Source organism: Halichoerus grypus, chromosome 5 (genome assembly GCF_964656455.1).
Source record: "Halichoerus grypus chromosome 5, mHalGry1.hap1.1, whole genome shotgun sequence".
NCBI classification, from domain to species: domain Eukaryota; kingdom Metazoa; phylum Chordata; class Mammalia; order Carnivora; family Phocidae; genus Halichoerus; species Halichoerus grypus.
The window spans coordinates 171,232,902-171,304,990 of NC_135716.1; positions in this window are offsets into that span (position 1 = coordinate 171,232,902).

Here is a 72,089-nt window from a genome sequence, read left to right on the forward strand (position 1 = left end):
GGAGTCCTCACTGCCAGGAGCGGGCTAGAGGTGACTAACAGGACTCCAGGAGCCACTGCAAGTTCATGGGCCGATTGATTGGCTTTGACCTAGATGGCCTTAGGTCTTGGCCATCCATCTTGGATTTCTACTGTAGTTCTCTCTGATCCATTTCTCCTTTTCCTTGAGGGGTTATTTGCTATGGGAGCAGTGGGCAGCAGGATTACGGTGAGGCATGCTCCCTTCCTCCAGGGCCCTGCTTTATGGGCGGGAGGATCCAGCAGGGGATTCAGAAGGTGATGGCTCCCTCAGGAGGGAATGGATTCCTCAAACAGCTATAAGAATATCAGTGAGGACCAACCAGAGCTGGCACTGAGGGAGCTCCGAGTAAAGGCAGGTGAACACAGAACTTTGTTTGCACCTCGCCATGGCTCTCTGAGGTAGGTGCATGTCAGTGTCCCTGGCTTACAGGAAACTGGAAGCTCTGACAGGTGACATCGCTCAACTAAATTTGCATAGACTCGTAGGAGAGGTGAAGCTGGGATAAAAACCTAGGTCTTTCTGACTAGAGCCTTGTTCTTGCCTATAGTACACCAGTTTCTCAAACTGCTTTGGCAGATGCTAAAATGTGTCATGTGGGGTGGGGTTGATGGCCTCCCTGCGGCTCCTGGATCCTACTGGGCATGCTCAGGCCTCAGGGTCTTAGCACTTACAGTTCCCTCTGCCTGGAATGCTCTCTGCATGATGGGCTTCCTCACCTCCCATAGGTCTCAGATCAAATGTCACCTTCTCAACGACTCAATGAGGGTTCCCTCACCCCCACACTTAAAATTGCCAACCACCCCCCTACTTCAGCACTCCCACTCTTGCCTGCTTTCTTGTCCTCCACTGCGCTTGTCCCCATCTGGCGAACTCTGTTTTCCTTATTACATTTATTGTCTGCCTCCTCCGTCTGGACTGTCAACCCCATGGGGGCAGGAGCCTGGGTTTGTTTTGTTCACTGCCGTATCCCCAATATGTGGGACAGTCCTGGTGGGTATTCGCAGGGCCTTGGGCATTTGTTGAAAGAAGGACAAGAGGGAGGGGAGGAGGGAGAGGGAGAAAAAAACATGGAAATTCTCAATTAAAAGTCAACATGGGCTCCATGCTGGGCATGGAGCCTACTTAAAAAAAAAAAGGTCAACAAATACTCCTGACTGCAGAACTTCTCCAAGGCTTTGTCACACGGATGTATATACTATCAATTTAAAGAAAGAGCTAGAACTTTTGGCATTTCTCAAACTTACTTGATAATAGTGCACTTCATGGTAGGGCTGTAGTTAACTTTGGCTGTCCCAAGGCATGGTCTTCGATCGCCCCCATCCTCTCCAACTGTCTCTTCTCACCACTGCCCCGCTTCCTGCATAAAGTGCACACCTAGACATCAGAGGACACGCATCCCTACCTGCACACTCGCTTGCTGGCTACAGTGGAGATCTGCCTCCAGGACAACACTGGCCTTGCTCATGGAGGTGCCTGCCTGCCTTTAAATGGCCTGATTGTTAAAGGCAGAGAAAGGCCAGCTCACCTTTGAAAGGGGCCACTCACCGGGCAAAACCAGGGTGGCCTGAGCTTGGGACAACAAAACAGGGCAGACAGTGAATCCATTACAAGAAGCAGTTGGGAGGTAGGGGGCTGTGAGAACTTGGCTTTCCTGCACTACAAGGACGACAGGGAGCCAGGTCACCCTGGGACAGAAGTTTCCATGTCTTTTTATCTGCAATCAGAGCCAACAGCCCCGGGGGCCGAAGGACTTCAGAAATCAAGGGCATCTCACCCATCCGACCTTTGAATTCCTGCTACCCAGCTGGACCTTCAAGGCAGCCAGACCAGCCTTGGAGACTTCGTACTTTACTTTGCCTGCAAAGCCATCGTTCCATGGGACTCCATCATTTAAAGAGAAACAGTGTCCACAGTAGACACTTTGGAATCAACAGGCCTTGGTTCAAATTCTGGCTCAGGCAATGACTGCCGAGTGACCTCGGGCAAGTCACTTTACCGCACCGAGCCTCGATTCCCTCCTCTATAAAGTGGAGTCATCACCCCTGACTTACTCTCTCCCCCTCATTCTCCTGACAGTCAAGGCAGATCCCTTCATTTGCTCACCCACTCTATACATACTGTCTAGGGCTCTTCCGACCCGCGGTGGTCATCCCTGGGTTCTGGCATCCCTCACGCTCCCACACGTGGTCCAGAGGAAGCAGAGCGGGCTAAGCATGTGGGCGGCCGGTTCTCCCGTGCTGCTAGGATCCTGCTGCATTGCACACAGTGGCCTTGGGGTCAACATTTTCCTCTCTCCTTCGATAACCTTTTGCTTCCCCTGACTTCCAAAGAAATAAGAAAACAAAAGTCTCAAGAGAGGCACTTCTACTATTGTGTGTATATCCTACTATATATATATTAGTCCTACTATGTGTGTGTGTGTGCGTGTGTGTGTGTACACACATATATACATACATATGTTATGATTTTCCAAATGCTTATAATGTGCAGAGCTTTGCACAAAGCAAATAAATATTTGGTGGTCCTGATACAAGAAGTATCTTGTATTCTTTCATCCTTCCGATGACCTTAGGATGTATGTACCATGATCATGCCCCCTTTCTAGATGGGGAAGCTGTAGCTCAGAGAGATCAAGAAGCTTGCCCGAGGTCACACAGCTGCCAAGTGGCAGAGGCCCCCACAGGCAGACAGGGGCAGGTGGGGCAGAGCTCCCTGGGTGGGCAGAGAGCCGAGAACAAGTTGCAGAGACATAGTGACTTGGGCCTGGTGTCAATTTAAAGCATGTGGCAAGGCGGGTGGGTACTTACCATCTGTAAGTACCGCAGAATGAAGACAAGCGGATAAACATGAAGAAGGGAATAAGAAGGAGCTCCACACCCACCCACCATCCGGAAATGATCCGAGTGTAAGTGCTGGTGACTTTGTTTTCACTCCACTTCCATTGACTTCTAGAATTCATACCTCTCACTTCAAATCTTCTCCCACGTCTTCCGTTATGTCCCAAAAAATTCCTGAGAGGGGACTTTTTCCTCTTAGTACTTTTTACAGCCTTTGTGAATAGTCCTAAGTATTTGGCCACCATGACCAGCATCGGAGGCCGGCATTCTGCCCAGGCATCTAGACCTCTCGACTTGCCTTCAGGGGGAGCGGCCACCCTTCATCTGGAGAATCCACGGAGATCCAGCAGCCCTGAGGTTTTTCTTCCACAACACCTGCAGAATGTGGATACTTTGTTTCAAAAGCAAAAGGCAAGGTATGGCATGAATAGGTATGAAGGACCTCAGGACAGATAGCCCTGAACTCTGGTATGTCCTGCAGAATCCCACCTGGGTCGCACGGGAGACCTGAATTCTAGTTCTGACCCATGTGGACTCTCTGGGGCACCTTGTAAAGGTCACTTCACCTCCATCCCCTCTCTTTTCATAGGGAGGGGTTTTGACAAGACCACGGAAGAAACTTCCAGATCTAGAAGGCTCCGGTTTACCCCGCCCTTTGATTTGCAGATATTACACATTAAGTTCACTGGACTGACTGCAGGCTAAAATTATGGAACCCGGGGCCCAGCGTGGGAAGTATCTTGCTCAAGGTCACACTGCAAAGAAACAGAAGCATCGGGGAGAGAAGCCAGGTGTGTGGGTCCCCGGGTCTCCTTGGCCACACAGCTTCCGACAAGCATGTGCACACATCTCTCTGGAAGGGTGTGTTTGCGCGTGCCCATGTCTCTGAGTGTACACCATTCTGTGCACGCACACATCTTTGTGTGCATCTGAGTGTATGTACATTTTCTGTGTGTACACACGCATCCCTGCGTGTACATGTTGGAGCGGGTACACGTGTCTCCATGTGTGAATACTTCTGTCTCAGTGTTCGCCCACATCTCAGCGGATGCGTGCATTTGTGAGTCGTGTGCAGAGGGGGACGCTGGTGGACAGGCACAGCTCTGGGCTCAGCCGTGGCCTCCGGGCTGCCTGGGGTGGTGGGAAGGGTTCTCTTAGAGCACGTGGATATCAGGTGGTCCTTCAGTGGCAGAGAATTTCACCCAGACAGGGTGTTGCCCACTCTGGGAATGCTGCTCGGGCAGCTGTCAGGACAGAAGGGGGATTCCTGCTTGGTGCTGGCCTGGGAGCCACCCATTCTCTCCTCCTGTAGCCAGGCGGTCCCCCTGTGAGGTGCCTCACAGACACACAAGTAGGGCGCTGGAGAGAGAGATGGGCAAGGCAGGCATGGGACAGGGGTGCATTTGCTGGAGGCCTCAGTCCAAAGCCAGGGGAGTAAGCCCTTGAAGTGATGGCAGTGAGAACACAGGTTCTGCAGGACCCACAGGCAGGTGGGGGGACCCGAAGCAGAGCTACCCGAGTGGGCAGAGAGGGCAGGAAATGTTGCCCAGATGAGGTGACTGGGGCCTGGAGACTCTTCAAAGTGGGTAGCGAAGTGGGTAGCTAAGAACCATCTTATACAAGCGGCGCAGGCTCACTGCACAAAATAAAGAAAAACAGGCAAACAGAGGGAAGTGAGCAAACATGGATTCCAAACTCACCCCCCAGCCAGGAATAAACAGAAACAAAATGTTGGTAATTATTTTCCTGTGCACGTTGATGTGTATTTTTGCAGATCACACCATCTATATGACTTGGCAACTTGCCATGATGTTCGTGCTATACAATGTTCATGAACACTTCACACGCTGTGGGCACAGTGTAGGGGTTCTGGGCACGAGCAGGGAAGACTCAGGCCCAGACCTGGTCCACATTGTGTCAGATTGTTTCCTCTGAGCCTCACTTTCTGCATCTGTACAAGGAAAACAAAGTGGGGCCTCCCTCACAGGGTGGTTGGGAGGATGCAATGGGGTGATGTATGTAAATCGGGCACCTGGCACAATGTCCCGCACGCCCTTGGAACCTAGGGCTCTCCAGGAGCGTTGTTAACGGCTGCATACTCTTCCAACCTATAGATTTGTCCCCATTTGTTTAATAAACCCCTTACTGCTGGACGTTTAAGAAGTTCCCAACTTTTTACTGCACTGAAAATACAGCTACTTGCTCTGATCACTGAAAGAAGGGTAAGTGAAGGTGGAGCAGGTGTGTTCCAGGCTGCAGGGATGGCATGAAGCAGCCAGGCACGATAGGGAACATTCCAGTGCTGAGGAGGAGGGAGAGGGGAGGATGCAACCCTGGTACTACTATGAGACTATCTATCTCAGCTGCACTATTTAGTAGCTGTGTGACCCTGGGCAAGTTACTTAGCCTCTCTGTGCCTTAGTTTCCTCATCTCTAAGATGGAGATAATAACATAACCCACCTCTGGGGCTGGTGTGAGGGGCAAATGAATTCTTAACGTCTTGTTCTGGAACCATACCTGACAAGTAGTTCAGCGCTATGTGTTAGCAACTGTTACTATTATTCCATTCTTAGAGAAGGCAGAGTGAGAAGGGCCGTTACAGGGTGATCTGTACCTTGCTGTCACCAGCTTGAGCACGCATGGTTCCAGGTGGACTGAGTCCCCCCAGGAGTGGAGGTTAGAGCACTGCTTCTCCACAGAGCTCCTTGTCCCCAGGCTCCAATCAGAGCAACAGTACCCAGTCCTGGAAAACGACCCTTCTGGGCTCTCTCCCCCCTGACTTCTCTCCCCTTGGTCACTTTAGCCCCTTCCCTTCCTGACACTTGCCCCCCCCCTTTCTTCCCTCTCCGCTCTTTCCCATGGATACTGATCTTGAGCATGTGTGTCAGGGAGAAACCTTCATGGTGGGCTGAAGGTCAACCGGAGTATTCCAAATAGACACGTAGTAGGATCTTTTGCCCTGGGAAAATTAGCCCTCATCCCTCCACTACTGCGCCATGCTAGCTAAGTGTCTGTCTTCTTCCCACCTTGAGTCACATTGGAAAGGCTCCTTCTATTGACCTCGCCTAGGAGAGAGACATCAGGCTTCTGGAAGGAACTGGCAGGGCTCCTGCCACTGGCTGAGTGCTTTCTGCCCACCACTCCCCCGATTCCTCCCCACACCCTGTGAGGGGAGAGTGGAAGTCCCCATGCACAGAGCAGCAATGACCGACTCAAGGCGTCCCAGGGCCAGCACACCCCCGCGAGCTCCTTGCCCTGTGCCCGAGTGAGCGGCAGCTCCCGTGGCCTGGCCGGCAGATGAGGGCCCGGCCTCCCGCCCGGCCCCACCCAGGCCCTGCTGGGTGTGGGGAGCTGAGATAGTGGGAGAGATGCTGCCCAGGGCTCAGCTGATAGGGCCCGGGCTGAGGTCAGTGCTGGGAGGCCCCGTGGAAGAAGTGAGTGTTCAGGAGGCATTAGCAAGAGGGGAGGGGAGTTCACTGCTGATGCTGGAAGCTGGGGCTGAGGGTATGATGTCCTGAACACCACGGAGAGACTACCTTGGATGCGGGAGGCAGGAGGGGCGTATGTTCTCGGGACCCGACGACCACCTATGTGCAGTGACAGTAGCACTGGTGACAATGACAACTTGCTGAGTGTCTGCTTATTCCAGGCCTTGCACAGAGTTCTCATTTAGTTTTCCCCTTGTTCATATGGGCAGGTAGTCTTGTCTGTATTTTTCAGTGAGAAAAGAGACTCAGAGAGGTGACGTGACTTGCCCAAGGCCACCCAGCTAGTGCCTGAGAGAACCAGGTTCCCTCCCAGGACTGCTGAACTCCAAACGAACTTCTCACTGCAAGACTGATTCAGGATCCAGAGAAAGAAAGCACACATTTCCAGCGGTTTCCAAAGCTGTCCCGCTGTAGATTCATCTTTAAAACACAGATTCCCAGGTCCACTTTAGAATTACTGAACCAGCCTACAGTCATGGTGAGCTTTCCATCACAGAATGGGCATGCCCAGAGGTATGCCATACCACCTGTGAGGGGCATGGAGGAGCACAGAGACTGAATAGGGGGTCATGTGGCACAGAGGAAATCCCTTAGTCTGTGGACCTGGATAATCCCGGGTTTTCATCTCACTCCCTCACTCCCTTACTTCCTTCTCTGCAAAGACGCAGAAAAAACACCCGTCTTATAATATGAAGAATGAAAGAGAATATCTAGGAAGCTCCTGGCTTACGCTGGAGGCTGGATGAGATCTCTCTTGTTTAGTTTCAGGCAAGGGCTTTATCTTCCAGGATTGAGGGCAGGAGCATTATTGTCCTTCTCTTTGAATCTTCCATCACAGCACGTGGCCTAGGTCTTAAACCATTGACCGATACTCAATAAAGTATTTTTTTAATATTTTATTTATTTATTTGAGAGAGACAGAGATAGTGAGAGAGAGCTCGAGCAAGAAGGAGGGGGAGAAGCAGACACCCCACGGAGTAGGGACCCCAATGCGGGGCTTGATCCCAGGATCCTGGGATCAGGACCTGAGCCGAAGGCAGATGCTTAACCATCTAAGCCACTCAGGCGCCCCTAAAGTTTTTTTTTTTTAAAGATTTTATTTATTTATTTATTTATTTGACAGAGAGATAGAAGAGCACAAGCAGAGGGAATGGCAGAGGGAGAGGGAGAAGCAGGCTCTGCACTGAGCAGGGAGCCCGAGGCAGGACTCGATCCCAGGACCCCGGGACCATGACCCGAGCTGAAGGCAGACGCCCAACCATCTGAGCCACCCAGGCACCCCTCAATAAAGTATTACTGAACACATTCCAGGCACAGATATAAATATAAACCCACCTTTTAGTAGTCATTAACACTTCAGTATGAATTAGTATATAAATGCACTAACCAGGGTGGTCAGAAGAAAGCCTAAGCCAGACTGTTTGGGAACCAGGTCAGGACTGGGGAAAGGGTCCCAAAGGGGAGAGTGGGGCTGGGAGGAGATGTCAGAGCCAGAAGAATCCCTCCAATTTTCACAGTAAAGAAACCAAGGCTTGGAGACAGAAAGGGAATTGTCCAAGGTGGAGATCAGTTTGCGCCAAGGGCAGAATTTTCTTCCATGTTCACCAATCACTTGCTCTGTTCCATTATCCACCTAAGCTCCTACGCTATCCCAGCTCCCCACCCCCACTCACCCACTCCCTGCCTGATACCATCCTTCCAATGATACCACAGGGTCAGGACTTACATTCCATGGAGACTTCTCACTTCCTCATTCCAAATAACTTCCTGATACCTCTTAGCAAGCATCTCAAACTTAACATGTCCAAAAGCAATGTTCTTATTTTCTAGACAAACGTCTTCCTCATCTCACATGGCATCACCATCCCTCCAGCTGCTTGGGCTGAAAGCATAGAGCTGCTGTTGGTTCGGTTTTCTGGAAGCAGAGCTTGAGTGGGGAGTCCTTGTGCAGTGATTTACTGGGGAAGAGCTCTCAAGAGGAAGGGAGAGAGGAGAGCAGGTAGGGCCACTAAGCAAGGCTGTGCTCTTAGCTGGAGACCAGCTTCAGGTGGATCCCATGGGAGCTCTGGAGAGTGAATGACATCATAGAGTCGTCCTGCCTTGAAGTGTCAAGCAAGCCTGCCTTTCTGTAGCCTCCTGCCAGCCAGTGGTTGGCAGGTGGGTGTGTGGACTCCTGGTGAGTCGAGTCCCTTTGGCTAAGGGTGATACCCCACAAAAGGGGGCGGCTGACCCTCAGAGGAGCTGGGGGACAGGTGCCCCAGCAGCACTGGAGATCTAGATGGGGCACCTACTATCAACCACATGGGTTGACCTTGGCTCCTCCATCCATCATATCCCACATAGTCCATCAGCAGACATGCTCAGCTCCGTCTCCCCAGGGGATCCTGTCATGACTGGTTGTCCCCACTTGCCCTTCCTTTGTCTTGGTCATGCCACCACTGCCTGGGCCTAGATCAGCCCTAGAGCCTCCTTCCCAGCTGGTTTCCTGCTTTCCACATTTGCCTCCACCACCCATTCTACATCCAACCACCAGAATAAACTTTTGAAAGCATCAATCACATGAGATCACTCTCCTACTTCTGAAACCCTCCAGAAGCTGCTCATTTACTCCCAATAGCACCGAAAACCCTGAGCTGGGTCTACAAGGTTGAGAGTGATCTGAACTCTCCCTACCTCACTGACATAATTTCTTACCATCCTTCTCCTCGCTTACTTCACTCCTACCCACACCCCACCTCAACTCAGCTAGTTCCACGTTTATACTACTACTCTTTGGGGTTCCGATTTCTGAACACATCAATCTTTTCTTAGTGCTAATGACTAAAAACACAGCTCCAATGAGCTTAAGCAAAAGCTTAAGCAAAAAGCAAAATTGGCTCACATAATTGAGAATAATGGAGGTGGGACAGTGTCAGGCATGGCTGGATCCAGGGACTCAAGTGATGTTACCAAGACTCTAGCTGTCCTGTTTTCTCTCTCTCTCTCTCTCTAATTTTCAGCTCTGTTCCCCTCCATGTGTTGGCTTAAATTTCAGAAAAAGTTTTTCTCCACAGTGTGCGAAAGACAGATCTGCCAAGCCTATGTCCATATAGCTTATAACCCAATAGGTTGTTTTCTCCCGAATCCACACATCTGGCCTCTTGGTAGGAATCTGATTGGCTGTGTTTGGGTCAACTCCCCACCCCTTAGGCCAATGACAATGTCCAGAGGGCTGGATGCCATGATTGGCAAGGTGGTAGGCCCAGTATGAGGATATTTCCACAGGAACCACATAGGATCGAAACCCGGGACAGCTATAACAAGAAATGTCCCTTGCATCTTTTCCCCAAAAGTTATTCTTGGTTCAAATCAAAAAGAAAACAGAAATGACCATACGAATCACAATCCATATGTACTCTAATTGTTTTCACATAGGTCATGATGTCAGTAATTTTCCTCGTTAAGGCACAGAAAGGCTATGAGTCATCGATGGTTTCCAGAGCTGACACTGTAACTCCACGCCTTTCTCTTTCACTAAAGAAACTGCCCCAAGTGAGTGAGCGAGAACCAAGATCATTTTTAATCCCCTCTGAGTCTCAGTGGCTTTGATATTTACACCACTGAAAGTATAAAATTAGTTGAGCTACACCTCCCACAGGTCATCAAGCACCAGGGCAAACACGGCAAAGCTGTTGTTATAATGAACGAACACAGTAGTTGGGAGCATAATCCAGTGATTCCCACGAGATGTTCCACGAGATATAGTTACCATGGACAGAAGGGGTTACAGGGTCAAACAAATTCAGGCAGACACTAGATGAAACAAAACCAGTCCCGTTTCTCTCAGGCACGACTTCTCCAAGTCTTCAATATGCTAATAAATATTGTAACTTTCCAAGAGGAAGAAATAGTTTGCAGCATTTCCCAAAACACTTTGCCCAAAAAGTTCTTTTTGGCATACCATTTAGTGGCTCTTGTGTCCCATGGGAAACACTTGGGGAGTGGAAAGATTTCAAGGTTTGGAGTCAGACTGCCTGGACATGGAGCCCGGCTCTGCCACTGAGCAGCTGTTCTGAGCCTCAGTCTCCTCATCTGTAGAATGAGATCATTATAATTACTGCCTTACCTGCTTTATTTTTGCCCGATTATAAGGATTATGTATATGAAGTCATCCAAGAGAGTGCCTGGCGCAGTGAACTGTTTAGCCCTGATGTAAACTGAGCTCTAGCAGCAGAATTATCAAAGTGTATGAATATTGCCCCTGGTGGTGGCGGCCTAAGCGTGTCACCCACACACTCAACTCCCCAGGTACAAAAGCCTGATAACCTGAGGAACTCAGTGGCTAACATCAGACATCTTTAGGCTGTTACCCGGATAGCTGGTGCCTCCTGCCTATGTCCGTGGAAGCTTCAGGAATGGTAAATGTCAATGTCAGTTGGCTCTGGCCAATAGCTTGGGGTGCATGTGGGGGGGGGGGGAGGGTCATGTCATGTCAGCAGAAAACAGAAACCTTCGAGGAAGCTCTTTGTCCAGCACGCGTTGCTGTCTATTTACCTTCTGACCACCCGACTTTCAACTTTAAAATCCCTTGAGTTACTAAAACTTTAAATGTCACTAGCTTTGTAAATCCTACTCTCTGAATATAGGGTGTACAGAAAAGAATTGTTTTAAAAGAAGGATGCTGGTCAACTAACTACACTAAAACAAAAATAATCTAAAAAAATAAAATGTGAAAAAGGATGCTGGATTTGGCTGCAGAGTTTTGCATTACACAGGGCCCTAAGAGGGTGAGTGAGATTATAAGGGTCTGTCCCCACAAGCTCTGCTTTTGGGATTTACCTCTCCCTCACCCCATGGCATTCAAGCGGAGCTAGGATGAGGTGATTCCAGAGCTGACAGTGCTTGTCTTCCCTGCCACAACCAGAGGAGCCAAGCGGGGATGACAGACCAACGCACATGTCCCTGAACCCCAAAATTGGTCCTTCAAAGCTGGGAGCTTCACTTGTGAGTCAACACATTTCCTTTTTCCCTTAAACTGAGTATTGTTTCTGTCTTTTCAACCAAAAGTCCTGATTGATAAAAAGAGTGTTTGAGCCACTTATTCATATGCAGTTATTCAGCAAATGTTTGCTGAGCACCTACTATGTGCTAGGACCTCCTGTGAGCACTGGGAATGTAGTACAGAACAAAGCAGGCCAGTTCCCTGTCTTCCTAGGCCCGTCTGAAGTATAGACTCATTGGATAATTAACTTAAAAATATTTTTTACACGTCAACCATATGTCAATAAAAAAAAGAAAAATATTATTTTAAATTCCTGATTATAAAATGAATACAAACTCACTGGAAATATTAAAAACAGTGGAAAGAAGGTATGTACCCATAAAAGGAGAAGGAAGAAAAAAATTCACTCATAATTCCATCATCCAAGGAGAGCCACTGTTAACATTTTTATGTATTGAGGTTTTTTTCAAAACAAATACGTTTTTTAAAAATGAAATGGCATGGAATATATAGTTCTCATCGTGCATTTCTACAAAAGGCATCTTGAATATTTTCCCATGTCATTAAATATTCTTAGAAAATATTATTTTGCAAAAACATAATTCAAAACAGCTGTGTTGTATTTTATCACACGGATAGACAGAATTTTTTTAAAATGAATTTCCTATCATTAGGCAATTGGGGGTCTTCCCAGCATTATGCTGTTATAAATAACACAGAGATGAACATCCTTGTACAAAAAGCCTTTGTCCATATCCCGTGACTTCTTTAGATAAATCTCCAGCGGTGGAATTTTGGTAGGCCAAAGGAAAGGGACATTTTAATGTTTTGTGATGCTTACCACAGTTTGCCCTGCGGAGAAGCTCTATCAGTGTGTATCTCTACCAGTAGGGTAGGAACCCACACTTCCCTCCTCCTCCTTCCTCGTTTGGAATTTAGCAAGGCCAGGACTGGGTGGGGTCAGTGAGGCTCTTGCCTCCGGCACGAAATATAAGGGAGCACCCAAAAAAGTCAGTCATCAAGATAAAGAGTATTTAATGCAATGCTTTAAAAAAATCAAAATGAATGTAAAAAAAATTCACGATGAACAAAATTTGACAATTGTGAAGAAAAGCACATTGCAAGGACTCTGAGGAAAAAAAATGCGTGCCTCTATTTACATGATTTTATGTATTTTTGAAAAATATCTGTTCCAGAATGTTAAGCAATTAGGGAGCAGCACCTCTGTGCCAGGCACAGTGCTTGGCTCTAAGAATTGGGCCAACAAAACCTAAGCCCTGCCCTCAAGGGGCTTATAGTCCAGGGGGGCAGCAGACACACAAATGACTAAATCACAACAAAAGCATATTAAAAAACGGAAAAGCAGATGTATTGTATTAAAGCTCACAATATTATTTTAAGTTTAAATATTTGAGAATTATGTTCAGATCTTTTGATAGAGTTTTTTTTAAGATTTTTTATTTATTCATTTGAGAGAGAGAGAGAGAGCATGCCAACTAGAGCAGAGCGGGGGGGGGGGCGGGGGGAGGGGCAGAGGGAGAGGGAGAAGCAGACTCCTCACTGAGCAGGGAGCCCAACGTGGGGCTCGATCCCAGGGCCCTGAGATCATGACCTGAGCCGAAGGCAGACATTTAACCAACTGAGCCACCCAGGTGCCCCTTGATAGAGTTTTATACTCATCAAACATACTTTCGAAGTTTTCTTTTATATGTTGTAATGTACAACTCTCAATGGAAAACAAAATAAGCAAAGAAGTAGATTTTGAATTTTGATCTGTATTGATGAGTTTGCTTCTGTTCAAGCCAGGAAAGCAATATTACCATAAATTCTGGTTTGGGTATAAATAAAATATCGAAACCTAAAATAATGTTTGGATTTTTGATAGCCTGCTTTTCGTCTTTTAATATTCTTTAATGTTCTAGAAAAAAATTAACTATTAAAAACTATCTAGGGGCGTGTAGGTGGCTCCTGATATCAAGCCCAGCATCTGGCTCCCTGCTCAGCGGGGAGTCTGCTTGTCCCTCTGTCCCTCCCTCTGCCTTCTCTCTCTCTCAAATAAATAAATAAAATCTTTTTAAAAACCTATCTAAAAGCATATATATATATATACACACATTTTTCCTTTTGCTTCATGCTCCAGTAGGGCTTGGCACATCACTGAAATTTAGCCCGTGACTTGTTAACTTCAAAATGACAGTGGTTTCAGATTTGTTCAGTCATTCAGTTCTGTGCATATATTATGCTCAGTCCTGGAGGGCATGCTGAGATGAATACAACACAGTCTCTGACCAAAGAGAGATGGTAATTTAGAAGGGCAAACTGGTAAGGGTATAATAGATCACCAAGTAGACCTAGGTCGTATCATTTGCCAGCTCTTTGATCTTAAACAAACCCTCAACCTTTCCAGGCTCAGTTTTTTTTCTCTTGTAAAACAATGATTGTAAAACCTCCCTCAAAGGTTGTTGTAGGTAAGGTGTTTACCACACAGTGAGTGCTCAACACTCAGTAACTATGACTGATAATCATGGTCACTTACAGGTCCAATGAATTTGGCCCATTCCTTCTGCAAACAATTACAGAGCAGTACCTCTGTGCCACGCCCAGTGCTTGGCCCCAAGAATGGGGCCAACAAAACTTGACCATTGCCCTCAAGGAGCTTATAGTCCAATGGGGGCAGCAGACACACAAATGGCTAAATCACAACATAATGCAATCAGTCCTTGGCAAAAGTTGGGTCTTGCAGGATGAGTAGGAGTTCTCTAGGTAGAGAAGAGGGGAGAGGGCATTATGACAAAGGGAACAGCAGGAACAGAGACATGGAGGCAGGAAGGGCTTGGAAAACTCCTGCGTGGCTTCAAATGGTGGGTGGCGGGGATCCAGCACGCCTCTCTTCACCCTTGGAAGACATTCCTCGGTGATCCCAGTGGCCAGGGCGTGAGCTCATCTCTTCCTGTCTGCCTACGGTCAATGGCGCTCAAGGTGCTGAGTGACTGAGGGATTTGATCCAGGTCACAGAGCAAAGGACTCTGGGGCAATTAGTTCCATGAAGGCCAAACTTTGTATTTGTTCTTTGGGAACGCTGGAGAAACTGTGGCATTTATATTTGTTTTCCTTTTAAAAACTCCCATCCTTTATTGATTCACCCTTCCTTCCGCCATCGTGCATGTGACGGTCCTTGACATTTGGCAACAGTTGTGCTCAGAAACAGTGGCCTGGGAATCGCATCTAGTCTCTTGGGAGCCCGTGTGAATCTTACTACTGTCCCTCTCCCTGCACTACCCCCACCCTGTGAACTCAAGTGTCCGGGATCCTGTCTGGTCACCTCCCCAATGTCCAGACTGTCCCTGGCGTACTGTAGGTGCTGGGCAAACATTTGTCGAATCAACACAATCCCGATGACTCTGATGACCTTCGGGGGATGTTCATCCCCAGGCTGGTTAAGGAAGGGGGTGCTTCTCGCCTTTTCTCTGCTTCTTCCCAGTTTCCCTTGCTCTCCATGGGGCCTCCCATCCTCTCAGTCTGGAAGTTACTGAGCTATAAACAGACACTTAAACGAACGAGCTCAGCCTTTAAAGAATCCTTTGAAGAAAGATTGCAATGTGACTAATCATCCCCTAATTTATTGGTCTGTAAATTTGCATTTTCCTACAATACATTTTTCTTAATGGAGGGTCCTCCCATGCCGTGGACAAAGGCAATTTCAGCTGGGGTTGAGCTTCCCATTTAGAAGATGCAGCTTCTTCTCCAACATTAGTGTTACTATTGTTTTAGTATCTGTAACAAGATCATATGCGGGCAGGGGCCAAGAGAAGGTAGGGTGGGGGGGAACAGGGGAGGGGCTGGGGGGGGCTGGGGTGAGGAGGGCAGTTGAGAGGGGGATAGGCAGCGTGGGCCCCATCTTTGCCCGCCCCCCCCCCCCAGCTCCAGCCTTTCAGTACCTGGAACCGCTACCCCATTCCCTGCCCCTCCCCACCATTCCTCCCCTCCCCCACCCCCTGGCCTGGGGACAGGCTTGGGCAGGATTTATGGGGCTGGCCCCTGTGGAGAGGATCCGGGTATAAATCTCAGCTTATTTAGAAGCGTGATCTACATTTATTGCACTTAATGTGATCTTTAACGTGTCCAAGAGGGGCCCATAAATCCCAGCCCGGCCGGCTCCCCCAGCAGGGCCCCCTGGGCCTGGCCCCTCCCCTTGCGGCGGCGAGCTAGTGGGAGTTCCTGGGTCTGTTGATTCCCTTTGCTTGAGGCTTCCGCCCCGGCTCAGCAACCATGGCTGGTGCCCTCCCTGAGCTGTCTGAAGCTAGTGGCCAAAGCCACATGCCCACAGGCGGGTTCTGCCCGTGTGCACCCCGCTCTGCTGATGCTGAGGCCCCTGTCTGGACCAGAAACCCCTCATGCCTCTTTGACTAAGTAACTTCTAGGATCCTGCCCCGAGCTAGATTTGAAAACGCTGCGATTTTGCAATTAACATGATGCAGGCACAGAGGAGAGAGGTGAGCAGAGCAGGAGCGTGTTCTAATAGCATCCCATGCAGCAGGCAGAGGTAGAGGAGAGGCAGATTGTAGGACTACAGTGACTTACTATTCTTTTTTAAAATCTGAGCACAGGTCCTGGGATTGAGTCCTGCATCGGACTCCCTGCTCCGCGGGGAGCCTGCTTCTCCCTCTCCCTCTGCCTGCCGCTCTGCCTACTTGTGATCTCTCTCTCTTTCTGTCAAGTAAATAAAATCTTAAAAAAAAAATCAATCAATCAATCTTGCCCACGCGTGTCCTTCCCACTTCCCAGGAGGAACAGTGCTTGGAGAGACCACAACTTCCCCACATTCACAAGGTTACTGAACAGCAATGCTGGGCTTCAGAGCTGGCTATGCTAGTCTCTTTTCATGGTACCTCATTGCCCATATGTGTGGACCCACATAGGTACCACCAAGAGCATATGTGCATGTGGGGTTACACACACGAATGCAGTGTACTTGGGAGCACACCTTGTGTATGAGCCCCCGGCAGTGGGGATTCTGCAGACACAAGGTCACCATATAGATCTTTTAATCCTGTTGGCTCTCTTTTTTTTTCCCCCAACAAAGAGAAGCCAGGCATTGTCATTAAGAGCATATTATTTGCATGTGTGTCTTCATGTGAGCGTGCATTTAGGGGGGGATGGGGAAAGGATGGGGAGAGAGTCCTGGTGAGCCCATTCTCCTGGAGATGATCAAATCAACTTTAAGAACTGACTCTGATAGTCAGAGATCATTCTCTTCTCCGGGCTTGAGACGACTGGCCCAGCCCCGATTTTGCCATCCGCTGGCAGCATGCCCAACCCCAGGAAACACATCTGTGTACACATCTGTCTGGACACGTGTGCGTGTACATGTGAGACGCAAGGGTATAAAGCCCAGGACCCAGCGGGGCTGATGTGATCATTGGGACTGCCACTTGGGGTTGAGGGTTAGATGTTTTCTTTGGCGAATTTCTAGAAATGGTGTCGTGTCTGTAATAAAGGTTTGCAGCTGAGTGTCGTATAAGAAATACCAGGGGAAAGAGTAATAACTGCTGTTCCATTGAATTTAATAGAATGGTTATACTTCTGTGTATTACTTTCTCATTATAACACCAATCCAGATTCATTGCAGAAAATTTAGACAATCAGGGGAGCATAATTAATAAAAAAAATTTTTTTAGGATTTTATTTATTTATTTATTTACTTATTTGAGAGCGAGCACAAGCAGAGGGAGAAGCAGGCTCCCTGTTGAGCGGGGCTCGATCCCAGGACCCCGGGATCATGACCTGAGCCGAAGGCAGACGCTTAACTGACTAAGCCACCCAGGCACCCCAAGAAAAAAATTTTTTTTAAAATTTGTGATTCTTCCATACAGAGATAAATAATTTTTAACTTTTCCAAAGTATATCTTATCAGACTTTTTCTGTGTCTGTATATATTTCATAAAAACTAAGATTATCCAGTGAGTCCTATTTCGAAAACTCCTGTGTCTTAATAGATTGGGAACTTTCTTGCCTGGTATTCCTCATTCCCCTCCCCATTGTTGTCACAGGACACCTTGCTTTCAGGGCACCCATGAGCCATGATTTTCCTCCCCAAGCACACATCCAAGCTGATTTCTATTACTCACTCTTGTAAACAATCCCTGAGGCTAAACCTCAATCCCCTGATGGGTTCGTTAGATTTGATTTTCTTAGAAGTGGAACCTCAGGCTTGAAGGTGTGCACCGTTGAGGGACTTCCAATAACTCTTGCAGAATTCTCTCTAGAAAGCAGGATCTGCTTCTGTTGCTCAGGGACGGGAGGGTCCACTCGATAACACAAAGCGTCTTGTTTATAAAGGAGAAGTTTGGGAAGGAGCCCCGTGGGAGCAAGAAGCTGGGGTGACCTTGTCCCTTCTGCTGTGGTAGGGGTTGGGAGAGGCAGGGACAGGGGGCTACTGAAGAAGAGATTCTACCATCCTGCGCCCTTTGCCGAGGACTGGCCTGGCCCTCACGCCGTGTCTGCAATTCCCACCCAGCAGTAGGCACAGGGCAGGAACTGAGTCAACACTGACGAGCGAACAAATATTTGTTGAAAGGACCAATGTTTGTTGAATGTTCAAAAATTTGCTGATAGAACAAATGTTTGTTAAAAGAACACTATTGTTCTTGGAAAAGCTCCTGCTGATTCACAGGCTATTTTCCCTTCTCTGGGGTCCCTGGATGAGCATGTAAGCTCAGAGCCCACCTCAGCAGAGCTGCACAGGGGATAAGCGCCTCATCTGGGCTCAGCCAGACAAGCTTCTGGAAGCCGGGCTGGTCTTTGTCATCTTTGCGACGCCAGGGTGCAGCACATTCCACTCTCCCCACTGTGTTGGAGAAATGGTCGAATGAATAAATGACTTGGTTTTAGACCCCTGATCACTGACTGCTCACTCCCAGTGTGGCATGGAGCGGTCTGCTTAACCTCACTAAAGCTTCCACTCCCAAATGCAAAATGAAGAAACTGGAGTATTCCACTTGTTTTCTTTAAAGTTTTAAAAATATTCGTTCTTTAATATTTGTCTCAAACAAATACATGCCAAAGGGCTGCCTTCCCTCCCTTGGTGGAACCCCCTAGGGTTCCATGGCACATGGTTTGAGAACTCTCAACATTGTTCATTTCTTCCCTTTTTTTGTGTGTTGTTTTTTTTGTTGTTGTTGTTTTGTTTTTTGTTTTTTATGCTGTTATTAGCATCTAGTGAGTAGAGGCCAGGGATGCTGCCTAGTGTCCTGCATTGCATAGGACAGCCCCCAGTGACAAAGCATAATCCAACATTAGATGTCAATAGTGCCAAGGTTGAGAAATCTCATTCTAGAACCAGGATTCTTTCTTTTTTCTTTTTAACATTGTTCATTTCTGAAATCTAGACTGACCCAAGGGAACTGTGACTGGGAGTGACATTGCTCCGCACCAGAAATTTACCCCAGATACTGGCGGGCAGTCCAAGAAACTGTGAGGAAAGTGACTTCAATCCTGAAGGAGGACTATGGATTAGATTAAAGCATTGTGTTGATGTTAAATTTCCTGGATTATATAACTGTGTGCTTGTGGTTATCTAAGAGAAGATCTTTATTCTTAGAAAATACACACTGAAATATGAAGGCAAAGAGCAACATCACATAGCCTACTTTCAAATGGTTCCGAAAAGATGAATATATATAAAAGAATGATCAAGCAAATATGGCAAAATGTTACAAAAGATGAATATGGGGGCGCCTGGATGGCTTAGTCGGATAAGCCTCTGACTTCGGTTCAGGTCATCATCTCAGGATCCCCATGGGGCTCCCCACTCAGCACGGAGTCTGCTTGTCCCTCTCCCTTTGCCTGCCGTTCCTCCTGCTTGTATTCTCTCTCTCTCTCTCAAATACATAAATAAAATCTCAAAAAAAAAGAGATGAATATGGTTAAAGGATATTCAGGAGCTCTTTGCACTACTCTTGCAACTTTTCTGTAGGTTCAAATGATCTCAAAATAAGAAAATTTTAAAAATCATCCATCTTTTTCAGAATGCCTGGCAAAAAAAAAAAAAAAAGTAAAAATTTAAAACACGTCGTGAAAAACGAAATAGAAAAGAAATAAGAAAGATTCCAAGGGAAGAAGAAAGTAGGGGGATCTACAGGCCTGATCGGAGTCCTAAGGGGAGGCAGCAGGGAGCCCTCCACGTTCATAAACTCGCTGGCCGGAATCTGGGAGGCAGCGAAGCTGGGGCTTAGATCCCTCTTTCAGAACCGGAAGTGGACGAAGTTCACGACACGCTAGCAGTTCCCACCGAGGATTTCTGCTGATGAATAAGAGCTTTAGGGCTGCTGAGCCTCTTGAGAAGGAGGAGGAAAAGAAGGTCAAAGGCTATAGGAAGGCGAAGCTCAGGGTGGAGGGAAAGGGGTGGCAGAGAAGGATGAGGGTCAGGGGAGCTTCAGAAGCAGGAACTGGGTGACCACTTGGTGGGGATGTTGTCGAGAGGATTCAAGAGATGCCTCTGAGGCCCCTTCCAGCCCTGAGAGAAACTCAAGGGTCTAGAAGGGCAAGACATGCCCCCTCTATGTGCAAGTGTGTGTGCACGTGTGTGTGTGCACATGTGCATGTGTTTGCATGCCCACACAGGACTCTGTCCTGTCTCTTCCCGCAAGGAGAACGGGGCTCCTGACTTTCATCAGGAACACACAAATGTGTGGGTCCATATGTGTGCAGACTGGCCAGCCCGCTTCCCTGCGATCCTGAAATCCAAGAAGCTCCGAAAGCCAAATTTTCACTTCACTCGTGAGTCTGTACAACACAACTTAGACTGTCACAAGGCTATTTATGGTCTTTATTTTTCCCACTTACTGTGAATATTCGTACATTTCACTGCAGAAATATTAATATGTTTGCATGCAGAGTGCTGCTCAGGCCCCACAGGAGTTATTATAAATACCGAATGACCCTTCTAAAATCTGAAAGGTTCTGAAGTCTGAAACCCCCCAAGAGTTGCAGAGAAGGGACTGTGGACTTATGTACTAGGATGAAATCGTAGTTTCCAGAACCAGGGTGCGGGGAGCAAGTTGTAATGTGCCCGTGTGCACGTGCGTGCATGTGTGTGAGAAGGTTGGATTCGGGTGCCATAGTCCAGCTATGAGCAAACTGGATCTCTGCAACCAAAGATCCCGATGTTGGCTTTGGGTTCACCCCTTAAATAGCAGAAGATCTTCTTTCACTCACTCACTCACTTTTATCTTGAAGACATCAATACGGTTGGTTGAGAACAGCAAAGCTCGCCCTGTACCTACAATTCTAGGTAATGCACAGAGGAAGTAGGGAGCAGAGGGTGGGCTGGGGTTACCCACCCATCTGCACGCACCAGGACACAGTGAGGCCTGGAGCGGAATCTCAGACATGTCTCGGCCTGGTCTGCCGCCTGACCCCTCCTGGCTCTGTGTCTCTAACCTGCCCCTTCCGCTGGCTCGTTTCCTGTAGGACTGTGCTCCCCTACACCCACCTGGCACCTTCCAAGTCCCAGGGTTGGTGTGCCAGGGGCAAACAGAGCTGAGGTACCGGGTGGATAGAGCTGGTGTACCAGGGAGGAATGCTTTTCCCTCTCCTTCTGGGCTTGTTCCCAGTTCTGCCCGTTCCTGCCCTGGGGTGCCCAGAACAGAGCGCCTGCAGGGGAGAGAAGACTGACAGCTCCAGCCGCAAGCCGGGACCCATGACTGGGTAGAAAGTCCCTGCTTCTGTCTGGGACCCTCTCCCCGGCACCCCTCCGTACCTCTGGGGTGGTTTTTCTCTTGCGGGGGAGGGGTTCCAAGATGAAATTGCCCGCAGAGGCCGTTGTAAGCAGGAAGCATCATTTAGACATGAGTGGTGGTACCCGGGTTTCTTGGTGGATGGCCTCTGTATGATGTGGGGACAGTCCCAAACCAGCAGGGCTGCCGGTGCCCTCATTCTCATCCTCGCGCACCCGATGGAGGATGTCACTCCAGCAAGCCGCCCCGCTAACTCATCAGTACCTTCGGCTCTCTGTCCCTCAGAAGGTCATTCCCGTCAGCACCAATACAGGTAGCAGTGACCCCACGTTTAAAAAAAGAAAAAAGGGGTGCGTGGGTAGCTCCGTCGGTTGAGGTCCGACTCTTGATTTCCACTCAGGTCATGATCTCAGGGGCGTGGGATTGAGCCCTGCCTCAGGCTCCGTGCTCAGCGGGGAGTCTGCTTGGGGTTTTTCCCTCTGCCCCTCCCCCTGCTCACACACTCTCTCTTTCTCTCTGTCAAATAAATAAATAAATCTTAAAAAAAAAAAAAAAAGACCCTCTGTACCAGATGCACTGTGGTATCCTGGACGGAACTGGATCCCGCACCAGAAAAAGGACATCTGTGGAAAGCCTGGTGAAATAGGCGAATAAAATCTGTAGTGTGGTTAACAGTATCGTACCAATGTCCTAGTTTTGACAAGTGCACTGTGGTCATGGAAGTGGTTAGCATCAGGGGAAGCTGCGTAAAGACTATACGGGAACTCTCTGTGGTTATCTTTGCAAAAGTTTTATACATTTAAAATTATCTCAGAATAAAAAAACTTATTTTTATTATTTTGTTATTTTAGGAAGTTCTCTCAATGCCACATCCCATCCTATATTTTGCTTCCTATTTTATCAGAATGTTCCCAAAGAGCTGTCCACGCCCAGTGTCAACAGTCCCTCTCCCCCGCCCCCCAATTCCATGAGCCTGCACACCAGTCAGGTTCCCTCCGCCCCCCCAGACTGCCTCCCCCTCTGCCCTTCAGGGCCTCTGGTGCCTCCACGCTGCCTCGATGGCCATCCCCAGGCCTCGCCTTTCCTGGCCTCTCGGCGGGACCCTTGGTCAACCCCCCTCTTGAAATGCTTCCCTGACTTGGCTTTGAGACTTGGCTGGTCTTGTTTTTGCTCTTACCTCGCTGGCTCTTCTTTCTCCATCTCTTTTGACACATTTCTGTTCTCTCTCAAACCTCTAGGTGTGGCCTGCGGCCCCAGACTCAGTTTTGGACGCCTCACTCACTCCCCAGGTGACCTCACCCTGCTCCCCGGCTTTAAATACCACCCACGTGCTGACAGCTCCCAGGTGTGTGTCCTCATAGACCGGCTCTCGGCCGCCCGCTCCCGGCCTTCACTCGGGTGTGCAGGAGGCCTCTCCACCGACGGGCTCCAAAACCCACCCCGAGCACCTGTCTACCCCCTGCTCGCTCCTCACTCATCTTCACCCTCCCAGTACGTGGCAAGTCCATCCTCCGCTTGCTCCGGCCTCAAACCTTGAATCTGGCCTGGACTTCTTATTCTAGCGGCAAATCCTGTCATCCCTCCACAATACGTCCAAAATCTGACCACTTTCCTTCACCTCCACTGCTCCCCCCATCCCAGGCACAGCGTCTCTCACTGGATGCACTCAATAACCCCCTCGTGGGTCTCCCTGCTTCTGCTCTTGCCCCTCTGGGTCTGTTTCTTTTATTTTTCTTTAAAGATTTTATGTATGTATGTATGTATTTAAGAGAGAGAGAGAGCGCACACCAGTGCAAGTGAGGGGAGGGGCAGAGGGAGAGGGAAAGAGAGAATCTCAAGCAGGCTCCCCGCTGAGCACGGAGTCCGACACGGGGCTCACTCCCACGACCCATGAGATCATGATCTGAGCCAAGACTGAGCCACCCAGGTGCCCCCACCTGAGTCTGTTTTCAAAACAGCAGCCAGAGGATCCTTTGCAAATACATCAGATCAGGTTGTCCTCAGTTCTAAACCCTTTAATGACTTCCCATATCATTCATACTAAGAGTCAAGTCCTTACAGGGGCTGTCAAGGTCTGTACAACCTGGTCCCCCATTTCTCTGACCTTGCCTCCCAGCACTCCTCCCCTTGCCCACTCTGCTCCAGCCACATTGGCCTTCTTCCTGTCTTTCCAACAGGTTAGCTATGTTTCTGCCTCAGGGCCTTTGCACATGCCATTCCTGCCACCTGGAATGCTCTACCTCTCTTTCTTCAAGAGTCTGCTCAAAGGTCCCCTTCTCAGTAAGGCTTTCACTGACCATCTTTCAGAAGACAGTAAAACCCCCATTCTTTCCCCTTGTTAGACTTTTTTGTAGCGTTCATCATCATGTAATGCACTTTGCCTACTTGCTTATTGTTCATTGTCTCGCTGACCAGACATCAAGTCTGGAAGACAGAGACCCAATTTTGTTTTCTGCTAGATCTCTAATGCCTGGGATAGGACCTGGTGGGCGAGCAACCTGTTGTTCATTTTTTTTGTTTTGTTTTGTTTTTTAAATCAACTTTCATGACTTGAGCTGGAAAAAGAATCCCTTGCTGGGCTAAATGCTGCCTGAAACATTCTCTGCTGGTTCTGGAAGGCCTTTCCTGTGGTGCCAGGGCTAAGGTAGCCTGGCCAGCTGGGCTCTGAGTGCCAATGCCTCCCTCTTCCACCGTGTGAATCCCCTTGCAGGTGGGCACGGGCGTGCTGTGGCCTGTGCGTGTGGGCCCCGGGGGCACGAGGAGTGTAGAGCACACCGGTGGCCTGGGGCTACTGGGTGACTCACTCGTTTGCCCTTCTAGGATCCCAGTGGCATCCCAGGGTGAGAGTGGGTCTGACACAGGCGGTGGATGTAGGGGTTGGGAGGCTGCAGCCCCCTCCCTCCCCTCCTCTTCTACTCGCCTCAGCCCTCCGTCCCGCTGCCTGTGAAGTCACCAGGCCAGTGTGGAGGGAGAAGGGCCTGAGTGGCCAGGGGACCCTGTGAGGCTGGATGGAGGTGGCCCCTCCAGTCAGTGGTCTGGACCAGCTGCCCGGTGCCTGGCCCTAGCTCCCAGCTGAGGCCCCCTCCCTGTGTGCCCCTCTCCGCCTCCCCTGCCTTCCTGCTTTGTCTCTCCACTGCTCCCCCAGCTTTCTCTCATCTGTTTTGCTCTTCTCTTTCCCGGATCCTTGCTTCCTTCCAGTCTGTGTCTGCCTACTCTCCCTCTGTGCCCCCCTTCCCCTGTCTCTATCTTCCCACCCCCCCTCCCTGCACCTCTGTAGGCCCCTCCCTCGGCCTCTCTCCCTTTTTTTTCCTTCTTTCTGGCTTTCTCCCGGGTCTGTCTGTCTGTCTGTCCCTGGGCTATGCCTGCCCTCACTGCCTCCTTCTCTCCCCGCCTGCCTGTCCCCGTCTCTTCCTCGCCCGGCCTCGTCCGTCTCCCTGTCGCCCTGCCTGTCTCTCCCCCTGCTTTCCGGGAAGGCAGCCGTGATTTACGAGCTGCGGACAGGGCCAGCTGCGGGTGCGGGAGGCCTTGATTACAGTTTCCCCGAGGAAGCTGCCTGCTCGGGGATGGCAGGGTGACAGCGCTTATACGGAGCAGCCCCGGGCTCGGAGCACGGCTCAGAGCACGGCTGTCAGCCCTAGACGGATAGAGTGCCGGAGAAGGCCCATTACTTCATTCACACCTCTTCGGGCAAACAATAAAACACTTACACACGGCCTTGACTCGGGAGGGCCTCCCCCCAGAACATTCCCAGCCTGGCCCAGGCGTTTGGGCCTCTCTGATGGGAAGGAGGATGAAGGGGGGGATGGTGGGGGGAGTCCCTGGGGAGGGCCCCCCCAGGCCCAAGCCCCAGACCTGGCTCCCAGCCCAGGGCTTTGGCACTGTCCCAGGCCAGCCACTTCTCTCTGGGCCTCAGTCTCCTCATCTGTGAAATGGGATGTAATGCTCACGCAGCATAGGTGAGGTGAAAAGCATGTACAAAGTGCAGAGTGCCACACAAGTTCAGTGATATTTTATCCACGTTAACCCTGGATAGAAGGGAAAGTACCCACGACTCTAAGCTGGGCCCTGCTAGAGAAGGTATCCGAGCAAGGCTTGAGATGTAATCCAAGACCGACGTTTGACTGGCAGAAAGTTGGCAGAGTGACCCCCTTTCTGCCTGTTTCCTAGGGAAGCCCTCCACCCACGCACCCGATTAGGAGTCTTCATTCACATGGAGGTAAAAGTGCCAATTAACATCTCCTTCTGTGTAGCCCCACTCCGTCCCACCTGGGGGAAGGTGCATTTTCCCCCAGGACTTCCGGCACTAGCCCGGATGTGGAGAAAGGACTCGAGACTGAGATGGGAGGTCACTGAGCCCGTGTTTCTAGAAACGAGGCTGGAGTGGAAAGATCAGTTACAGTGCGCTCGCTGCAAGCCGGGCGCGTGAACCACATCTGCACCCGGGACCCAGCGCCGGCGTCGCCACTTCCCAGCTGTGTGACTTTGGGCCAGTGGCTCAACCTCGCAGGAGCTCAGTTTCCTCATCCATACGCTGGGGAGGGTGATAACGAATAGCCCCCGGGACAGCTGGGAGGATGAATGAGAAGATGCCCGGAAAGTGCAGAGAGAAGCCCCTGACACACACAGTAGGCGCCCAGTACGTGTAAGGCCCTGATTAAGGCACACAGCGTCCATCCACGAGCCTCAGGCCAGCCCATGCGTCCTCCCCCTCCCTGCTCCTCAGCCCCCACCATCCATCTCTGGTGTCAACACCAGTCCTTGTACGAGGTGAGGCAGGAGGCCAAGCCCAGAACATAAGGGGTGGGCCCACAAATAGACTTAACTTGGGGATTAAAATCCTCCAGCAGCCCTCCCCCATTCTCTCCCTGGCCCTCACCCACACCCCCAACAGAAGCCTGAACAAATCTGCTCAGGGAAGGCAGGGGCAGTAGGAGCCAAGGAACCGAAGTGCGAATCTGTGTCTTTCCTTATATCGAACTGATCGACCTGTGTGGTCCCACGCCTTGCTAGGTCCGAGGTCCGGAGCTCCACCTGTCAATGCGTGTATACATTCACCAATTCCCCTCACTTCTCGGAGCCTCGATTTCCCCATCTCCAAAATGGGATCACACCTCCTGTGAATGTGAAGGGTGACTGCAGAGTTTAAAACAGGTGACACAGCGGCGTGGCCATGAATCCAGGGGATGTTTATTGCGCTGTGTGCCAGGCAGTGTCCTAGACCCTGGGGACACGATGACGACATGGACAAAGTGTCTGTCCTCCAGGAACTTACACCCTGGTTGCGGGGGTGGGAAGGCCTATGGAGAAGATAAGATGCAGTACGAATGGGGGGCGGGAGAGGGCGTTTATGGCCAGGACGGTCAGAAAAGGTCTCTCTGCTTGGCCACTTCTCTTTTCCTACCTAAATTATGAAGGCCCCACTGCCCCAGGGTTGTTCCTTCCACAGTCAGCCGGCCAGGCCTGTGACGGGCCCGGAGCCCTCCTGGCGCTCTCCAGGGGTCCTCTGTTTCCATGCTTGTAAGCGCCCCGACCAGGCCTCCGGGCAGAGAGGTACAGCAAAGCAGCCTCCTCCAGGGGCTCCTGGAGACCAGTCTCTTCCCTCGCCAGTGCGCCTGGCCAGGCCTCCAGTGGCCCCTTGCACCTGTCCCAACCCCACCCACCTGAGGTGTCAGCCGGGACCCCTGACCTACTGTGGCCACTGAGGGGAGGCCCCTGGAGAGAGCACGCCCCCACTTCCACCAGGGTCACGGGGCAGAGTTCACATAGAGGGTGCGGCAGATAGAATTGCCTTGGGCCTCAGAGTAGCGGATAGCGTGGCTATGGACCTGGTGAGGCCTCCTCGTACATGGTGGACTGGGCGCGGGCACCGGGCCTGGGGAGCCCCAGAGCCGACGACTCCAGCTGCGGGCAGCTGACCACCAGCGCACCCCACACCCCCACGGGCCTCCCTGCAGCCCTGAGGATGACTTTCCCCAACACGGTCCCCATCCTCAGGCGTCCCCCGACTGAATGGAGCCCGCTGGGGCCCAGAAATGACCCTCCAACTCTAGGAATTCAGCCATAAAAGCCAGAACTTTCAGGACACCAGGGCGGTTTCGCGATTCTGTCCTAAACGGGGGGATTCAGGACCATAAGCTGGAGGCTGCTGAGCGGAGGTGGAAAGGGGAAATTACTTTCCTCCCTTTGGCTCCATCAGAAGAGGCTTCCTGGAGGAGGAAATACTTTTAGGATAATAAAAGATGGTTGTGATAAGCAACATTCCCTGAGAGTGTTCCGTGGGCACCGTGCGGGGCCTGAGGCACAGCATCTCTTCTATCCCACAGAGCAAGTTCACGAGACACGCCCTTCCAGGGTCTCTGACTGTAGATGCCAAGGGACGCTGCAATTCACAGTGAGCGAGTGTCAGACCCAGGCTTGTCACCCCCGGGTGCGTCCCAAGCCTTAGCAATGGCATGGGAGACAGAGGACATGAGACCCCAAGGCCACCCAAGCTAGACCCTCATTGCCCACGTCACCGTGGGAAAGCAGCAGGACTGGGGCTCCCCCACTCCTACCCCCCCATCCCTCAGGAGCTCTGGGGGCAGGCTGGGCCCGGAAAACTCACAGAGATGTGATGGGGAGGGAGTGCGCTGGCCTGGACCAGAACTTTCTAAGCACCTGCTAGGTTCTGAGCCTTCTCCATACCTGACCTCATGTGATCCTCACGCCCACAAAGACACCATCAACCCACCACACCATCCATAGCCATCAAATAATGGACCTTTATTCAACATCTATTATGCATTCACAATTATACTAAACATGGGACCAGGGGTGGTCGGGTGGGGAAGAGTGAATGGGGGCGGGGAGAATAGAAGGCGTGGCCCGTTTTCAAGAGGCCTGCAATCCTTGAGCAGCAGCTGTGTGTGCTCAGAATTATACTAGAAAGGGGATTTTGTTAAGTGTTTTAGAAGCATTATCTGTAAATGCTACAGGGCCCGGTGACCAGGGGGCTCCTGGAAGGAGAGGTGCTCGAGAAAGGCCTTAGGCAAGCTTCTGGTCTTTTCCCACACACAGACATCCTGACCGCAGGTCCCCCACGGGGCCCTCGTGGGCCTGGGACGCTTTCTCCCGGGTCTACCTGGAAACACCTGCCTCTCCTGCAGGATTGTCGGGGGCCCCTTTGCCTAGCTTTCGCCACACCTCCCCACTTCCTTTGGCAGAACCCGTGGCTCCCCATCCCAGGTAGGAGGACTGCAGCTTATAAGAACCCCCTACCTCAGCCATCAGTCAGAAATGTGATGGCCTCTCTCTCTCTCTCTCTCTCTCTCTCGGTGCCATGTAGGTGAGGAAGCAGTAAGCAGTGGGGGTACAGTGCTTCCTTAGCATGGGCCCGACACACAGCAGGACCCCAACAATGGCTATTGCTGTTGATGTTGTCGATGGGCACTCGGTGAATATCTAATGAAGTGGAGTGTGATGGATAGGTGAGAACAGGAGGGAACACAGCGCCCCGGGAGGACAGGGCCCAGGCGAGAGCGGGCGGGGGCTAGCCAGGGAGGAGCGGTGCACACACCCAGGGAGGCAGGCATGTGAGGGGCCTGCAGCGGTGTGAAGAGCTGACGCGGGATGGGGGGGCTGGGGGGGGAGGGAGGAGGGAGGCTGTGTGATCCTTCACCCAGATGGATGGTTCCAGCACCAGCCCAGACAGGTAAACAGTGGGGCTGGGGCCAGACACCCCACCCCCACCCCACCCCTGCTGGCTTTGTACTGGTGACAACTCCTGTCAGGGCTTGATGAGAGGCTGCTGGCTGCTTCTGCCCCCTTGGCCCTGCAAGGGGGTGGAAGTTTTTCCCAAAGTTGGGGGGCCAGGGTCCACTCTCATGACCCAGATGCACGAGAAAGTGCAGGGAGAGAGAAGAGGGGCCCTTCCTTTCTCTCCACCTCCATGGAAATTCAGAACAATGTTGGTCCTGCCAGATCCTCTGTGTTGGTGAAGGCCCTCTACTCCAGGAAGCCCTCCCTGACCTGTCTCCTTTATCTCCCCCTGGAGTCACCCCCACTCCCACAGGAATTGATTCCCCCCATTGAAGGCCCCAGCTTCCACTGTCTGTCCCATTCACTTGACATTTGTACTAGTGTTTGGACAACTGAAACCCAGCTCGGCGCTCACTGGCTTTGTGGCCTGGGCTGCCCGAAGCTGCGGTCACTTCATCTACTTCACGGGCATATAAGCTAGAGATCCTGTAAGGCAGATTTTGATCATGGATCTTCAACTTCCTGGCTTTGTACCTCAGTTTCTGCATCTGGAAAATGGGCATCACTATAATGCTCATCTCCCAGTGTTTGTGTGAGCACAAAATGAGGCACCTGTGCGAAGGGTTTGGCCCAGGACAGAGACGGGAGCACTTCGTGAGTATTAACAATGACCTCTTTGTGGACAGGTAAGCACAGGGGCTCACAGAGGCAGCCCCCGCCCAGAACCTGCGCAGGGGCTCCCATCTCTCTGGGTCAGGGTAAGGGGTCTGGGAGGGACGGGGCGCTGGGCTCGGGAACATTCCCCTGGAGTCCTATCGACCCAGTGATCTGTTCGCTCACATTTCTACCCCTCTTCAGTGTATCCTATTTTGTTTGCTCCATTTTATTCTTTGTATATCGATGATTGTTTAGCTAATTAGTCTGAAGACACTCTGGCTGGATTTGGGGGAAATTAAAAACTTCCCCTTAGCTGTGCCATGTTTTGGTGGGGCTGGGTGTCCTTGTAAAATGTATTTACACTTCTTTGGAACTCTCCAAGACAATAGTTCCAGTTTTTAAAGCTTACGATCTAGTCATCGCAATGTAATTGTAGTTCATTAACTTTAAATTGCACCTTATTTGAGATACGCTCTCAGTTTGGGTTGTGGTTTTAGGACAACGGAAAAGATAACTTCCCCCTGCCCCAAGGTGGGAGCCGCTGTCACAGGTGAGGGGCTCAAGCCTTTCGGGCATCTGCACGGACAGAGGCCGACCCCCACCCCCAGAGCCTGGTCCAGGAGTCCTGCTGCATCCCTACAGGGAGCTATCAGGACACCCCTGAGGACAATCAGGACTGGGGCCAAAGGGACGTTCGCTGCGGTCTCCTGGGTGCTCCCTCATGCTTGTGGGGGAGGCAAGGTAGCTTTGCGGGTGAAAACTAGCCATCCAGGTCCCTTGGGTGGTGCAGAGAGGGCTGAACCTCAGCAGCACTGAAGCACTATCCCTCCGTCTCATCCATCCATCCTGTCTGTCCATCCATCCGTTCCCCTGCCTACCCATCAGATCCATTCTCCCATCCACCCACCTTTCCATCATCCACCTGCACAACTCCTGCCCACCCCCACCCATCACCTAGCCATCCACCTCCTCACTCAAGTACCTGTCCGGTCATCCACCCACTTAACTAACACCTAGTCATCTAGCCACCCGCCTAGCCATTAATCCCTCCATCTCTCTCTGGCTCCATCCATCCAACCACCCACCCGTCCGTCGATCCAGTGAATGAATTTTTAAAAAGAAAAAGATAGAAATAACAGCAATAACAGCAAGGGTAAGAAAGAACAGGGAATCCAAGGATATGAAGGTGGTGAATGAAAAGGTAAAGAGAAAGAGAGGAGCGTGAGGAGCTAGGCAGGGCCAGGCCATGCTGGTCCCTACGGGCCACCATCAGGTGTGAGTCTGGGGGCTGAGGCCGAGCCGGTAGTGGGGTGGAGGTGACGAGGCAGGCAGAGGCCACAGGAGCCCCAGACCCTAGAGCCCCTCCGTCTGGTGCTGTCACCACCAGCGACCAGCAGCCGTGGCAGAGGGAGGAGCTGGGGCTGGAAGAAGAGAATTGGATTCGGAAACAGCAGACCTGGGTCTGGGGTGGGCTCTACTTCTCATTGTTTGTGTCACCTCCCTGGGCCTCAGTTTCCTCACTGGCAATTGGACACAATCTTTCTATCTCCTGGATTTCAGGAGGAGCAATGAGCAGTTGAGAAGCACGGTGCACAGGTGAGGTTACAGGGAGCTGAAGAAATCTGGGGGTCAGGGGGGGCGGGAGTGTCTACAACTTGCCCAAGTGGGCACGGCGGCTGGGGCGTGGGGTTGGGCGCAGGCTCCTGGGCTGCCTGAGGGCTCCAGCTGTGGGGTGAGATGCGTCTGACAGCAAGAAGTGAGCAAGCGATTATGTTGAGAAGAGACATATTCAACCCCACTTGCCCAGTGGGTTGAACCGGGAATGTTATCACAGGACATTTAAAAAAAAAAAGCGATTCCATGTGGCCGTCTGCCACGGCAGGTGGGAGCCACCACCCTGGCACCCTCCTCACTTGTGTGCGCTGTCGGGGGGCAGGAGGCAGGGGGTCCCCAAGGAGGAGTGCGAGCCGTGCATCAGACGCAGCCACCTGCGGTCCTGCTACGTTGACGGGGCTGGTGACCTCGCCGCAAACCCAGGATGGTTGGGTGGTGGAGAGTAAACGAGAAAACGCCCCCTTCTCTCTCCCTCTGTCCTTGCTTTGTTCCAGAAAAGTATTTAAGGCTGATGTAAAGGACCTGGCATGCAGTGACTAATTCATCCAAAACCATTCCCGGGGCGGCCCCTCAGTGACCACTGTGCCCCCTGCCCCTGGCCGGGCCAGAGACCCCATCCCACCTGTCCCCTGGGACCAGAGGAGAAGGCTGGGGGCAGGTGGGCCCTGGCAACTGCCGCCGGGCGGAGGGCTCAGAGATACAAGCCGGGCCGTGAAGCCTGCGCTGGTCTACGGAGCATCCCGGAATCTGGATGACAGTTTCTTTCCATGCACTCATCCATTGCCCAGACTTCTGCTGAGCATAGGTTCTGGCTTCCCTAAGTGTTGGGGAAAGGGAGGGGGGCCCGGCTGGGGGCCCTCAGGCCTCCCACTGGCCTGGACACATGGTTTACTGAGCCCTGGACTGGGGAGCGAGTGGTAGGGTGGGCGTGGGAGGTGCTGTCCCAGACAGACAGACAGACAGACAGACCGAGCTGAGACAGCCCCCAAGCTTAGTCACTGTTTCAACTTTTCACATTTGAACCCAAGACAGCAGATGTCAAGCTCAGGCCCTTGCCCAGACTCCCACACCCACCCTCCCTTCTCCAGGCCCCTCTTCCTCCTCCTACCCACCCGCCGCCCCTGCCTGGAGTTTATGGATGGCTCCCAACCTCCCCTGACACTATGGGATCCTCACTTCCTGTGTTTATCTTGGACAGCGATGGGGCTCTCTCCTCTCACCCCACACAGGTTACAGCGCGTGTGTGTTTGCGCACATGGCTTAAGGGCGTTGGTGTACTGCGAGTGAGGGGGGCGGGGGCGGGAAGCCCGGCTGTGTGTCCCCTGAGCAGGTGTGTGCGAGCTAGTGGGCTAGGGCCTCCATCTCTGAGCTCCTGAGTGTGTGTGTCGGGGTGAGGGCGGCTCACGAGGGACTGAGCTCTCCCGGGGGCCTCCCCAGGCACCAGCTCTTTCTGGCCTCACCACATCCCATATCCTCTCATTCTGCTGGGAGGGGAGGCTCAGCGAGGTGACGAGGCCGCAGCAAAGCCAGAGAACAGCTGAGTGGGTGGAGGGGACTCCGGGACCCAAGACATTCCTTTTATTTTTCTTTCCGTAATAGCGGTGGGGGGTTTTCCCTCAATTAGGAACATGAAAAGGGTAATGAAGAAAAATAAAATGGTCCGTAATTCCACCAGAGAGAACCATCATTAATATTTTTGTGTACATCCTCTCAGACTTTCTTTATACACACACACACACACACACACACACACACACACCTTCTTTAATTAAAAAATAAAACTATCATGCACACTGCTTCCTTCCCTCCCTTCTTCCTTCCTTTCTATATTTTTTACTTTTCATTATAGAAAAATTCAACATACACAGAAGACCAGAGGACACCATAAAGAACACCAGCCCAGGGACGCCTGGGTGGCTTAGTCGGTTAAGCGTCTGCCTTCGGCTCAGGTCATGATCCCAGGGTCCTGGGATGGAGTCCCGCATCGGGCTCCCTGGTCCGCGGGGAACCTGCTTCTCCCTCTGCCTGCCACTCCCCCTGCTTGTGCTCCCTCTCTTTCTGACAAATAAATAAAATCTTGAAAGAAAGAAAGAAAGAAAGAAAGAAGGAAAGAAAGAAGAAAGAAAGAAAGAAAGAAGAAAGAAAGAAAGAGAAAGAAGAAAGAAAAACAGAACACCAGCCCACAGGTGCCAGGCACAGGCTCAGGCTAGAAGTCCCTATCCTTGCCCCAGATTCCTTTCTCAGGCTGCCTCCCTCAGAGAACTATCTAGACCAGGGGGGCACAAGGGTGTGGAAGAGCCTGCTCCTAGCACTGAGCTGCAGCATCCCAGGGCACGGCTACCAGCTTCCCGCCCACCGCCCTCCTCCAACCTGCAATACAGGAAGGGTCTGATTCCCGCCGCTTGGCAACACCGGAGGCCCCGCTCTGCCGACCAGGAGGGGTCAGAAGGGTCTCGGAGGGGTGGGACCTGTGCAGAGAAAGCCTGGACTCCCCCGTGTCCCCTCATCGCGTCCCTGGCCCCACAGCCAGCTCTGGTTTCCCTCCCTCTGGATCCCCTGACTTCCACTCCAGAGGGAGACCTGCTCAAGAGTAAACAGACGCAGTCTCCTGAAGGCGTTCCTGCCTGAGGACGAGTTTGATTTCCTGCACCACAGTGCTCACCCAGGAAGCACCCCAGGGGCCCGAAGGTGAGCAAGGCATTGTGTACACAGCAGATTGTGTTGGGGCTGTAGCCAAGGCACATTAATCTTGCTCAGCCTCAGTCTTCTCATCTGTGAAATGGGGATAATACTCACACCTCCCTCTCTGGGTTGCTGTGAGGATAAATAGGGTCATAGCCTGACAGGAGCTCAGTATTATTCGCTATGTTCCAGGGAGCTAATGCCTGACCCTGAAACAGTGAGCTGGTGGCAGAACTGGCCCCCCTTGACCCAGAGGAATAAGAGAAAGGGCACATCCTCATGGAGCTTACAGATAAATCATTAGAACAAATGATGATAAATTGTGCCAAGTGCCATTAGGAAAATGAGTGCTGAACTGGGAAACAGAGGGGTTACTAGCTAGAGGCCTCCCCAAGGTTACATCTAATCAGAGACCTGAAAAATGAGAGGTCTTGTGAATGGTGGGGACAAGAGTGCTCCAGACAGAGGGGGCGGCATATGCAAAGGCCCTGAGGTCAGGGACGACTTTGCTGAGTTTAAGAACAGAGAGGCAGCCAGAGAGGCTGGAGCAGGGTGAATGAGCTGAGAGCGGCCAGATGGTGCTGGAGGGGTGGCCCCTGGGGGTCATTCATCCTCATCCTAACTTAGGCTCTACCAAGTTCCTTTTCCTGGCATGTGAATCCATTTGCCCCTGGACAGGGTTTGGGTCTCCGTTCCCTTTTGCTTCCCTCAGTACCTTACCCGAGGCTTAGCACCTAGCGTCCCTTGGAGCCCCAGACCCCTGGGTGGGAAGGCGCCTTTTCCAGGCCTCTCCGTACTTTGCAGCCCTGACTTGGCCTTGACCAGAGTGTGCAGTGGGCCCAGGGCCAGGCCGGGGCTGTGGGAGGCCGGTTTCCCTCCCGCTTTCATCTGCGGGCAAGATCTCTTTCATCGGATCTGTTGTTTTTAGACCGTGTGCTGGACTGTGGACAGTGAACGAAAGTTCAGGAACGCACCCCTATAAATCTGCACAGAATAAAGGAACGGTCCAAGCGTCGGGGTGTCCAATACTCCGTGGGCCTTGCCTCCCCTGTGTCCCACGGAGGACTCCTTGGGGCCTGCCGTCAGGGGACAAGCTGAGAAAACTGAGGAGCCCGGGCGGGTCACAGACAGAGTGGAGCTGGAGAACCGGACAGTATCAATCTGGGCACCAGGGGGACAGGGACTGGCTCAGAGTCACACGGTGCACCGGGCCAGAGCCGGACTAGAACCCAGGGCTTCTGACGCGGTTCTGCGGAGGGCCTGAGCCTCTGCCGGGTGTCAGACACTGCAAGGAAGATGAGCACTTGCTGTGGAAATGCCTGGGTGTGGGCTGGCACACCAGGCCAGCGTCGGGAACTCGGACCAGCTGGGTGACCTTGGGCACCTCCCTCCCACCCCCCGAGTCTCTGTTTTCCTCTCTGTAAAATGTTGGGAGGCTCTGAATCATGACACCATATATGTCGAGGAATTCTGCGAGCTGCAAACTGCTACATCTGTTCAAGCCTCTTCATCTTTGTTTTATCATGATTTGATAATGTTTTAACCAGCCAGCTCTAGGCTCCATCCTTGCAGGAACAATATCTTACTGCCCAGCTCGGGTTAAAGGTAGGGGGTGGGAATCAGACTAACTCACATGAAGTATTTAGCAAACAGCTCAGTGTTAATCCAGCCTGTGGAATCAGCTTGCATGCCTCCACTGACAGGCAGCTCACCACTGAATGAGGCTGCCATGTTCCATGTTGGAATAGCTTGACAGTTGGAAAGTGCCTCTTACACGGAGCTGACGTCGGCTCCCCGTGCTGATGCCCTGCACCTGAACAATCGCAGTTACTTACTCATTTCGGTGGGGATCCTTCCAGAATCCCATGGCCCCAAATGGGCTTCCCTGCCAGCTACAAGAGACCAGGCTGGACTGGTTTCTGGGACTTTTCTCGTGTCTTTTCCGAATTTTCTACAATGAGTATGTGATGCTTTTTCTATTTCTAAAATTCATTTGGAATTATATTATTTGTGACCACCCAACAATACAGAATATAAGAGGAAATGAAACTCTCTCCAGGCTTCCCCCTCCAAACCCCACTTTTACTCCAGGCCTAAAGAACGTCGTTCCCAACTTCTTGGTGTCTTGATAGAACAACGTTCTATCTCATCTTGTTAACAGCTGCAGAGTGGCATGCTACAGGACTGCGCCTACGATTTATCCACTTTTAATATCGGGAGAAGTCACTTTTAGAGAAAAGCCCCAGGAGGAGGCCCTGAGGCAGACTATGGCCTCCGCTGTCATTTTTTTTTCCAAGGAAACACTTTGATTCTCTCCTTGGTGGCCCTTGGTGGCCCTGGGCAGGCCAGGCTAGCTCTGGGGAGCAGGAACCAGGCTCTGACCAAGAAGGCAGCTGGGCACAAACACAGTTCGGCCCAGGTGGAGGCAGGATCTGTGTGGGATCCTGAGGAGTAACAGGGAGTTGGACAGAGGGAGAATGGGTTGAGGGAGGTATCCTCATGGCAGGCTTGAGCCAGTGAGGAATATAGGATGTCTAGAACTAAAGGTCCACACAAGGGAAGAGGAAAGACCTCGGACACCAGGCCAAATGTGGGCTTGCACTGCCAGCAACGAGGAGCCACTGAAGGTTCTGGAGAAGGAGAGTCTCCACTCTGTATGACCCGGAGAAAAGCTCTTAGCTTTTCTAGGCCTCAGCTGCCTAGGGGTTCTGGAACAGACTTGGAGGACATGTGGGGGCTACTTAGGAGCTGGAATTTGGGATCGGGCCGCTTCCTCTAATCAAGGGGACCCAGAAGAAGGGGGGCAATCCCAGAGGTCAGTCCCTGCCTTCAGATCCCTGCTTCACAGAATTCAAACAGTTTCCTTTCCTTTTAACCTGCCGGCTTTCCAGGGAAATCTGATTTTGCAAACATGTTTTCTTAGCCGAGGGGAAATGAGTGCTATGCAAACAATGAAGATAGGCCTGTGTGATTCGGGCCTCTGCAGCGTCCTGGCGGTCTGGCCTGAATGGGAAAGAAGGACTGGGGTAAGGGCGGCCCTGGATCCACTGGCTGCCTTAGGTGTGGAGAAGACACGGGGCCTCAGAACGTCCAGCTGGGCGGAGGCTGGGGCACTATCTCACCCAGAGACTGGGACCCAGAGGCCCAGGGAGGGAAGAGACTTGCCCCGGGGGCACGCAGGGTGGGGGCCTGGCCGTCCTGTTTGCCCACTCCAGCGTGGGGGCTGGGCAGACTCCCTTCTGTCTCTGGCAGGCTGTGCTGGTTACGCCCCCACCTGGAGGTAGAGTTTGGCTGGTGGGGGCCCTGGTGGGCCCTCTCCAGGTCGGGCTGTGTGGAGAGGGAGGGACTGGGGACTCGGGGTCCAGGAACGGAGGAATGAAGGCGATGGAGCAGAGGTGGTTCTGCCCCAGCACTGGTTTTGAGCCTTCATGGAGGAAAAAATGGGGGAGGAAGCTGCCCAAGCTGTTGTCATGGAGACCGTGAAAGACCCAGGGCCCAGGTGTGGCTCATATGGCCCAGGTGACACATTCTGAAGGGGGGTTGGCCCCTCCCCACCCTAGGCCCACCTCACTGTGAGCCCCATGGCCACTGTGACACTAGAAGCTCAAGGTGGACAAGGGGGAGGGTGAACACACCTGGAGAGGCTTTTTTGCAGGATCACCTATGACATGACTGAGGCCGTAGGAAGGCACCTTAACAAGACGTTAAGATTATGAGCAGGGCCTCCTGGGTGGCTCGGTCAGTCACGTGTCTGACTCTTGGTCACGTTCAGGTCATGATCTCAGGGTCGTGAGTTCGGGCCCCATGTTGGGCTCCATGCTGGGCACGGAGCTTACTTAAAAAAAAAAAAAAAAGAATATGAGCAGCTTCGTTCCCAAACATGATGGGTAGGGCACCTCCTTGGGAGGTGCTGGAAGTAAAGAACCTTCTGGTTGGGGGTGGGGAGGGGATTTTGGGGGGGTAAGGGTAAGAACCTTCTTTATCTGGGCATTGATGTCAGAGTGACCTCCTGGGGATGTGCAAGGTGGTGAGGCCTGAGGACAGTCGGGTTCCCGTTGAGGGATCACCACCCCTCACAGCCCTCAGTTCCAGATGAACAAGCCTGCTTTGCTCTTTGGGGTGTCTGGCACTGTGCCAGGAGCTTGACAACCTGGTAGAGCTAGTGTCTGTTCCGTTTTGCAGATAAGGCAAACCCGAATCTCCAAAACTGCCCCGAAGTGCCCTCAAGAATGACGTTCCCTCCCCCTCCGTAGCTTGTGCTTTTTCTAGAAGCTGTTCACAGAGCGGAATTGCTGCTACTGCAGGGGACGGAAGGTGGGGGACACTGCTGGGCTGTCAGCGCTCGCGGAGGTGCCCGCGGCTTCAGCAGAGGACCAGGAAAGGGTACTGAGCTCCCGGAGGCCCCACACCCTCCCATCAGCACCTCCTAGACCCCATTTGGGAACCAGGGGTATGGACGCTTTCCCACATCATTGCGTCTTCCTGGGGCCCCTGCTCTCGGCACCGCTGCCCTGCAGGAGGCACGGCAGACCAGCAAAGACGCACATCTTCCTCTCACTTAACCTTGAACGATGCCAGTCAAAAGGTCAGAGGGTCTCAAAGCCCCCACCTTCCTTTTCCTGGTCATCACCCTTTCCTGAAGCCAATCTCCCTTGTAAAACCTCTGAGCCTCAGTTTTCCCACCTATAAAATGGGGTCATAGAAACAACACCTCCTGGGCCTGTCACCTCCCTCCAGTGACTAACACCGGCCCTGAGCAAACCTAGAGACTGAGGTTCACCTGCTTCCTGCCCTATACGTGGCTAGGCTCCCTGTCAGCCTCCCATCCAAGCCAGGGCCGGCAGCAGCCCACGGGAGGCCCTGTAGGGTCCAGATCCTGGCACCTCTACTTCCCAGCTGACTTCCCAGTGACCTTAGACGAGTCCCTGTGCCTCCTAGGGCCTCTGTGTGCCCCTGTCTAAAGAATGGGGACAAGAGCGGCACCTCACTCACTGAGTTGTTTTGAGGATTAAATGAAACTTGGCCCAGGACCTAGCATTGCGCCGGCGCTCCACAAATATCAGGTACTGATGCAGCGGAGAGGCGCTCTGAACACAGGGAAGGGAAAGTGTTTCACCCCCGGGAGGCCGTATCCATCTCACTTTATTAGGATCATAAGTGCTTTTAACAAGGCAAACAGCAGACGGCAGGCAGCCCGCCAACATGCGCCAGGAACCCGCGTCCCGTCCTCCGAGCCCCTGACATCAAAAACAACAACAGAAAAGGCCGAACATCAAAGAATGAACAGCAAGTCCAAACATTTCACTGGGCTCTTATCTTAATTAAAGCAAGTCATATGTGGGGGTTTTTGATGATACAAGTTGAAAAGCCAGGTTCTGGTTTTATTAGTTTTGCCGACACCCACAGAGATGTTTGTGACTTGCCCAAGGTCACCCAGCAGCCTGGGGCCAGAGTCGGGGCCCAGGCCCAGGCCTCAGATGCTGGAGCCAGGGCTCCTTCCCTAACCCCTGCCTTCCCACCCCTGCCTGAGCAACTGGGGTCCGAGGCTGGAGTGTCAGAGAGAAGCATTAGTTCATCCGTTCGTCCATATATTTAATACTATTTACTGAAGCCTTTGCAACTTCCAGGCGCTGTCGAAGGCTCTGGGGATACAGCAAGCAACAAGACACTCTAGGGAGGGAGGGGAAGAAAAGCAGATGCCAAGAAATAATGACATAACTATTTCATTGCAATTACGGTAAATGCTACCCCCTGTGTTCCTTCTCTTTGAATCTGAGCTCTGTGACCGCTGGGTCCTGGGTCGGGAGAATGCCACGGAAGAACTGCTGTAACACATTCCAGGCCCAATCCAGCTTCCCTCCCTTTGGACACTCACTTTTGGAGCCCAGCCCCCACAGTCTGAGGCAGCCCACGCTGGCCCCGGGGAGAGGTCCACATGGGGGCGGACCCACTACCAGTCCGGTGAGTGCTCCATCTTGGACTTGGACTGGGACCCCCAGCCCTGATCAACCAGCCCCAGCTGCCGAGCCCGGCCCAGATTGCAAATTCATGAGCAAAACAAAGGATTGTTGCATTTTAAGTCATTAAGTTCCAGGGTGGTTTGTTATGCAATAATCCACAGCTAAAAACATCACATTTCACCTTCATGGGGTGGGGGTAGTCCAGTGAGGACCGCCATTTTGTAGTTGAAGAAACTGAGGCTCAGAGAGGTAAAATGACTTGCTAAGGGTCACACAGGTGACGAGTGGCAAAGCCACAGTCAATGACTTCAAATCAGCTCAACGGCAGGGTGACCAGCAGCATTTCCACAAACGCCTTCCCCGCTCAAAAGCAGCAAACTCCAACGGTGGATTTTCAGCCTTGGGAAAAGGTGACTGAGGGGCCATTTTTGAGCAAGGGAGCTTCCAGTATTCTTAGAGGTAAGAGTACTACGTAGATGGGTGTCTGCTGTTTGTTCTGTCCGAGGAGAGTCCATACGGTCCTTTCTGAAGGGAGCAGACTCTGTTTTCCCATCTGCTAAAGGGGAATGATAAAACTTCCCTCTGCTGCTCAAGCAGCACCTGGAGATGAGTTTACTGGTTAGCATCCCCTGTCTTCCCCAGGGCTCCTTGTCTGATGCTAACATTCCATTTGCAAAGAAGTGAATAATAGCCAAGACTTCCACATCGAGAATTTTAGTGCAAGAAAGCCTATGGTAGGCTGGCGGGGAAAGAACAAAACCCACCCCCGAAAGCTTTGTAAGTAATGCCTCCTCTGAAATATGTTGCTTCTGAGCCTGGAAGGGGCCTGGAAAGCTCCCGGCTGGGAGGCAGGAGCTCTGGGTTCTTGTGACCCACTGTGTGACCTTGGGCAAGTCACTGCCCCTCTCTGAATCCTGTATGGACAACGAGAGGATGGGCCAAATGATCTGGAAGATCCTGATGGTGTCCAACAGGCAGGGATGGCCAAGCTTCCCCATCTCCCACCCCCCACCCCCAGGAGCCCACAGAATTCGGCAGCTGGTGAACGAATCCCTTGGGCTGTTTCTGGAAGCGATGATGTAGGTGAGCTCCACTGGCAAATTCTCCTCCCCCTTCAACTCCTCCATTGTCATCAGCATTATTTATTTGGCTTTCAGATGGGCCACCCAGAGCTCTTTACACAGATAAAAATATCATAACTCAAAGCTTCCACCCGCAAGCCGATCCCATCTGCACGATGGAGGGCTGCACTCAATGGCTCTGTCCCTTCTAGCTCTGACCCTTTTAAGGTCTTGCAAAACGAGGGGGTGCACCTGAAATGTCAAACTGCAGGTAAGGATGCCGATGCTGGCGTTTCCTCTGGGCCAGGCACTGTGCGTGGGGCCTCGCGGACATCAGCTCGTTCGTTCTTCACAGGAGCCCCACAATGGGGTCAACTGTCATTATTGCTTGTCTACAGATGAAGAAACTGAGGCCCTGAGAGGGGAAGTAATTGTCCAGGATTGTGGAGCTGGCAGTGGGCATTCAGACTCAGGCAGTCTGCCTCATTCTCGATTCTGAATAATCAGGCTATTTAGCTCCCTGGCCACAAAAGTACTATTACTGCGACTCTGGCCGCTACCACCCTTTGCTGAACGCCTGTGTGCTAGGTCTGGGGCCAGGGCTTTACATTTTTTGTTCTAAAAAAAAAATCCATGCTGCGGAACAAATCAACCCAAAACTTAGTGGCTTAAAGCAATGACAGGTATTTATTTTGCTCATGAATCTACAATTTGGGCAGGTCTCAGCGGGGAGAGCGCGTCTCTGCTTCTTCAAGGATGACTCCAGCACCTGCAGCAGGAGCAGCTGGGGGCCTGGCCGGGCATCTCCTCTCTGTCTTCGCGGGGACTCGGGACCCTTTCCACAGGATCTCTCCAGCCCGGCGTCCTCAGGGCGGTCAGGTTTCTTCCTGGGTGGCTGGGGGCTCCACGAGACTGGAGCGAAGCAGCAAGACTCCTCTGACCCGGCCTGCCATACTGTGCTGGGTACAGATGAGCACTAGGACCAGTTCAGATCAGAGGGGAGGGGAATTGAACCCCCAGATCTCGGTGGCAGGGGTGCCCGAGGATTTGTGGCCGTCGTTCATCCCCCATGTTTATGCCCTCATTTAGGGGTCTTTACCACAACCTGAGAGATTCATTTATGCACACATGGTTCTGGAGCCCCTCCTGGCACACACGGCTGCGGTCCCTGGGAGAGAGCAGTGAACGGGGATGGTGTTATACCCACTTTGCTGATGGGATGGGGGAGACTTACAAGGGTTTCAGGGCCAATGAAAGGGCCCAGCACCTTCCCTGGGACTCTCGTTGGTTCTTGACGAGTCTGAGGTGGGTGCTGTGATTGCCAGCCTCGAAGTGGGGAGCAGGATTCCAATCCTGGTCCATTGGATGCTAGCGAGGTAGTCGCCCAGCACCCCACGCTTCCCCATCTCGGCACGCTCTGCCTCTGTGCTTCACTGTGACACAGATGCTCGGGCCCCGCTGGACACAGCAACACCCCTTGGGAAGGGCCAGGCTGGCGGAGGAGAAGGCCCGCTGGTGCTGCTAACAAGCCAGCCCTGATGAGTGTGTGAGGGAGGGAAGGGCAGGAGTGCGGAGAGAATGGCCCAGCCTGAACCGATCACCACGGCAACCGCTGGGGCTGTCTGGAGCCAGCAGCCTGCCAGGCCTTGGCCCCACAAAGCCCAGGAGGGAGGCAGAGGGGGCGGGCCCGGCAGGGCATAAATCAGGGAGTTCTATGCCCCTGACTCCGGGCAGACGATTTATGGGGCTGCTCAGAGCCCACTGGATGCACCAGGGAGAGAGGAGAGGATCTCCTTGTTCCCACCGCCCTGGGGGGCTCCCCCGCTTGGTGCGGGTTGGGCAGGAAGAGGCGCCTGAGCCGGGGAGCCCCTCCAGGCCACCCTCGGTGCTGCTGGAGGCCCCTGCCCCCACCAGGTCTGCACCGACCCCTTGGTGCCACCGCGCCAGCACGCTGCCCCCATGCTGACATGCGACATTTTAAGACGCAAGTCTTATCCTTAACTGCTTGAGATGCATGCTGGTCTTTTCTATCCTATTCTTTTGTAAAATACTGATCACGACCCACTAAATTAACGTCATGACTCATAATAGTCTGTGACCTGCCGTCAGATAAACACTGAGCCAAAGGAAACCAGAGAGGAAACTGAGGCTCACTCAGCCTTCCCTCCCCTCATACACAGCTGGAACAGACTTTACATTCATCATCTCTTCCATCCTCCCTGCCACAGCACCTGGCTCTGCCTCCAAAGCCTAAGCTTGTTCCGCTATCCAACCAACCATTATGGCATCCAAGATAGAACCAGCTTCCTTGGGAGGTGATGAGCTGCCCATCTCTGGAGACATCCAAGCAAAAGTTGAACAACTATGTGCTACGGTGCTTCAGGGGATCCCAGAGTCCATCAGACCTGATGCCTCTGAGCTTATACAGCATGGCAGGCAGGCAAATACTGACCATGGGCCCACACTGAGCCACGGAGAGGAAGCCAGCCAGGGCCAGCTGGGGAGGGCTCGGAGCTTCCCGCTGGCTCAGACATACAGGGAAGCAAGGATGTCATCAAGAAGGTGAGTGTGACTGGTGGGGACCTGGCGGAGGCGGCAGGGCAGCTAAGCATCCAGCCCTCCCCGTCCCGGCATTTTGCACTCACCTGCACAGACCTGAAGACTGCTCATGTGTCTCCTGGCCGGGCTCCTCCTCCTTGAACAAGCCCCACCAGCACCCCTGTCGGCCTACCTCCTGCCCCTGGAAAGGTCTGCTCCTCTCCACTGCCCTCTCAGCCCTTTGCCTCCAGAAGGAGGCCCCTCTTCCCAGATCCTGCTGAGATGCTACAAAGGGCGACTGATAGTGTTTCAGCTCCAGACTTGGGTGGACTTGCTCCCAGCCTCTGTTCTGCCACTCACCGGCGCGTGACCTTGAGCACAGCACTTCCCCTCCCGAGCCTGGTTCTTTTGTCACTGAAATGGGCGATAATTGCTACCTCGGGATTATTGGTAAGGGAAGATGTCCACAGTACATTAAGTTAAAAAGGCAGATACGTTCTCATGTTCGTTAAAAATGAAAACCGAGAACCATTTATGTGTTTGGCTATTCATGAAAAAGCTTGGAAGGGAACAGGAGGTACAAGTGGTATGGGAAGGGGGAGAGGTGGATGATTTTTTTATTTCATACTCTATACACTCCTAAATTATGTGGAAAAATTTAAATCAATAATCACGTATTAATTTTATAACAAAAAAACCGGAAACTTGCAAAATGTGCTGCCCCCCACCCCCAAACATTCGCTGACCGTCATCTGGCCTCCAGAAGGAAGGAATGTGGAATTTCAGGCAGAGGGGCATGAATATGAGGGATCCCCGTCTCTCGGCCTGGGAAAAGGCCGCCTTTAAACTTCACACCAACTCTAGCAGGTAGTGTGTCGTGACTGCCATTTTACAGGGGAAGACAGTGAGGTTCTGAGCTGAAGGCCTTGTCCAAGGTCCACGGGCTGGAGGGGCTCCTGTGCCCTGAGCCTCTCAAGGGCTTCCTTTGGAACGGGACTGGACTACCACTCAGGTGATGGGAGGGCAGAACTAGGAACCAAGGCATGAAAAGGGGGAAGTGAGGTCTGGACATTACCAGCCTCCGCTGTTCCAGGCCTGAGCTGAGTCCTTTTGATCCTGGATAGAATCTTCACAGCAGCTCTCCACCTCCTCAGGGCATCCACCCTGGCTGTTCCCTCTGCCTGGAATGCTGTTCCATCAGATGTCTGAACTTTGGATTTTCTCAACATTCAGGTCTCCTCCGAAAGGCCCGCTCTCACCATCCAGGCTCACCTGGGGCCATGCCAGTGACCCACACAGACCGTGTGCCCCCTTTCCCGCTCTATGGGGTATAGTGCAGCCTCCCGCTTTGCTAGGTTACCATCTGCCTCCTTGGAATGTCAGTCCTGCGAGGGCCGTCATTCAGCGTACTCAGAATGATTCCTCAGGCATACAGCAGGCGCTCCATGAGGCTCTGCACCACCCACAGCCTCACAGCACCCCCTTCCTTCCTGTGCACCTTGACCCCCAACACTTCCAGCTGCCAGCACCTGCAATTCTCATCTGGGGCTTTTCTGGCCACCTGCACGTGCCCTGTCCACACGCGGGTCAGGCCAGAGAACTGGGGGGTCCGTGGCCCCGGGAGCAGCCTTTAGGCAAGCATGGATGGAAGCTGGTGGACGAATACCCCAGCCCCTTCTCCTCGGCTGGGGGACTCTGAGCCCTGCTATACACCATCTCCCTGTCTCCCCACAGCCCCCTAGGGGGAGCACCCCGCAATCTCCCCCAGCGGCAATCTGTTGAACTTCCACACTGCCTTTTTGTCTATGGCTCCCCCCCGCCAAGCTGCACTAGCCTTGTAGGGCTGCGTAAAAAAATACCACAAGCTGCGTGGCTTAAAACACCAGAAACGGGTTCTTACACAGTTCGGGAAGCTAGAGGTCCAAACTCTCCCCTCCTTGGCATCACCGGCGTGTGGCGGTGTAACGTCATCGTCTGCCTCGGCTGTCGCTTGGTGTTCTCCCTGCGTCTCCGTCTTCACATAGCTGTCTTCTCTCTGCTGTAGCCCTGTGTGCACCCCTGCACACAAATCTCCCGCATCTCATAAGGACACCCGTCATTGAATCAGAGCCCGCCCTAATCTCATACTTCATCTTAACTTGATTACATCTGCAAAGACCTTATTTCCAAATACGGTCTCATTCACTGGACCTGGGGGTTAGGACTTGAACATAGTTCTTGCGGGGCTGGGGCACACAACACCTTCTCTGCCTCAATCTCCCCTTCTCCAGGGATCTTCCTGGGATCACTCCCCAAATACTTGCACTCAAATCCTCGTCTGGAGTCTCCTTCTGAGGAAGCCCAGCCTAAGACAAAAGATTTGTTGAACGAATGATATTTGACAGAGGAGGAAACTCAGAATAGTGAGAGCCTTTCCTCAGGGACTGACATTGACGCTGGTGAGCTATCGGAGCTGGGACTTTGACCTAGGTCTGTCTGTTTCCACCACCTATAAGAAGAGCGACTATGGAGGGCTGTTAACAGCATGGTTGTTTTGAAAGGTAGTGAGCTCCCCATCCCTGGAAGGCTTCAAATGTGCCAGTGGGGATCGCTGCACAGAGCTGAGAGCTGGTTTGGGTGACCTCAAAGGCCCGACTAGCTCTGACATCTGAGTCTGTCCATTTTAAGAGCATGTGGTAAAAAATCCAGGCCTCAGGGTCGGAGAGCAGAATAACCTTCCCCTGACCTCCCCAAAGCCTCTCAGCAAAGCCAAGTTTCTCCAGAATCAGCCTTAATTTGATGTCTCTTCTTCTCGTTTATTAAAGGGACACAAAAGAGACAAAACCACTTGAATTGTCCCCAAGACGTGCTGGCTATAAATGTCTCCATAAAAGGGCGCAGCCTGGGCTCGGGTGCCCAGCAATTACAGCCGCTCGGAGACCCGCCCGGACAACCGGCCCGAGGTACCTCTTTGGGCAACTCCCTGCCCAGGCAGGTCACTGCCAAGCAAGAGTCCCTCTTGAGGGGCAGGCTATAGACCCCAAGGATTGTCCAGGAGCTTGAGAAACACGCTCAGCAGACTCTCGTTCAAGCATAGGGGCGGCTTGACTCTGGGTGGGGTGGGGGGGACATGTTCCCCAATTTCCTTCGAGGTTACAGCAAGCCCAGCTGGGAGAGCAGGGATGACGGATGGTTTCAACATGTGCCTCCAGCTTTAGGAAGAAGAGGAGGAATGTCAGATCCTTGTGCTCCTCCTCGAGGGCTGTCATTGCTCCCTACTGTTCAGGGAACAACGCCCCAGTCCTAGGTCTAGTTAGAGGAAGACGGAGAAAGAGAGAGACCGCTCTCTAAATGTAAAATCTAGAACAATCTGTAAAACAGAACAGCAGTTACAAGCACAGACTCTGGTTCAAATCCGAGCTTCTCCACTTACTAGCTGTGTGACTTTAGGCAAGTTGTTGGACCTCTCTGAGCTTCTGTATCCTCGCCTATCAGATGGGTTGATCCTAATGGTACCTACTTCACAGGGTTGTCATAATGCTTAACTTCAGAGTTAACCCACGAAGAAAAATGTCAGTCATTACATTTCTTTGTAATATATTTTTTTCTTTCCCTAATTCCTTTTTTCTGTTCTCCTTTGGAGAATCTGTTTATGTATATATTAGGCTGCTTGAGGTTGTCCCGCATATCACTGATGCTCCAATGACAGCAAGAACAGTTGGGGCCACAAAGAGCCCCTAGCACAGCGCCTGCCACTTGGTAGGACCCAATAAAAGCCAAGTTGAATCCCTGGTGAGGACTCCCTGTGTGGCCCGCAGCGTGCAAGGCACCTCACACTGACGGTCTCATCGGACCCTCACCTCCTGAAGGAGAGAGAATCATCATCCCTGTCTTGCCGGGGACAAAACGAGATTTCCTCTGACTCCGGGCCCCAGGGTCTTGCAGGGCTCTGAGCAGTCCCCGGATGGAAAAACAGGGTCTGTGTCTGTGTCAGCCCCACTGGGGCCACTGTTTTCTTCATTTGTTCCTTCTTCCCTCCTTCATTTGTTCATTTAACAAACATGTATGGAGCTCCCACTGCAAGCCAGGAGCTGGGTCAGGCCCTGTGGATAGAGGCTGACAAGACCCCGGGGGTTGGGGGGCAGCTGTGCCCTCAGGGGGTCCCATAGCCTACCCTTCCCTCTGGCTTCCTCCAGAAACAATGGGCTTCAACCACAGAGTTCCAGAATATACTGATCCCTCTGACTGGGCTCAAATGCCTCTCTCCAGGAAGCTTGTCCCAGTCTATTCTCTCAATCCAATAATTGCAGTTAATGTTTCCTGATACTAACTATGTGCCAGGCATGGAGCTGGGTGCCATTAAGGGTCTCTATCTGCCCCTCCCCCGACTTGTACACACTATAAATAGATAAATAGATAGATAGATAGATAGATAGATAGATAGATAGATAGATGATAGATAGATAGATAGATAGATAGATGATAGATGATAGATAGATGATAGATAGATAGATAGATAGATAGATAGATAGATGATAGATAGATGATAGATAGATAGATAGATGATAGATAGATAGATAGATGATAGACGATAGATAGATAGATGATAGATAGATAGATAGATAGATAGATAGATAGATAGATGATAGATGATAGATAGATGATAGATAGATAGATAGATGATAGATAGATAGATGATAGATAGATAGATAGATAGATAGATGATAGATAGATGATAGATAGATAGATAGATAGATAGATAGATAGATAGATAGATGATAGATAGATGATAGATAGATAGATAGATAGATGATAGATAGATGATAGATAGATAGATAGATAGATAGATAGATAGATAGAAAAGGCACAGTTTGATAAGCTTTGACACATGTCCGCACCTATGAAACCGACACTACAGACAAGATAGTTCCTTTGTAATTCTTCTTCCCCCAACAACTCAGGCAACTACTGATGTGCTTTCTGTCACTAAAGATTACTTTGTATTTTCTAGAATTTTATCTCAATGGAATCATGTAGTATGTACCACTGACTTTTCACTCAGCATAATTATATTGAGATCTATTCACGTTGTCTTGTATATCAGAGTCTGTTCCTTTTTATTGCTGAGTACTATTCCATTGCATGGATATACCACAATTTGTTTATCAATTCACCCATTGATGGACATTTGGTTTTCCCAGTTTGAGGCTATTACAAATAAGGCTGCTATGAGCCTTTGTGTACTAGTCTTTGCATGGCTATATCGGACATATGCTTTTTTTTCTCTTGAATAAATACCTTGATTATTTGGTAGGTGTATGCTAACTTTATAAGAAACCACCAAACTGTTTTCCAAAGTGTTTGCACCATTTTATATTCCTACCAGCAGTATATGCGAAATCCAGTTGCTCAATGTCTCCCCAACCCCTGATATGTCAGTCTTTCAGATTTTTGCCATCCTAATTCGTGTGTAGTAGTATCTCATTGTATTTTAATTTGTATTTTTATAATAATTAATAATATTGAGCATCTTTTCATATGCTTATTGACCATCTTATATCCTCTTTGGTGAAGTGAATGTTCAAATATTTTGCCCATTGAAAAAACTCGGTTTTGCATTCTCTTAATCATGGTTTTGGAAGTTTTTAAAATATATTCTGGATATAAGACCTTTACCAGATAAATGATTTGAAAAATTTCCTCCCAGTCTTTGGCTTGTCTTTTCATTCTCATAACTGTGTTTTTTGAATAGTAGATCTTTTAAAAAATATTTTTAATAAAGAATAATTTGTCCATTTTTTCTTTTATAAATTGTGCTTTTGGCATCTCATCTAAGAAATATTTGCCTAACCCAAGGTCACAGAGATTTTCCCCTATATTTTCTTCTAGGAATTTTATAACTTTGGATTTTACATTTAGATTTATGATCCTTTTTGAGTTAATCTTTGTACGGTATGAGGTATAGATGAAAGTCCTATGTTTTTGTTCATTTTTCCTTCTTCCTTCCTTCCTGTCCTTCTTCCTATTTTTTTTTTTTTTTTGCACGTCGATAGTCAATTGTTTTAATATGATTTGATAAAAAAAAAAAAAAGACTACTTTCTCCACCCAGTTGCCTCTGCACCTTTGTCAAAAATCAGTTGTCCTTGTATACATGGGTCCATTTCTGTATTTCCTTTTCTAGACCATGTATCCATTTGTCTATATCTACGCCAATACCACTCAGTGCTGCCCACTGTCACTTTATAATAAGTCTTGAAATCAAGTAGTGCAAGTCCTCTCACTTTGTCCTTTTTCAAAGTTGCTTTGACTGCTCTAGGTCCTTTGCATTCCCCTGTGACTGTTGGAACCAGCTTGTCAATTTTTGCACAGAAGCCTGCTAAGATGTTGATAGGGAATGCATTGAGTCTATAAATCAATGTGGGAAGAATTGACATCTTCACAATATTGAAACTTCTAACCCACGAACATAGATAGATATGTGCTCTCTCTCTCTCCATTTTTAAAAAAGATTTTACTTATTTATTTGACAGAGAGAGCGAGAGAGTACAAGCAGGGGGAGTGGCAGGCGGAGGGAGCAGCAGGCTCCCCGCTGAGCAAGGAGCCTGATGCAGGACTCGATCCCAGGACCCTGGGATCATGACCTGAGCTGAAGGCAGAGGCTTAAACAACTGAGCCTTCCAGGAGCCCCTGCTCTCTCTCCATTTACTTAGGTTTTCTTTGATTACTCTCAACAATGTGTGGTACCTTTCTTATTTTAAGATTTTATTTATTTACTTTTGAGAGAGAGAGCACAAGCAGCAGGCCTGGGCAGAGGAAGAAGCAGGCTTCCTGCTGAGCAGGGACCCTGATGTGGGACTCGATCCCAGGATCCTGGGATCATGACCTGAGCTGAAGGCAGACACTTAACTGACTGAGCCACCCAGGTGCCCTGTTTCGTAGTTTTCAACATACACTTTTGTGCACCATTTTTAAGTATTTTATATTTTTTGACACTAGTGGAAATGGTGTATTTTAACCTCAATTTCTGATTATTCATTGCTAATATAAAGAGATATAATTAATTAATATTGATCTTGTATCCTGCAATCTTGCTAAGCTTAATGATCAATTCTAGTGTGCATTAGATTTTCTCAATACAGTAACAGGTCATCAGCAACACTTTTACTCCTTCCATTCCAATCCACATGTCTTTTATTTCTTTATCTTCCCTTACTACACTATCTAGACCTTTCAGTACAGTGTTGAATGGAAGTGGTGAGAGCAGACATCCTTGTCTTCTTCCTGATCTTAGAGAGAAAGCAGTCCATCCTTCACCATCGAGTATGTTGTTAGCTGTAATTTTCTTTTGTTTTGTTTTGGTAAGTGTCCTGGATCAAGTTGAGGAAGTTCCCTTCTATTCTTAATTTGTGGAGAGTTTTTGTAAGAAATGAATGTTAAATTTTGTTAAATGCTTCTTGTGCATTTGTTGGGATGACCATAGAGTTCTTTTTTCGTTTGTGAGTATGGTGAATTACACTGATTAATTTTCATGTGGTAAGCCAACTTTGCATTCCTGGGATAAACCCCACTTAATTATGCTATTTTTATACATTGTTGGCTCAAATTTGATAAAATTTTGTTAAGAGTTTTTGCGTCTTTGTTCATGAAGGATATTAGTTGTAGTTTTCTTTTTTTGCAATGTTATTTTCTGGTTTTAGTAGAAGGGTAATGCTGGCCTCATAGTGTGAGTAAGGGACTATTCTCTCCTGTTCAATTTTCTAGAAGAATTTGGGTACAATCGATAGTATTCTTCCTTAAATGTTTCATAGAATTCACTAGTGAAGCCTAAGGTTTTCTTTGTGGGAAGGTTTCTAACTATATTTCAATTTCTTTCTTCTTCTTCTTCTTTTTTTTTTTTTAAGTGGGCTCCAATGCGGGGCTTGAACTCACAACCCTGAGATCAAGACCTGAGCTGAGATCAAGAGTTGGACGCTTAAACAACTGAGCCACCCAGGCGCCCCTTAATTTCTTTAATACACATAGGGCTACATCTATTTTTCTTTGAGCAACCATTGGTATCTTGTGTCTTTTGAGGAATTTGTCCATTTCATCAAAGTCATTAAGTTTATTGGCACAAAGCTATTAATAATATTCTCTTATGATTTTTTAAATATCTATAGAATTTGTAAGGATGTTATCTCTCTCGTTCTTCATAATGGTAATGGGCGACTTCTCTCTTTCCTGACCAGTACAACTAGAATTTTATCAATTGTATCGATTTTCTCAATAACCAGCTTTTGGTTTTATTAATGTTTCTCTTGTTTTTCTGTTTTCTATTTCGTTTTATCTCCTCTCTTATTTTCATCATTTCTTTTTTTCTGCTTACTTTGGTTTTGATTTGATCTTCTTTTTCTAGTTGAGGTCATGGATTTCAGAACTTTTCCCTTTTCTTTTAAGATTTTTATTTATTTATTTGACAGAGAGAGACACAGTGAGAGAGGGAACACAAGCAGGGGGAGTGGGAGAGGGAGAAGCAAGCTTCCTGCTGAGCAGGGAACCCAATGCGGGGCTCGATCCCAGGATCCTGGGATCATGACCTGAGCTGAAGGCATACACTTAACGACTCAGCCACCCAGGTGCCCCCCTTTTTCCTTTTCTAATACAGATATTTAGTGCTACCAGTTTCCACCTAAGTGCATCCCACAAATTTTGATATGTTGTGTTTTCATTTTCATTCAGTTAAAGATATTTTATAATTTCCCTTCTAATTTCTTCTTTGACCTTTGGGTTATTTAGAAGTGTGTTATTTAGTGTCCAAATATGGGAGAGATTTTCCAGAGATCTTTTTCTTACTGATTTCCATTTAATTCTCTTGTGATCAGTGATCATACTTTGTGTGACTTAAATTCTCTTAAATTTATCAAGACTTGTTTTATAGCCCAGAATATATTCTATCTTGTAACCATTCCATGTGCATTTGAAAAAAAATGTGTATTCTGCTGTTTTGGGGTGCCATGTTCTATCAGTGTCAATTAAATCAAGTTAGCTGATAATGTTCAAATCTTCTATATCCTTACTGATTTTCTATCCACTTGTTCCATCAATTATCAAAAGAGGAGTATTGAAATCTGATTATAATTGTGTATTATTGCAATTCTATCAGTTTTTGTTTCTTGTGTTTTGAAGCTCTTTTATTAGGTGCATAAACATTTAGGGCTGTTCACCTGATTAATTGATTTCTTTATAATTATGAAATTATTATGGTTTTCCCTGGTCAAATTCTTTGCTTTGAAATCTACTTTGTCTTATGTAAATACAGCCACTCCAGCTTTCTTTTGATTGATGTTACATGGTATATCTTTTTCTATAATTTTACTTTTAAACTACTGGTGTCTTTGTATTTAAAGTAGGTTTCCAGGCAGCTTAAAGTTGGGTCTTGCTTTTCTTGTCCAATCTAAACACTATCTTTTGATTGAGGTATTCAGATCATTTATATTTAATAAGATTATTGATGTAGTTAGATTTAAATCTAACCTATTTCTATTCATTTTCTAGTTGTCTCATCTGTTCTTTATCCTCTTTCTTCTTTATCTCAGCCTTCTTTTCGATTAGTCGATTTCATTTTACCTTCTTTGTGTACTTATTAGCTGTAAGCATTTTGTACTCTTTATGGTTGCTATAGGGTTGATGGTATATGTGTTTACTTATCAGTCTATTCTCAAACAATATTATATCAACTAATGAAGAGTATAAGAACCCTCCGGTAATATACTTCCATTTCTCCTATCTCCGTTTTGGGTAATTGTTTCATACATTTAATTCCTGGAAATTCATTACTTTGTTATTGTTTTTGCTTAGTCAATGAACTTTTTTTTTGTTTGTTTCCCATTTCTTTTTTTTATTATTATGTTATGTTAATCACCATACATTACATCATTAGTTTTTGATGTACTGTTCCATGATTCATTGTTTGTGTATAACACCCAGTGCTCCATTCAATACGTGCCCTCTTTAATACCCATCACCAGGCTAACCCATTCCCCCACCCCCCTCCCCTCTAGAACCCTCAGTTTTTTCTCAGAATCCATAGTCTCTCATTGTTCGTCTCGCCCTCCGATTTCCCCCCCTTCATTTTTCCCTTCCTGCTATCTTCTTCTTCTTTTTTTTTTTTTTAACATATAATGTATTATTTGTTTCAGAGGTACAGGTCTGTGATTCAACAGTCTTACACAATTCACAGTGCTCACCATAGCACATACCCTCCCCAGTCAATGAACTTTCTTAAAGACTTAACTGATAAGAAAAGGATCTCGTATTTTGGTCTTCATAGTTATCATTTCTAGTGCTCTTCATTGCTTTGTGTAAATCCATATTCCATGTGGTATCATTTTTCTTCTGCCTAAAAGACCTTTTTTTTTTTAAGATTTTATTTTTAAGTAATCTCTACACCCAACTTGCTGCTTGAACTCACAACCCAGACACTAAGAGTTGCATGCTCCTCTGACTGAGCCAGCCAGGTACCCCTTAAAAGACCTTTTAAAAATACTTCTTACTGTGTGGGTCTGCTGGTAATGAATTATTTTCTTTTTTACAGATCTTTAAAAAGGTTTATTTTACCTCCATTTTTGAAAGATATATTTTTTCTTTTTCTTTTTTTTTTAAGATTTTTTATTTATTTGACAGAGACACAGCGAGAGAGGGAACACAAGCAGGGGGAGTGGGAGAGGGAGAAGCAGGCTTCCCGTGAAGCAGGGAGCCCAATGCGGGGCTCGATCCCAGGACTCTGGGATCATGACTGGAGCCGAAGGCAGATGCTTAATGACTGAGCCACCCAGGCACCCCTGAAAGATATATTTTTTCTTGTATAGAATTCTAGAGAGACAGTTTTGTGTTTTTTTCCTTCAGTACTTTCAAGATATTGTTCCACTGACTTCTCACTTGCATTGTCTCCACAAGAAATCTGCTGTCATCTTTATCTTTGTTCCTTTATACGTTGTTTATATTTTTGTTTGTTTTTTGCAACTTTAAGATTTTTCTCTTGACCATTGGTTTTGAGTAATTTGATTATGATATGACTCGGTGTGGTTTTCCTCATGTTTCTTGTGCTTGGGGTTCATTGGGATTCTTGGCCAATTTGGAAAAATGTCAGTCATTACATTTCTTTGTAATATTTTTTTTTCTTTCCCTAATTCCTTTTTTCTGTTCTCCTTTGGAGAATCCATTTATGTATATATTAGGCTGCTTGAGGTTGTCCTGCATATCACTGATGCTCCAATGACAGCAAGAAGAATTGGGGCCACTGTAGAACAGCCAGGTGTTGTCCCGAGTCATTCACCTCACTCTTATTCTATTAAGACCATTATCAGACTTAACAGAAAATCATTTAAGATGAGGACCCATGTAGTATAACAAAGATTCGATTCTTGTCAACCAGAAACAGAGTATGAATCTCCCCTGAGATGTCAGGAGAGAAGAAATTTGCCCCACCATCAATGCCCTGAGCTGAAATTCTCGTTTTAAACTACACCCTGTACCCCAAACAAAATCATATCACATTTTTTCTCCATTTTTCCAATTTTATACTCTCAACGTTCTGTCTTGGTATTGACAGCATTTAGTTCTATTTCATAGTCTCATGTATATAGTGCTTCAATGCATAGCCACATTAAAATGTACTAACTTTAATCAGGTTTTTGAAGGAGCCACTGACCAAAAGGCTGGTTAAGAGTAACCATCAGAGGAAAAGATTTTTAACATTTGAAGCTTCCCACCTCCCCCTTCTCTCCGTCCTTATCTCTCTTCCTGCCCTACTCTCTCTCCTTATTTCCTACTCCCTGTGCTTTGCTCCCTGCTTCTCTCACCCCACCTCAGGCAGAAGGCAGAGAGACCAGGGTTCGAATCCAGGCTCCACATCTTCTTGGTGGGTGGCCTTGGTTAAGGTGATTTCTTAACCTCTTAGAACCTCAGTTTCTTCATACATGGAAGGAGGGACAATGCTATTTACCTGAGAGAGTGGTCATGGGGATCAAAGGAGGTAATATGCATGCAACGTCTGGCACATAGTTTGTGTTCAGTAACGGAAGACATTATTGCTTCATTTGATAAACATTTACTGAGCTCCTCTTCTGTGCCAGGCCCTGTGCTAGGTGCTGGAGATATAGAAATAATGGAGTTTGATAAGGGAGACAGGTGAACAAAAAACTAGACTGAAGTATAGTAAGAGATATTATATGAATAAAGTTATCAAAGGACAGGGCTGCCCCCATGCTGGTAAGCTCTCCATCACTGGGGAATTGTGAACAGAGAACCCGAGTCCCATTTTGTTGGGATGAGAGCACAGGTACGGTTTTGCTGCCTGGTGTTTGGGGATGAGGGTTGGGTGGGAATGGCACCTCTGAACTTCAAGCAGAGCTGACTCTGCTCCCAGCTTGGGAGTGGAAGGTGGTACATGTGACTAATCCTGACCACCTGAAACATCACATCCTAAGATCTGTGGGACTTGAAGATGAAGGTCTGGACCTGCTGACACCATCTTGCTTCCCTATAATGCCAAGAATGAGGCCACTATGGAGAGAGCAGAGCCCAGGGCTATTAAGAGACTGGGCCTTGATGACATGGTTGGAACTGCTGGGTCCAGCTGTACCTGAAGCCAAACTCTCCTTGGACTTTGAAGTGAACTGAGCCATAAAATCCCCCCTTATTTTTCATCTAGATCAGCTTGGGTACTTTTTTTCTATTCCTTGTGGCCAAAAGAGTCCTATAATTGACATAACAAAGATGCTGAGATGTTCAGTAAGTGTTTGGTGGGGAAGGAGGAAAAAGGAGGAGCAAGATGACCTTTAAGAGCCCTTCCTGCCAGAGAGGCTCTGACTTGGGCATTGAAGAGGCTGAATTGGTGGTTGTTTGAGGGACAGAAGACCAGAGCAGGCAATGCAGTGCTCCAGCATTCCTCCGGCTCAATTTTCCATCCCAGGGGCACTTCCTGGTGCATTTAAATGCGCCCTTGTGTTTGAGTGCCTATAGGGGGTTCAAAATAGCCTGAAATATAAACACACCAGAAACCCACTCCTCCTCCTCTCTCTGCCTTTCCTCTCTCCCAGGGGCAGCGATGTGGGGCTGGAGAACCTCTATTTGGAGGATTTAGAAAGCATTTCAAATTAGGTCTCTCTCTTTCTGGGTTTGGCAATCCACCCCCTGCCTGGGGAACTTTTTCCCCTTAGTGCCAGACCCAGATGTGTGGGCAGGAAAAGGGGCCTGCTGGGGAACAAGTGGCCAACAGGGGAAGAACCTGGTCCCTGTCACCTTCCTGCTTACAGAGCAGACCCCTTTGTCATATGATTCAATGCAACAACAATTTACTAAGCAAAACTCTGTGAGCTATCCAGGGTAGATAAGAATGGAATAGAAAATGCTTTAATCCAGGGTTCAGGAGATGTGCGAGCTTGCCAGGTAACTGAGGTAGCTTGTTTCCAAAAATGGCTCCCAGCATGCCTCCAGGGATTCGTACCCATGTGTGGTCCCCTCCCTGAATCAGCGCTGACTCTGTGACTTGCTTTTGACAAACAGAATGCAGCAGAAGGGATGCTGTGTGATTTCTGAGAGTAGGTCAAAAGAAGCCTGCAGCTTCCCCCTGACTCTCTGAACACTTGCTCTGGGGACACTCCCTGCTGGATCGCGGCCACCATGCTGTGAGAAGCCCAAGCCACAGGGAGAGAAGCCCCAGATAGTGTTATCGGTTGAGTTGGACCCCCCACCGCCACCCAAATTCCTACATTGAAGTCCTAACAAGACCTCAGAATTTCCTTAGTTAGAAATAAGGTCATTGCAGATGTAATGGGTTAAGATGAGGTCCTCCTGAGGGAGGGTGGGCCCAAATCCAATATGATGGGTATCCCTGTAAAAGGGGGAAATTTGGACACAGAAACATGCACATAGGAAGAACACCATACAAAGACAGAGGCAGAGATGGGGGTGATGCTTCCACAGGCCCAGGAACACCAGAGATGGTCAGCAAACCACCAGAAGCTAGGAGAGAGGTGTGGAGCAGATTCTCTTTCATGGTCCTTGGAAGGAATGGACCATGCTGGCACCTTGATCTTGGACTATAGCCTCGAGAAGGGTGAGACAATACATACCTGTTGTTTAAGCCCCCCAGTGTGTGGTACTTTGTTATGGCGGCCCCAGGAAACTAATACAGACTCATTAACAACCCCAAGAGACATGGACCAGAGAGGTTAGGTGGCCTCCCCAAGGCCACACAGCAGAGTCAGGTCTTCTGCCATGTCGCCACAGGTGCACTTGGTTTTCACTGCCAGTGAAATGTCCTTAACTAACCCCGCTGAAGTAGTAGACGGTCATGAGTGTGCCATTGGATCCTTGCAACGCACTTTGCTGGTGTTGGGTAATAAACTGACATCTCCCTCAATTTCAGGAAAAAGATTTAAGCACCAGAGAAAAACTATTTGAGGATGACACCAATGCCCAATTAGTCTTCTCAGCTAACGTGGGGACTCTTGCTTCGCTCAAGAAAAAGGCAAACTTAACGATGCCAGAGTCATCGTTTTGCAAGGAGGAAGGGCAAACCACGGTGATAGAGGCCTGTGCGCTCCCATGTAAGACCAGGCTGAATAGGGATGAAAAGTCAATGCTTCTTAATTGCAGTGTGGGATCCTGGATTGGATTTTCAAACAGTAAAAGGACATTATGGAAAAACTGGTGAAACCTGCATAGTCTTTGGTTTAGTTAATAATAATGTACTGAAAGTCATGTCTTCATTCTGAGAAATGTACCATGATGATGGAAGTTGTTAACATTAGAGAAAAGGGGGTGAAAGGTACATAAGGGCTTGGTACTATCTTTGCAACTTTCTATAAATCTAAAATTTTATTAAGCAAAAAATCAGCTCTGGCCATGGTGAGGTGTGTTTCTCTTTAGAGAGGTCAAAAGGAGTTGGCTGGATCCCTTGCTGAGGAGGAGGTCATACCAAAATCAAGGAACTCTTTCTTGCCCTCCCATTCTCATATGACCAGGGCTCCTGCCCCCACAACCAGAGCCCCAACAACAGTTGCTGACCCCCGAGAGAGCAGAGTTCGCAGTACAAAGGGAAGCACTGGGTGCTAGGACTCCATTATCAAGGGAGGGCGGAGCGTAGTGGAGGGGGACTTGGAGGGGGCTGTGGGGGGGAGGACTAAGCAGGTTTGGAGAAGTGGAGGGAGCTGGTGAGATGCAGGAGTGTCCATATGAAGCCCTCCCCCCAATCCCCAGAGGCCTGACCTGTGTGGCCTTGCCCCCTTCCCCACTTCCTGTGCTGTGAAGGCTGGGTCTCTGTTTCTGCATCAGTTTGGCACAAAGCTCAAGAATTCAGGAAAACTACTGCTTAAATTTCCCGCTGAACTCGAGGGGGATCTGATTTGGGGACATGGGTGTGTCTTACTCTGAATAAGAGGTGCCAAGGGAGGGCCACAGAAGCCCCTTCTGCCCTGTTCCTGACCTTCATTCCCTGCCCAGCTCCCCAGGATGCATGGTGACCTCCACTTATTAAGGGCCTTGCTCCCATCATCCCTTGTGGTCAAGGTACCAGCTGCACTGCTCATGCCCAGAAGTAGACACAAGGCCATTGGCTGGGGGTACAGGGATGTGGCCCAGCTCCCCACTGTTGTCTGGGCTCCTGGATGCTTTCTGTCTTGTGGCTCTGCAATTTCCTGGGGAGTCGCCCTCATCAACACAGTGGAAGCCACCTCACCAGAGTCAGGGTCCCACTCCAGCCTGCACAAAGGGGAAAGAGTGTGGAAGGCAGTTCTATCCACGCCTCATCCAGATGCGGCCCAGAGGTCACACGCCTCCCTCCCACTCACATTCCACTGGGCTCCCCTTGCTGCCAAGCAGGCGGGGTAATATCACCCCTAGACGTGTGCGTGTGTGCCCGGCCGAATGGGGGGCAACAAGAGTGGTGAGGGACAGCCAGTGGTCTCCAGTGCGGGGACCGTACCAGCAGCTCACAGTCTAGAAGAAGAAAAGGGCTCACAGAGGGGTGGCGGATGGCCCAAGCTCACACAGAGAGGAAGCAACAGAGCCAGAACACAAACCTGCTGCCCCAGCTGCAACCATCGGCGTGGGATTCAGACCCCTTTCCCGCATCTGAGAGGGGAGCAGGGGGCTTCCCGTGTGTCCGCCTACTCGGGGTTGCAGACCCCTCCACCCCTCAGCCTCAGGCCAGTGGCTGAACTGCTCTGAACCTCAGCTTTGCCATCTGTTTAAGGAGGTAATAGTTGTTGTCCATAGGGTGTGGTGAAGACCAGATGAAGTGGAGTATGTGAAGGGTTTGGCAAAGAACATGGCAAACATCCGACAGTGCTAGTGATCGCTGTTGTTGCCAGGAAGCCACCTCTGCGCCCTCCTGCTGCCCCAGCAGCTGTTCTAAAGAATTTATAACTCAGGGGCGCCTGGGTGGCTCAGTCGTTAAGCGTCTGCCTTCGGCTCTGGTCGTGATCCCAGGGTCCTGGGATCGAGCCCCGCATCGGGCTCCCTGCTCAGCGGGGAGCCTGCTTCTTCTTCTCCCTCTGCCCCTTCCCCTGCTCGTGCTCTCGCTCTCTCGCTGTCTTGTTCTCGCTCTATCTCAAATAAATAAATAAAATCTTAAAAAAAATTTATAATTCAGCCAGCCCACTGTGGTTTTGCCCTAATGCACCTTCAGAAATTGTATTAGTTCTCTATTGCTGCATAACAATCTTACCACAAACTTAGTGCCCTTAAAACAACACACATTTATTACCTCTCAGTATCTGTGGGTCAGGGGTCTTCTGCAAGGTTGCAATCGAGGTGTTGGCCAGGGACGCCTGGGTGGCTCAGTCAGTTAAGTGTCTGACTTCAGCTCAGGTCGTGATCTCAGGGTCCTGGGATCGAGCCCCACATCGGGCTCCACGCTCAGCAGGGTATCTGCATCTCCCTCTGCCCTTTCCCCTGCTCATGCTCTGTCTCTTTCTCTCTCCCTCTCAAATAAATAAATATAATCTTTTAAAAAAAAAGAAAGAAAGAAAAAAAGGTGTTGGCCAGGGCGGGGGCAAGGCTCATCCGAAGGATTCACGGGGGAAGGATCCTCCACTCCCGAGCTTACGCGGTTGTTGGCAGGATTCAGTTCCTTCCAGGCTGTCTTGCTGGTGTGAAGACCACCCTCAGTCTCTTGCCACATAGGCCTCTCCTTGGCCAGCTCACACGGTGGCAGCTCGCTTCCTCCAAACCCAGCAAAAAGGAAGTAATGATCTTATGTAACATGATCATGGATGTGAAACCCCATCACCTTGGCTGTACTCTGTAGGTTAGAAGCAAGTCACACTCGAGGGGAGGAGATTACACAGACGTGATGGCAGGGGGCAAGGCGGGAGGGTCGCCAGCAGCCCTCTGATCATCTGCCCACCCAGAAATGTTTCATCAAGGTCATGTTGATTGGCGAATGTGCCATGGTTAGAAGAAGCTGAAGCAATGCTGAGATGTCTGGAGACCCGGAAAATAACCTACTATTTACTATGCACCAGGCACTGTCCTGCATGCTCTATAAATATTCTCCCATTTAGTCTTTATAATGGCCCCTGGAGAAAGGGGTTCTATTTAGAGATCAGAGACCTGAGTGACCTGCCCAGGTCATACGGCACAGCAGTGGCCGAGCTGGGATTCCAGAGCAGGCTGCCCCACATCAAAGTCCTGGCTCTAAAGCCCACGGCATCTTGTCCGTGTGTGCCAGTTGAAGAAAGCTTTGAATCAATGACTGCTGAATCTGGACATTTCTCTAAAAATAAAAATAAAGGTCATCCCTGTCACACAAGGAAAAGATGAAAGATCTGGGTATGTTTGATGAGAGAAGAAAAGGAGAAAGAGGTCATGGTCGCTGACTTGAGATCGCAGAAGGCTTGTCTCGGGGAGGAAGGACACTTTTGCTAGGTGGCTCAAAGGCATCCCTGGGGGAAGGGCAAACCCTGGAGACCTGAGGGAGGACTAGGCCGGACCCTCGCCCTGAGCCAGCTCTTCTGTGGAAGGAACGACTCACAAGCTTGTCTCTGCAGCTGAGCAAATATTTCTGCTTCCCCTTTGCAGGCTGGAGTCAGCCTCTTCCCCAGCCAGCACTGCGGGCCTTCAGAGCAGTGGCCTTGAGCTGCAGGGTAGAGGTCAGCTCGGCCACCCTCACCAGGGGACCAGACCGAAGACTGCCAGGCCTGGAGCAGAGGGCACTGCTGACGTCGAGTCTCCTTCTCCTGGGTCTCATCACCTGGACGATCTCTCCTCCTGCCCATTCTCCATGTGGCAGCTGAGCGGTCTTTCTGTCACTTCAAGCCAAACAGCTCACCTCCCTGCTCAGACCCTTCCATGGCTCCCTACTGCCCTCAGGATAAATTCAACTGGGCCACAGGGCCCTACATGACGAGGGCCTGCTCTCTTCCAGGTCTTACGTCCGGCTTCTTCCCACACACCCCAGCTTCCATCCCACCCTCCCGGGTTCCTGAACAATATGCTATTCCCAACACACCATGCAATTCTAAACCTCCGTGCTCACTCTGCTCAAACTGCCCTTCCACCTGGATCACTCCTATATATCCTTTAAGAACCATTCAAATGCCACCTCCTCCAAGAAGCCTTCCCTGACCCCTTCAGATGGAGTTGCTTCCCCTCCTCTGTGCCTCACTAAACGCAGGCCTGCTGGCAACTGCCATTTACTGAGCGCACGCTCCATGCAAAGCCCTGTGCTCAAGTGCGTCTCACGCATGAGCTCGCTAAGTCCCGCACTTAAACAGCTTTTTCGCATCCCCATTTTCCAAACTAAGAAAGAGGCACCGAGAGGTTAAGTACTTTATTCTAGGACACACAACCAGTAAGTGGAAAGCTAGGACAAAGCTAGGTCTCTCTCTTTCTGACTCCAGAATTCGTGCTCTTCGTTATTCACTTGTATACATGTTTAAACAAAGTAATCCCTGCAAATGGTAACAAATAGTCACAAAGAGTAAAGAAAGGAAAGAAATGGTGTCTACCCCTCTCCCCATCCCAGCTACAGCCCAGTAAGTAAAGTAGGTAGTAACAGTAGCTAGTCTTACTGAAGACTCACCAGGGACCAGTGCTTCTCAGCATTTGGCAACATACATCCCTTCAATCCTCAGAGCAACTCCGTGAGGTGTTACCATTCCCACTTTACAGATGGGGCAACTGAGGCACAGAGTGAGTAAATGCCTTATTTAAGGACAGTGCACAAGAGAAGGGGAGAGAACTCAAAGCCCAGCAGTGTCATTCCAGAGCCCATGCTTCCTAAACGTTACACACATAAAGCCACTCCGGTTAAAATCCACATGGTAGTAGGGAAGGGAGGGGAGCTCTTGCGCCCAACTGCCCCCTGAACCATTCCCAAACCCCACCAACCCATGAGGTACTCTGCAGAGCTCTACAGCTCTAAGGGACATCATTTGAAAACCGTACTTATCAGGCAATTTTGTGGCATCTCAAAGGCCTGGTGACACACTGTTCTCAGCTGAATCCTTGAACTGGTTGGTCCCACCCAAGGCAATCTTAGGATCCCCAAGGCTCAGGCGCCATGAAAACTATGGGTACCAGGAAGCAGGATGATGCCAGGGGAAGAGTCTAGGCTTGGGAACCACGGGAGCAATCCCACCACTGCCCGGAGTTAGCCAAGCTCTGGCTAGTTAGCTCTGGCTGACGTCAGCAGAGGGAAAGCCGGACTGAGGACAGGAACCTGGAGAAGGGAGTTCAGGTATGGCAGGTTCCAGGAGGGCTCGGGAAGGCTGGCAGTGAGGATGCAGGAACTCTCTCTGTGTATCACTGTGTCCTGGGCCCCCAGCCCCGTGCCTGGCTCAGAGCGGTGGCCCTGAGGTCCCCAACTATTATTGAGTTGTTATTGAATCAAAGACTCAATAGTTCCACAGAGGGCAGTCAACTGGTCGGGGGGGGTTGTGTGCTATTCTAGGTGGTAGAGGAGGGCGGTGGCTCCCTCTAGTCTGGAGGGTGGAGGGGAGCCCCTAGAATTAGCTCCCACCACCACTATCACCGTCATGAGGACACACAAAGGGCAGAGGCTATTTGCTCCAACGAATCCAGAGGTTGGACTCTAGCAGCCAACCCAACAAATGTCTGCTATAGCTGCATAATAACATTGAGAGAGACCATCAGACTGACATGGGCCACTATTCACGGACCATAATGGACCCCGAGACTGTGGGACGCACCTCTCAGGCATTCAGGCATTGGCTTACTGAATCTTCATAACAGCCTAGTTATTACCTCCATTCTATAGATGAGGAAACTGAGGCTCCAACAGGCAAAGTAACGTGACTAAGGTCCCACAGCTGGGGCCGGGGGGGTGGGGAGGGTGGTAGCAGGACCCAGGACTGATAGGGTCCAAAGGCTGTATTTCTAACCATTATGACGTATCACCTTCGCCGTGGTGCGGTGTGACCTCCAGCAAGTGATTCGGGCTCTATGACCCTCAGTTTACACATCTGTAAAATGTGGATAGTCACTGCCTTCACAGGCAGGTTGTAAAGCATCACAGAGGCTGGACCATTGCAGGCTGATGGTTAATGGGGCTGAGCTGGGTCTCGTCACCCTGCCAGTTCTCAGCCTCCTGACATAAACCCCAATCACTTTGCATGCACTCCTGCCTTCCCGGCCAGTGCCTGGGACCTTTTGCTCAACTATATGGGCTCAGTCCTGGGCCTCAGTTTCCTCATCTGTCGAAGGAGGAGGCGGTGGAGGCAATCTCCAAGGGCACAGAAGTGTTGACATCCTATTTAAAGCAGTAAAATACCCATGCTTACCTCCGGAAGGCATTCCATGCAGGCTACACGGGGTCCTAAGAACTGGCCAAATGAATGCTGTAAATTTCCCCTCCTCCGAGGACCGCTCTCCTTCCACACCCTCCTTCTCGAAGGCTCACACTTTCTCTGCTTTCAGAGAGATGTTTTTCAAGCATCCCGTGTGGGGACCCAGGCGACAGCAGCGTGCAGAAGCCCAACCCCAGCGGTAATCCCAGGGGGAAGGTGAGCGGGAAGAAACGTGCAGGATAAAGGCACCAAGGAGGAAGGCCTCATGCCTGATTTTCCAGCGTGGGGTGGAGGCCAAGGACGGGGTCTTGGGGGAGCCCAGCAGGTCCTCTGAGAGGGCCTCACGGGGACTATTCATAGCCCAGGATCCTCACCAGAACCTGGCAGGCAGGGGCAGGCCCCAGCAGTGATCTTGCTTGTTTGTGACATAAACACAGGCTGAGTTGTCGATGCTGTTCTTCCTTCCACCCCCTCACTTAGCCTCAGACTAAACACCATCTGTCCTGGGGCCTGAATTTGTGCCCAAGACCCAGAATGTGGACTGTGAGCTGTGTGAAGTAAAACAAGCCCTGGATTTGGAGTAGAAGATATAAAGGTGGGATTTGGCCGGACACTGAACAGGGCTGCTGTGTATGGTTGTTCAGCTTGTGCACTGAATAAGGGCACCTGGGGGGATGAGGGGAATCTATCAAGTGCTCTGCTTACCAAGCCATGATCATGCAGAGGGGCACATTTTTCTAGTATACACAAAGGTATTCTAGGGGCTAGCAGAGGTCCTGACCCTGAACCTGAATTTCTGCCTCAGTAATGACCCACCCATTTTCTCCTACAGGGATATGGGGAGGACGTAGTCATATAACCTATATGAACACACCTAATGATTATTTGTAATGAATTATTATTATTTATTTATACAAAGCCTTATTCCACAAAGGTTTGAAGGCAGATTATGAAATTACATATGGTTAAATAGAACATATGAATACATACAATTTTATGCACTGAATTAGTGAGGGAAAGCAAATACGAGGCACACGCACCGCTGCTTCCCTTCCTGCGCCTGCAGCAGACATCACTAATCAATGCAATCCATGGTGCACATCGTCCACGTTCTGAAAGTCAGGGTTCACCTTGGTACAAGGGTGAAAAAGTGGGCAGAGGGTTGTCTCTTACCTGCTACGCAGTGTGGTGCTCAATAAATGGTAGTTAGTATAACTTGCAGCCAGTGGAAGGGGGCAGGGGAAGTAAGCTGGATGTGTCAGTTGTAGCCCTGTGCTTCATGGTGGGCAAAACAAAGAACTAAACACTCAGGAATGTCCGTCGATGTGCGCACACACACACACATGCACACGCACACACACACGCACAGTGTCCATTACTACAAAATTAAACCAGTTTCTCAGACTTCATGCAAATTGCCTACCTTGAATTCTGAGTGAATTTTTCCCGTGATTCAGACACCATCCCCAGTGGCAGCCTAGAATAAGCACACGGGCAGGTTTTCACGGGTGACTCCGCATAGAGCGAGCCCAGGGCATAAAATCCAAGCAGAGCGCAAGGAAAGCCCGTGTAAGCCCTGTCCCCATCCATACCCAGCTCATGGGAAGGGGGCTGGGGTAACAGGAGTCAAACCTCCAGCTCACTTCCTGGGATCAGGAAGTAGACCTTCAAATGCCCTTGAGCCCTTCTCTAGATGAGGAAACCAACACTCTGAGGAGCAGGGAGGTGGCTCCAGGGCCCCACCTCCAAGCCCAGGAGCATTTTTGCTCCCCCACTGCCTCCCCAGTGGTTGCCGAACACCCGGTGGTGCTTCCTGGTCCAGCTTGACCCATCAACAGGCTGGATGGTCACTTCCAAGTCCATGGCCCAGTCCCCCAAGGAACACCCACTGGGAACTGCACCACTGGAGGGTTAGGCTTTGGGCTGCACTACCCCAAGGAACCCCTCTGCTGATGCAAATACTCATGGGAACAAGGATCCAGAGGGCGGTCCTAAGGCTTGGTGGGGGTGTCAGGAACATTTAAGCAGACCTTCAAGGACAGGCTCCTCCTGCCCCGTGGTTTGTCGGGGCAGACAAAGCCTGAGCTTTGGGATCAGGAGCACCTCAGTTCAAACGCCCACCCTGCTGACGGCTAGCTGCGTCTTTGGGGAAGTCATTGAGCCTCCTCCGAGCCGTCCTTTGCCCACCTGTAAAGTCAGGCTAGTAACTGAACTCCTCGTAGCGTGTTTTTTTTTTTTTAAGATTTTTTATTTATTTTTTGATAGAGAGAGAGACAGCGAGAGAGGGAACACAAGCAGGGGGAGTGGGAGAGGGAGAAGCAGGCTTCCCGCTGAGCAGGGAGCCCGATGAGGGGCTCGATCCCAGGACCCCGGGATCATGACCTGAGCTGAAGGCAGATGCTTAACGACTGAGCCACCCAGGCGCCCTGAACTCCTCGTAGGCTTGTGGCGAGGGCTGAGTGAGATGAAGTGTTCCACAAAGTTAGTGGTTTATTATTCACACTATCATTACCAAAACTAACTGACTCGTGGGTGGCTGGACAGAGTGCGGGCCGGGACTCAACAGTTCTGAGTTTGAATCCTGGCTCTGATACTGTTGGCCAGGTAACGTTCTGAGCCTCAGTTTCCCCATGCATTAAATGGGAAGTGGGCTTGTTCCAAAGGCCAGCAGCCTGTAAGGATGCAGTTCCAGTTGGGCCCCCCAGAAGCCAGAAACCCAGGGGAGCCCGTACCTTGTATGGAGGGAGGCAGGCCCCGAGAGGTCTCACCAGCAGCTCCCCTCCCGGGCCCGGGCCAGGGGAATGTGTAGGAGGGAGGTCCGGGGAGGGGGCCCTGGAGCTGGGAGGAACAGCCCTGGCAGGCGGGCAGCAGCGGTGACCCAGGAGGGAGGGAGAGCATTGCTCCGAGCTCATCACTCAGCAAGCTGTCTCCCCTCCAGCCCCGGAACCCCGGCGGCCTGTCCTCCCCACTTCCTGCGTGCTGGGTCAATATTGTGATTTCCACTGTGCCGCCTGCCTGGGACGGCCTGGCCCTGCACACCGCCCAGGGTCACGGGGCTGGGGGGAGACAGGGGTATGGAGAGGTCACTCGCTGCCCGGAAGATGACTCAGGTCCTGAAGGCTGCAGGCGGTGTGGCCAGGAGCCAGGAGCCCCCACGCAGCCTTACCTCCACCATCCTCTCTCGGTCCACGAAGACAGGGGCTGCCTGCCACAGGGGCGGGAGGCCAGAAACCCCACCATGTCAGAACTGGAATGGCACCTTCTCGAGGCCTATGTGTTCCTCCCATGTAAATGGACCCAACCAAGGCCTGGAGAGGAACAGGACTTGTCCCAGGTCACATGGGGAATGTGCCGCTAAAATGGGACCTGAATCCCATTTCCTAACATCACATCCAGACCAAGCCCCCTCTCCTACTTTCCCTTCCCATGTTGGTCTACTTACTGTCCCTTCTAGTCATGTTCATGGCTTGCTTCCTCCTACACCTCTGCATGAGCACAGCAGAGAGCAAGACCAACCGGCTAAAGATCGTTGGTCAGCTTCTCCAGGGGCAAGCAGCCATCAGGAGGACACTGTTTTGGACACACACAGACCGGTAGTTATGGAGACAGTGGCTAGATGGACCAGCTCTAAGCACAGAGGACCTGTGGTTTCATTCCCACCTCATGAGCTCATCACGCCAAGACTCAGTGAGGACCACACCTCCTTCTGGAGCCCTCACTGTCATCCAGAGCCATCCATCTGCTCCCCTGTCCCACCACCTCCCACCCCTACATCAGCCTCTCCAAGTAGAATAGGAATTCCTGGAGGAAGGGGCTGCGGCTGTCTCGTCTCCAAAGTCTGTGACCCAGCCTATGACTGAGGCCATCCCTGGAGCTCAGTTGACAGCAGCCAAATGAAGGAAGGAACAGCTGAATGAATGGGTTCATGTCCTGTCTCCCCCCATCACACGATCTCCATGGGGCAGACACTCTACTCCTCCCAGGATCACCTCCCCGGGAACCTCTTTTTCTTCTTCCCCGGGCTACCTCCTCCTCTTCCTTTAGTTCTCCACTCAGCTGTCACTTCCTCCTGGAAGCCCTCCCTGACTGTCATGCCAAAACCACATTAGCTGGCCCTGCTCTGAGTACCTCATACTCCCTTATGAATGCTCTTATCCCGGGGAAAGGTAGTGGCGTATTTAATGTTCTTCCCCTCTAGGCTGAACTTGGACTTGAGTCCCCATCTGTGAGTGTGACAAGAGGCACTTGTCTCATTGTATCTCTCTAGCTCAGGGCCTACTGCCGAGTTGGTGCATGGTGAATGGATGGATGGATGGAGTCCTGCTAGAATCTGGCCCACGCTAGGAGCTCAGTAGATGTTGGCAGTTGCGATGCCGGTGGTGGTGGTGGCGGCTGAGGTGGATGTCTGTTGTGCTTTTCTGTCCAGCAGCCCCCATGTCCCATCCTTTGTCCAATATCAGCCACCCCATTACCTTTGGGAAATTCCCCTCCTTCCCAGCAGGACTCCACCCATCACTAAAACTGAACACCCTTCCCACATGACCCCGACTTGGCCAATGATCATACCCCATTTCCCTGGTCCAAGAGTGGGCACAGGACCCAAACAAAGGCAGTCCAAGTCCTTCCTTGGTGCCAACATGGGCCCCAAAAGAAGGCAACTCTTTTGTTTTGGACTGCGTTTGCCAAGCTGGGATACTTCTGGCCAAGCTCCTTACCCCCTGGAAGGAGAGGAGACCAACCTCAAAGGGAAGCAGAGATGAGCAGAGGTGAGTGACGGACAGAGAATCTTGAGCCCTGGTCCTAGCCCCCCTCCCTCCATCTCCCATGGCCAGGCCACTTTCCAGGCCCTCAAGTTCCCTTTTCACTAGAGCTACGTGATGCAGCCTTCTCTAACTTGCAATCGAAAAGAACTCGGAATACCATAAAACCAAGGAGAAGCCAGCGAGAGGAACAGGGTGAGTCCAAGTGGAAACACAGATGCTGAGCAGTGATTGGCCAGCAGACTCAGGGGGATGAAAGAGTCTTGGGCTAAGGGCGTACCAGAGACCCTGCAGCCCGCAGTGGGCTGGCCAAAGGGCAAAGGTTTTGCAAAGGAGGGATGGGCTAGAGTGGGTTTGGTGCACTTTCACTGCAAATGACAGAAACCCAGCTCAGACTGGCTTATGAAGTGGGAAGGGGGATTCATCAGCTCATATAACCAAAATGTCCTTGGGTCTCTAGCTGTAGACTTGGCTGGATCCAGGTACTTGACCGCGGTGGCCAGGAGCCTTCTCTCCAGCTCTCTCCAGCTCTCCCCAGCTCGCCACTCTGCCGTCCTCGGCTTGGATTCATCCTAGGCAGGCTCTCCTCAAACGATGGCAGCTTTGGGCTTCCATCCCAATAGCAACCTCAACTGAAAGAGAGCACTTTTCTCCCCATTGCTACAGCAAAACTCCCAGAGTTGAATCTGATTGGCCGTGAGTCAGTCTTGGCGCCTGCCCCTAAACAGCCCTCAGATGAGGAGACCATGAGCTTTTCATTGGCCAGGCCAACGTCACAGGTCCACCCTGCGGTGAGCCCGCCCAGAGTAGTGACCTGAAAGTCGGGGAGAGGAGGCTCCCAAAGGGTGTTCATGCTGGACAGGCAGAAGTCAAGATGTCTGCAATCCTTCCAAAGGGTGTTCATGCTGGACAGGCAGAAGTCAAGATGTCTGCAATCCTTGGGAAGAGGTCTTTGGCTGGAAGCTGTTCCCCACAGGAATGAAAGCCGGAGGGAGAGAAGAGGAGCTCTTTGTGGAAACGATATCATTCCTCTTGGCGAGGTTGGTCTTTGGAGGAGGGGGAACGTCCCCCCTGAAGGCAAAAGGATGGATGGGAGGACTTCTCGGTTACTCCCAGCCCTAGAAGCCTCTAGTCTGTGGCTGTGACGCCAATTGTCTGCAGCCAGACACATTCCTGGACGTGGCTGCTGGGGTAGAGGCCAGCATCGAGCATCTAGAAGCACCTCAGTTCTCACATGTGCACGCCCCAAACATGCGCCTCGGGGTCCCACATCTGCACACCCCAGACACGCACCTCCAGCCCCCACATCTGCACATTCCACACATGGGTACTAGGAGAAAAGCGCAGCCTTAATCTGCCCAGGACACCTGAGTTGGGCAGTTTGTGGGACAGAGCTGGTGGCTTCTGGATTGTCGGTGGAAGGCAACATCCCAGGGGGTAGTCTCCAGGGCCCCCTTGGGAGGAGGCTGCAGATGGGGGGCTCAGAATCCCCCTGTCCTGTGCTTGGATTAAATAGGGAAATGCTCTCCTGTCATGTAAAGGCTGTCACTGTCCCCGGCACTTCACAATGACCCCTGTGCCTCACCCCCACAACACACAGTGCCCCTAGCCAGGTTTCCATTACCCCAGCTCTCCCCTACAACCCCCTGCTTCCTCTGCTCCTCTCATCTGTAAAGGCAAGAATGGACACTTCATCCGGGGAACTGCACACCTCTTTGTGGCTGAGACACAATACTTCTCTAAGACTCAGTTTCCTCAACTGCACAACAGGGGGAGAAAACTTCCCTGCCAACCCCTTGGGGACATTAAGACCATCAAGCAGACTGGAACTATGACCAGGTTTTTGAAAGGCAAAAGCCTCTAACCAGGGCGCAGTGTACTGATCCCCGCATGGACACCTGAGGGAGGTTTGGAATCCCTCCACGCACCGTCTTTTGGAGCCCGGGGAACCTGTATCTGGTCTGGAGGCAGGAAGATGGACAAAATGATGTCTCGAAATCCTTTCGAGGCTTCAGTTGTCTGGTCCAGCCTGGAGATGATGTGGTCAGGCTTTAAATTCCCACCGGTCCGGTTCCCCAGCCCCTTTGTCACGTCTCCAGCATGTGCGGAGTGTATCGTACGTGCTCACATGTGCGCCCACAGAGCAGAAGGCCACAGATGACACTTCCTCCTGCCTTCCCATCCAGTCTGCCTGCTGCGCCCGTAGACTCTCCTCCGCCCTCCCCCTTGGATCCACCCACTTCTCACCACAGCCATGGTTACTAGCCTGGTCCAAGCCACTCTCTCTCTCCTGGATGACCCGCCAGCCTCCTTGGCCTGCCCGCATCCGTTCCTGCTGCCCCAGCATCCTTCTCCACAGAGCAGCCAGAGTGATTGAACAAAACAACAAACAAATAAACAAAAAACACATATAATAATGATATCAGTCCCTCCCAATGGTTTCCCGCTACTCAGAAAAAAGATCCAAACTCTTAACCAAGGAAAAAAGATGATCTGATGTTTCTTTTTAAAAATGTGGTAAAAGACACATAATATAAAATTTACCTTTGTAACCATTTTTTTTCCCAAAGCTTTTATTTATTTATTTGAGAGAGAGTGTGTAAGAGAAAGCAAGCACAAGTGGGAGAGGGGGAGAGTAGAGGGAGAGGGAGAAGCCGAGCAGGGAGCCCTGACCGGGGCTCGATCCCAGGACCCCAGGATCACGACCAGAGCCGAAAGCAGACGCTTAACCGACTGAGCCACCCAGGTGCCCCACCCCCTTGTAACGATTTTTCAGTGTATAACTCCATCGTGTTAAATATATTCAGACTGTTGTGCTCCCAAACTTTAGGCCATTTTCATCTTCCACAACTGAAACCCCATTCCCATTAAACAAACAACAACTCCCCATTCCCCTCATTCTACTCTTTGTCTCTATGGATTTGGCTACCCCAGGTCCTCACAGAAGTGCAATCACACAGGATTTGTCTTTTCATGACTGGCTTATTTCATTTAGCAGAATGTCCTCAAGGTTCATCCGTGAGGCGGATGTGGCGCGGGTGAGACTCTTTCCTTTCTAAGACTGGATACTACTCCATTGTATGGATATTCTGCATTTTGTTTCTCCACTCATCCATCGATGGACGTTCGGGTTTTTTCTACCCTTTGGCTACTGTGAATGATACTGCTATGAACATGGGTGTACAAATAGCTCTTTGAGGGTTGCTTTCAATTCTTTTGGATCTATAACCAGAAATAGAG